At 38.4% G+C, this 72,089-nt stretch overlaps 1 pseudogene; it reads right to left on the reverse strand.

The window, feature by feature from the left end:
- Positions 1-22,536: 22,536 nt before the first annotated feature.
- LOC131218882 (serine carboxypeptidase-like 18) lies at positions 22,537-54,233 on the reverse strand (annotated as a pseudogene).
- Positions 54,234-72,089: the final 17,856 nt, after the last annotated feature.

Here is a 72,089-nt window from a genome sequence, read left to right on the forward strand (position 1 = left end):
ATGAAAATTTTCGTCGATAAAACTCTTACCACGAAAGTTTTCAAAATAGCACAAAAATTTTTTATCTTAAAAATATAACAGTTTTACCGACGAAAATTTTCATTGGTAAAAGTGGTTTTTTGCCAATGAAATTTTTTTTCGTTGGGAAAATTATTTTTACCAACGAAAATTTTCATCGGTAAAATCTTATCGCGAAAGTTTTCAAAATATCATGAAATTTTTCTATATTAAAAATATAACAGTTTTAGCGACGAAAATTTTCATCAGTAAAAGTTGTTTTTTGCTGACGAAATTTTTTTTTGTCAAGAAAAATGTTTTTACCGACGAAAATTTTCGTCGGTAAAACTCTTACCGCGAAAGTTTTCAAAATAGCGTGAAAATTGTCTATCGAAAAAATTATAATAGTTTTACCGACGAAAATTTTCGTCAGTAAAAACATTATTTCTGACGAAAAATATTTCGTCTATAAAAGTGTCATTTTACCAATGAAAAAAATTCATCGGTAAAACACTACTTTTACCAATCGGCAAAAATTCCATCGGTAAAAGCGCTATTTCTTGTAGTGTGTGTAGATGAATTTAATAGATTGAAATTAATAGAATGAAATTTCCAGTGGCTCATGCTCAACTCTAGAAATCAAAGCAGTGAAATGTGATTATGGGACCATAGCTTATTCACGATACTTCAAAGAATATGGAAGTTTAAATTGTTAGACTACCTCAACATGTGGACTGGGAAGAGTTTGTTTTGGGTATGTTGTAACTCTGGATGGAGTTCTTCTCATTTTATATTAGTTTTTTTTTCTTTATATATTTTTGGAATTGGAACATGAACGATAAAGCCCAAAAATAGTAGGCTACAATTAAAAAAACTACATTTTTTAAAATTTGAGATACAACTTGTTTTTGATGAGTATTTGAAGAACCTGCTTAAGGTGTTCTATATGGCTTGCTCTGTCCTAACTATATATCAAAATGTCATCGAAGTAAACCACAACGAACCACCCAATAAATGGCTTCTAAACTTGGTTCATCTCATGAATATACTAGGCGCATTCGAAAGACCAAAGGACATGACTAATCATTCATATAACCCGTTATTGGTCTTAAAAGTTGTCTTCCACTCATCACCCGGCTGTATTCGAATTTGATGGTAGCCACTCTTTAAATCCAATTTAGAAAATAACTTCGCACCCTCAAGCATATCCAACATATCATCTAGGAATGGTATAGAAATTTTGTATTTTATGATAATCTTGTTGATCACCCGACTATCGATACACATGTGCTAACTCCCATCTTTCTTAGGAATTAATATGGCTGGTACGATGCATGGGCTCATGCTTTCTTGGATTAGATCCTTACGGATCAATTCCTTTACTTGCCCTTGTAGAATATTGCACTCCTTCGGACTCATCTGATAATGAGGACGATTGAGTGAGTTGGACCCAGGGACAAGGTCAATATAGTGTTGAATAACTCGCATGGGAGGCAATCCATCAGGAATGTCATTAGGCCAAATTTCTTTAAATTCATACAGTAAGGATTTTTGTTTCTCAAGAATGATGGTGGGCTGAAGATCCTTCTCATTTACAATTAATGCATAGGCTTGCCCCGTCTCTTTAAATTCCTCTACAAAGTCCCACATGGTTAAGAGAAAAAGACCATCCACTTTATAAGTTTCGGGTGGCCCCTCTGATCCATAGGGGCTACTATGGTTTTTCGACCGTCTTTAATGAAAATGTACACATTATCTCGCCCTTTATGAGTGGCATCATGATCGGATTGTCATGGCCGACTGAGTAGAATGTGACAGGCCTCCATGTTAATAACATTACATACCACTTGGTCTTTATAATGTTTGACAATTGAAACATATATAGTGCATTGTTTAGTTACCTTCGTCTTGCTGAGTTTCTGAATCCAACTGATTGTATATGGGGAGGGGTGACGCTCCACTTTCAGTTGCAATTTCTCCACCATGACCTTAGAGACAATGTTCCCACTGTCGATGATAACATCATAAAATTTTTTATTCACTATACACCTAGTTCAGAAGATTTTATGTCATTGTGGGTATATCACTTTCCTTGGGGCATATAATAGTCATCTCACGATGAGCGACTCGTCATGATCCTGAGGAACCCAATGTGTCTCATCCGCTTCATCACCTATGGCTGCTCCAATCCATCAACATATGAGCTTTTATCAATGTTTTCAGCACTACCATCATTGATGGTGAGGTAGCCACTTGTTGCTGGAGGCAAGTGTTTGATAGGTGACCTGGTTGGCCATAAGGATAACAATGGTCAGGCTTTGGCCAATCATAGGGGTTCGGGATCCTGCTCGGATTAGTAGCAATTGTTATGCCCCTTTGGGACCTAACTTACCCACTTCCCTGATCTCAATTTGTGAGTGTAGGAGGTTAAGTGCGCTCTCTTATAGGTTCTTTCCCTTTATCCTATGAGGTTCTTTAGGATGGACCCGCTGCGGTGACCCTACTGATAGGATATGTTCATGTGTTGGGGCGCTCAAGTTGCACTTCTACTCGGCTAGCCAATTTGATTGCATTATTCATCGTCCATACGGGTTGCATCTAGACCCGATCTTGGATTGTCATATGCAATCCATGTTCACAACCCCAAGTGTAGGGTCGCGATGTAGTAATAATTAGGTAAGACTGAGGTCGAATCCATAGGGACTAAATTTGTACGTATTCTAAAAATAATTATAACTAGAACTATAAAAATATCTAAATTAAAGTATGAATAATTGAGAGTAATGGTGAATAATGTTGATTAAAACTTATGAATTTAAATATGGGAATTAGGGTGCCAACGATCTACTTGTAATTATCAAGATGCTACCTTGATTTAAGGAACACAATTGGAATTAGAGTCTTTTCCTATCCAATTGGAAGATAAAGCAATTTAAATCAAATCAGAACTTTTTATTGACCTAATTCTTAATGGAGGAGAATTGTGATGATTAGAAGGGATTCCATCACCCTACCATGCCCAGGAGATGACGGTGAACAACAGGATTTACCAATCTCACAATCTCAAAATAGGAAAAGAAGATATCTAAAGCTATCACAACATCTATTATAATTTGAGTCACAATAAATCATATAAAACTGAAAATATTCCTTAAACTAAAACTAGAAATCAATGAAGTTCAATAAAACAATAATCAAAGCAAGATAATCATCCAAACACGCTACAAGCTTCACCTCTTAGCCCTAGCTAAGAGGTTTAGCCAACCATAGACAAAATTGAAATCAAATCTCTTGAACAAAACATAAAAAATAAACTAGGGAAGAAGAAAAACTTTTAGCGGCTGCTCCACTCTTGTGCTATGCTCCTTGAAACCTTTCCAAACACTAGAAGATACTTTGGAGTATCATGGGGATTCCTATTTATAGTTGGGGAACTCCAACTTTCGCACCAAGTTAGAAAAATATGCAAACCTCCTCAAATTTATGCAGTCAGTAAAAAAATTGTGTAATGCTTCAATTCTATCGAAGGGTCTTCAATAGAATCGAAAAATCATCCAGAAATGTCCAGCAAGTTTGACATGAAAAATCCTAAAATTCTCGATTGAAACGAACTGGCTTCGATTGTACCTTCGATTCTATCTAAGTGTCTTCGATCGAATTGAAGTCCATTCTGGCACTTTTTCAGAATAATGTTTTTTTAGCCCCGGAATTTCAGAATATTTTTTTTAAGGACAATTTTCAGGATTCTTCTTCACTATAAATTTTTGATTCTCTTCATTTCTCATTTAGTTTCCTTTGATCTTTGCCATGTGAATTCTTCAATCTTGGTCTCCTAAGATCCATCCCTTGCCTTGGTGATTCTTGAGCATCAAATCCATTATTTTAACATTCTTTTCAATCTAAGCTCTCAGATTTACCTCACAATACAAACATATATAAAATATACCCATTAAGCATTATCATGTTCATAAAATCAAGATATAAATAGGGGAAAATATGCAATATTTGACACGCAACACACCCCCAACTAGCATTTTACTAGCCCGAGTAAAACCATGTATGACATAATCTTCAATTCTCAATGTTCAAACCTCTTCTGGAAAACAATCTTTTGTGTAAATAATATGAATGAGTATAATCCACATAGCAGGAGTGAAAATTTGATAACCTAGAGCTGAATTAAGCAAGCAATCAATCAAATAGGTTCCTCATTAATCACTTAAGAGAATAAATTCATATATCAAGTTTTTCCAACGTGCTTAGTGATTTTCAACTTACTTTCCATAAAAAATGCTATCATTTCATAATGTTAGCCATGCTCATCACCTCAAGACTAATTACATAATTAACTATTGATTCTGAACTTATCCCATTTTTCTTATTTTTCCAGTTTTTGATTTTATATCAACGGTCCTTTTTATTTAGTCAATCTTTTTGGAGTTTTCATTCTTTTCCAGTTTTTTCAGACTTTCTATTATTTTCATCATACATGACCTTTTTGCCGATCTCACTGTTTTTTAACTGGTTCTTTTCATCTTTTTTTTTTTCTAAAGGTAGATAAAATTCTCCAGACTCAATTCTCAACATCTATCAATGATACACATACCAACAATCAGAAATTCTAACATCATTCATAGAAAGCAAATCGAAAGTGTCTTGTGACTTAGATCAACATAATATTCAAACTTCCTCTTAGTCAATTAGATGAGAGAACTTAAGTGATATGTTACTCAATTGATTAAACTTTAACAATTTAAAGTTCAATCTCTATCTTATCATCATACTCAAAGTATTCTTAAATACACAAACTATCATTTTCCGAATAGATTTTTAATTTGAGAAATTGAATTTTTTTCAAAATTTTTGCTCAAATACTAAGAAAACACCGATTAGTTTACCTAATCCACTCCCCCCTTACCTAAAATCTACATTGTCCTCAATGTAAAAGATATAAGCATGCAATGCGCATGAAACAACGAAAAGAAAGGAGAAGTGATGGAAAGGGAATCCTTGAAGAAGGAGAATTGAAACTTTTATAAAGTTCTCAACATCAAATGGGTTAGCATGAAGACTAACAAACTGAAAGAAAACTATCCTAATCCTAAATCTTATAAAAGCAATAAACCTAACTATACTTCCATCAGACTAGGAGGTCAATCCTGGTACACAGGATCAATTAGAGGCATGGACATGTCCTCTAAATCAAACTTCTCAACAAATAGCTTTAGACGATATCCATTTAATTTGAAAATATTGTCATTTGTCAGATTCTTTATCTCAATGGCCCTATGAGGATAAACGTTCGTAACAGTGAAACGGTCGGTCCAACGAGATCAAAGTTTTTTCGAAAAAAAATGTAACCGAGAATTGTACAGAAGGACTTTTTGACAAGGTGTGAATGATTTTGGAAGGATGTTCCTGTCATGGAATGCCCTTTTCTCATCCTAGTAAATTCTTGAGTTCTCGTATACATTGTTCCAGATTTCCTTAAGTTTATTTAGTTGAAGCTTACGCAGCGAACCAACGTTGTCCAAGTTAAAGTTTAGATTTTTGATAGCATAATAGGCTTTATGTTCTAATTCCATAGGCAGGTGGCAAGCTTTCCCATAGACTAGCCTAAAGGGAAACATTCTAATGGGGGTCTTAAAAGCTATATGGTAAGCCCATAAAGCATCGGTCAAACGGATTGACCAATCCTTATGGTTTGGGGTAACCGTTTTTTCAGAATTTATTTAATTTTCCTGTTGAAAATCTCAGCTTGCCCGCTTGTCTGTGAATGGTATGGAGTGCTCACTTTATAAGAGATGTCATATTTCTTCATTAAGTTCGTAAATAGCCTATTACAAAAGTGTGAACCTCCATCACTAATGATGGCTCGAGGTGAACCGGGAAAGGATGTTTTCTTTTAAGAATCTAATGGTCATTTTATGATCATTGTTCCAGCACAGGATTGCTTCGACCCACTTAGTGATATAGTCTAATGCCCACAATATATAAATATTTCCAAAGGATTAAGGGAATGGCCCCATGAAATGAATGCTCCAGCAATCGAATGCTTCAATGATAAGAATTAGGTTTAGTGGCATCATATTTCAACAGGACAATCTTCCCAATTTCTGACAATGTTCACAAGCTTTGCAAAACTCATAAGTATCTCTGAACATAGTGGGCCAGTAAAAGCTGTACTGCAGAATTTTGGTCGTGGTCTTTTTAGCAGAAAAGTGACCACCACATGCCTGAGAGTGAGAAAAGGAGATGACACTTTGATGTTCATTATTTGGCACGCAACTCCTTAGAATTTGGTCTGGGCAATATTTAAACGAATAAGTGACGCAGGGATGAACGTGATGAGGATAACTACTCCGAATCCACAGACTTCTCTGGACTCCTCACAGAGACTTCTCGAATCCACGAGGAAAGAAAGCAGAAAATAGAAATAAATTCTAAGAAATTCGAAATTGATTAATTACTAAATAAAAACGAGTTCACAACCCTTTAAATAGGGGTACCAAGCAATGGGAAAGAAATCAGAATCAAACTACAACTCAAACTCCTAGAATCTGTGACTTACTATAAATAGTAAACTAACTATTTATAGACGGTTGTGATGTCTACTAGTGCGCAAGGTTTTCGGCCAAAAATAGTAAGTATCCTATTTGGCTTCACCAAACCGTTCTCCTAATTATTCTAAGCTCTTTTCACATTGGGCGCAACTCCTAAAGCCCGATGGATGAAGAGTTATAATCAAACTAAAACTTACTATTTATAGTAAAAACGAAATTAAAACAGGGAAACAACCGTCGATCCAGGGGTTTTTCGCAATTTCGGGCTGCACAACCCGGCGTCAGATAACTCATTCCAGATTGCAAGACACGCCCGATTTAAGGTTCGATGGTCTGGATCACTTCTATCGTTGACCGGGCCTTTTCTGATCCATCTTGGCCATGTAACTGTCTGCGACCTGCTCTACATCAATAAGGATCATCCTTAAAAAACTTATGTACATCGGAGAAGAATTTTTTCCTTATCTTACGTAGTCCAATGTGTCGGCATAAAACCTGTGGCAAGATAATTCACAATGTCAACAAACCAAGGTAATTGGAAGAGTATAAACAATTGTTCTTTAGGGAACATATCATTTATAGGTGTCGGGTTAAGGGAATTGGAAAGATCAAGTCTAAAGAAATGGTCTGCCACTACGTTTTCTACTCTATTTTTATCTCGTATTTCTATGTCGAACTCTTAGAATAGAATGATCCATTTTATCAAGTGAGGCTTAGCATCATTCTTGGAAAGAAGGTACTTCAACGCTGCATTATTAGTGTATATGATGATCTTGGATCCGATCAAGTAAGACCTAAATTTATCTAAAGCGAACACTACGACTAAGAGTTCCTTCTCTGTAGTATAGTGGTTCACTTGGGCAGAATTTAGAGTTCTACTCACATAGTGAATCATATAGGACTTCTTCTCTTTTCTGTAGCCTAATACCGCCCCAATAGCATAGTCAGATGCATCGTACATAATTTCAAAAGGGATGTTCCAATCTGGTGGTTGCATGATAAGAGCGGTTGTCAACATAACCTTGAGCTTAGTGAAAGCTTCTTGGCATTGCTCAGTCCACTCGTATAGTGCATCCTTTTGAAGTAGACTGTATAAAGGATGAGAGAGATGACTCAAGTCTTTTATGAATTATCTATAAAATCTAGTGTGTCCTAAGAAGGATTACATGTCACGTATGCTCTTAGGTGGAGGTAGGTTAGATATAAGGTCAATTTTAGCCTTGTATACCTCAATTCCCTTAGACGAAATTATGTGTCCAAGAACAATTCCCTTAGGAATCATGAAATGACACTTCTCCAAATTCAGAACCAAATTCTTTTCCTCGCATCACTTCAGCACATTTTAAAGATTTTTCAGACACTCGCTGAAGGATGGACCAAAGATGGAAAATTCATCCATGAAGACCTCCAAATATTGCCCCACCATATCAGAAAATATACTCAATATGCATCGCTGAAAAGCGGTAGGGGCATTACACAGTCCAAATGACATCCTTCGATAAAAAGAGGTGCCATAGAGACATGTGAATGTTGTCTTTTCTTTATCTTCAAAGGCTATCTCTATCTGATTGTAGCCCGAATATCTGTCAAGGAAGCAATAGTAAGAGTGACCAGCTAGCCTTTTCAAAATTTGAACAATGAAGGAAAAATGAAAGTGGTCCTTCATTGTGATGGTATTCAATTTTTTGTAATCAATGCATATTCTCCAACCAGTAGTAACTCTAGTTGGTACGAGTTCATTGTCGGCCTTGGCTAAGATGGTGATTCCAAACGTTTTAGGAGCCACCTGAGTTGGACTCACTTATTGACTATCAGATATAGGGTATATGATACTCACATCCAACAACTAAAAGATTTCTCCTTTAACCACTTTCTTCATGTTTGTATTTAATCGATGTTATGGTTATCAGGAGGTTCTCGCATTATCCTTAAGATGAATGCGGTGAGTACAAATCAAAGGATCAATTCCCTTGAGGTTCATAATTGACCATCTAAGGGCTCCTTTATGCTCAATAAGAGTAGAGATAAGCATACTTGCTTGTTCTTTTTTTTAGGTGGGAAGAAATTACCACCGAGTATGTTTCATCTTGACCTAAGTAGACATATTTAAGATCAGCGGACAAAGGTTTTAGGTCAAGCTTCGATGCTTTAAGGCTAGACGGTAGAGGCACTATATCGGTTTGTAGTAATTTCTCAAATTGTGGCTTCTACCGGTTAACTTCAAGTATCGATGTAGTATTAAGCAAGACATCTATCTCCCTAATCATGTCATCATCTAAATCAGGGGAGTTAGCCAAACATGTCTCTAGAGTGTCAGAATATAGAGTCAGGAATGCTCTATCTTTTATGAAAGAATCGATCAAATTAATGTTATGGGTATAATCATTATCCTCTGATTGTTTATTCATATTGAAAAATATGTTGAGCTCTAATGTCATATTTTTAAAAGATAAATTCATAATTTCATTCCTACAATTAATGATAGCATTTGATGTATCAAGGAAAGGACGACCAAGAATGACAGGAATTTAAGTGCTCATATCTACGATGAGTTAAGTATCCAAGATAATAAAATTTACTGGATAGTAGAATTTATCAACCTGGACTAACACATCCTCAATCATCCCTCTCAGTACATGAACTGAGCGATCGACAAGTTATAACGTGTCCTACGTGTGTTTTAATTCACCTAGATCCAGTTGTTCGTAGACTGAGAAAAGGATCAAGTTAACACTCGCCCCCCAAGTCAAGAAGTGCGTGCTCAATCTGGTGGTTCCCAATTACATAAGTGATGGGTGGGCTACCGGGATCCTTATATTTTTGTGGCACATCTTACTTGAGAATGGCACTCACTTTTCCTTTCAAAAAGATTTTCTTTTACATGTTTTGTCATCTTTTGGTAGTACATAGATCTTTTAGAAATTTAGCATATGAAGGTGTTTGTTTCACGGCATCTAGTAGAGAAATATTGACCTTCACTTGCTTAAGCACCTCTAGAATATCCTTAGAGTTAGAGAGAGGTTTTGGTGTAATCAACCGTTGAGGGAATGACGCAATCAGTTTGCTTTGAGGTTCCGGTTCTAACCCATGTGGAGCAATGCTAAGTCTATCATTCTCATCTATTTCCGGGTCCTTATGCCTTTCAGCCCTTACTGGAATAGATTTATCAATTATCTTCCCACTCCTAAGAGTGGTCATAGACTTAGGCTGCTCCATCTAATTTGAAAAGCTTGGATCACTTATTTCATATCATGATTTTGGATTGGGGAGGGGTTGGGCTGGAAGCATCCATTTCTCCCCATTCGCTAAGTGTGACTCAATATTTTGAATTAATGATGCAAACATTTCGATTATTGTTTTGAGATCCTGGAATGCTTGTACCGTATTTTAGTTGAATAACTCTTAGTTTTGCATGAACTTTTGAACTGTATCATCTTAAGGCTTCTTTTGATTTAAGAATTGTGTAAGGGCCTCTTATGGGTTAGCTGTTTATCCATTCCTCCAACTAAAATTTGGGTGGTTCCTCTAACTGGAGTTGCATGTATTTGAGGTGGGTCCATTGAAAGGTCTTGGGTATTTGTTTATGGCATTTGATTACTCATTCAAAATCTCTTGAAAAACAGGAATTGTTAGACAATTCTCAGTTGTATGTATATTATAAGAACAAATACCACAAACAACTTCCGTAGCTTTTCAGTTTTTACCTTCTTAAGTTTCATGGCCTCAACTTTTCTTGTGAGTTTGGCCATTCTTGCATTTATATCATCTTCTTTTTTAAAAACATAAATTCCTCCCATTTCTTTTGATTGAGTAGGCTTATAAGTGGTAGTTCTTGAGGAGGTATCCTATGATTGCATGTTTTCAACAAGTTTATCAAAATAATCTCATGCATCATCGGCTTCCTTGTTCATGAATTCCCCATTATACATCATCTTCACAAATTGGCGCATGGGTGAGGTTAATCCCTCATAGAAAAAGCTTTTTATACAATATGTTTCGTGGCCATGTTGTGAGCATGAATTATGAGATCCTTAAATCGCTCCCAACGTTGGAAGAAGGTCCCGTCCTCTTTTTACGCAAAATTCATGATTGCTTTCATTAAGGTATTTGTTTTATGATAGGGGAAGAACTTTTTAAGTAACTCCCTTAGCATCTCAACCCACGTGCTAATGGATCTTGGTCTTAAGGAATGTAACCACAACTTAGCCTTTTCTTTTAAAGAGAAAGGAAACAATTTCAATTTAACTGTGTCCTCAGATACGTTTGGGAAGTGCAATATAAATATTATCTCATCAAACTCTTTCATATACAAGTATGGACTTTCAGATTCTAGTCCATGAAACCTAGGGAGGAGTTGAATAACTCCTGATTTAATATCCACTGTTCTTACATTCAATGGAAATATCATGCAAGAAGGTATACTCACCCTCGCCGATTGTAAATAATCATGTCGATTACAAGGTGGGGGTGCATTATGCACCTGGTTTCCATCTTAAACTTCATCAACTGGAGGTTAAGGTTGAGGTTGATTTGCAGCCATTACTTCTATTGACTCGGAGGGTCTCAAGTGGTGTCTAATCCTATGATGGATAAGCAACCCTTCGACTAATCCTCTTTCACTCAAGAGACAGAAGGTGTTGTCACGAACCCACTTGGGCATGAAACACTGTCAGCCTTCAAGTAACTAAACAACTAAACCTAAAAAGAAAACTAGAAAAACTAAAACAAATAAAAGATCTAGTAAAGATAAGAGAAAGGGTTGGAACAAAATTACCGAATAAGAGTTGATATGTTAGGATTCTACAAAACAAAAAACAATGTTATTTTCTAAAAATAATTTCAGAAAAAATCATAACCTAAAAACATAACAAAAAAATAAATCATAATCTTAACTTAATTCTAAAACCAATTAATTTTAGAAAAATGTAGGCATAATCCCCGGCAACGGTGGCAAAAACTTGTTCATAACCTTAAGTGTAGGGTCGCGATGTAGTAATAACTCGGTAAGACCGAGGTTGAATCCACAGGGACTAAACTTGTACATATTCTAAAAATAACTAAGGACAAATATATATATATATATATATATATATATATATATATATATATATATATATATATATATATATATATATATATAAATTAAAATCTGAATAATTAAGAGTAATGGTGAATAATTTTGATTAAAAATTAAAAGTCTAAAGGTGGGAACTAGGGTGTCAAGGATTCACTTGTAACTATCAAGATGCTACCTTACTTGATTTAAGAAACACAATTGGAATTGGAGTCTTATCCTATCCAATTGGAAGATAAAGCAATTTAAATCAAATCTGAACTTTTCATTTACCTAATTCTCAATGGAGGAGAATTGTGATGATTGGAAGGGATTTCATCACCCTACCACGCCCAGGAGATGATGATGAACAACAGGATTTACCAATTTTACAATCTCAATACAGGAAAAGAAGATATTCAAAGCTATCACAACATCTATTGTAATTTAAGTCATAATAAATCATAGAAAACTGAAAATATTTCTTAAATTCAAACAAGAAATCAATGAAATTCAATAAGACAAGAATCAAAGCAAGATAATCATCCAAACACGCTATAAGCTTCACATCTTAGTCCTGGCTAAGAGGTTTAACCAACATTTGATATGATTGAAACCAAATCTCTTAAATAAAGTATGAAAAATAAACTAGTAAAGAAAAAAAACTCTTCGGCGACTGCTCCACCCTTGTGCTATACTCCTTAAAACCTTTCAAAATCCTATAAGATACTTTAGAGCATCCTAAGGACTCCTATTTATAGTTGGGGAAGTCCAACTTTCACACCGAGTTAGAAAAATACGCAAACCACCTCAAATTTACACAGTCAGTGTAAAATTTGCGTAACGCTTCGATTCTATTGAAGGGTCGTCAATAGCATTGAAAAATCATCCCGAACTGTTCAGTAAGTTTGGCTTGAAAAATCCTAAAATTCTCGATTGAATCAAACTGCCTTTGATTTCATCTTCAATTTTATCTAAGTTTCTTCGATAGAATCGAAGTCCATTCTCGCACTTTTTCAGAACAATATATTTCTGGCCCCAAAATTTTAGAATATCTTTTTTCAGAATAATTTCAGAATTCCTATTCTTTACTTCAAATCTTTGATTTTCTTCATTTCTCACTTGATTTCCTTGGATCTTTGGCATGTAAATTCTTCAATCTTAGTCTCCTAAGATCCATCCCTTGCCTTGGTGATTCTTGAGCATCAAATCCATTCTTTTAACATTTTTTTCAATCCAAGTTTTCAGATTTACCTCACAATATAAACATGTATAAAATATACCCATTAAGCATTATTATGTTCATAAAACCAAGATATAAATACGGAAAAATATGCAATATTTGACACTCAACAAGCCACCATTGAATCAATCTACTTGTTATGATTCAGTTTTGACCAAATCATTTTGTACCATTAAGCAGTAAAATTCTTCTGCATAATCTCTCACTAACCTATTATCATGTTAACAATTTTTGTATTGTTGGAACAATACTTGATCGTAGTCACTAGAGAAGAAGTGCGTAGCAGCTGCTTTATCTGCTACCATGTGCAGATTGGTGCTTTCATCTGTCTCGTCTGTGCGAGCTGAAGTTGCTCCCACCAAGTTGAAGTTTTGCCCTTTAACTTGTAGGCCACAAACTTAACCTTCTTCGCTTCAGGGATTTCCATCTAGTGAAAAAATCACTTAACTTAAGAAAGTCAATTGAGGAAATCCTCAATGCGAAGTTGGTCATTAAAGCTAGGAAGATCAACTCTCATCTTAAATTCTCGATCTGTCATATTTGCCCGATTGATCCATTGTCCGGGGTATTAGAGGATCATGTCATCAACCTCCTTGTAAGGGGATCCCACCTCGTCAGGAGTGATCTTGTGGTTTACTGTTGGCACCGTCTTGCGATCAGTGTGATTATGTTGAGGGTCAAATATTACATATCAGACCCATTTATTGCTTGGATTTATGAACATGGTACCATTGAATGACCCATTTAAATCATGTTTGTGTTGCAAGGTGGAATTACGAGCTGAGACTGGATCGGGATGCTAAAAGCACGGATTTAACGTTCAGAATGCACCAAGGTAAGGGACAGACTCCAGAGAACCAAGATCGACGGAACTACACGCCGGGGATCCGCGGAAATCAGGAAACTGAAGCTCAAGTGGCCCGAAAATTGGTCCAGAATGCAAGATCACAGGGTTCCCACCATCCGTTTAGCTCGAAACTTTATACATAGCTCGAGGACCAAAAACTAACCGTACACGTCAAATTTCACCCATTGGATCCTCGTGAAAGTGGCTGAACTAACAGATCAGTCCATAAAACCCTGATTTGGGGCCCACCTGTTGTCCAGATACTCTTGAACTTCGGCCCCCACGGCTCAAATGAAATGGACAACAAGATGGATGGTGTGGATTTCTCATAATCATCATACAGTGTACATAGTACACTTTTTGCACTAAGACTTGCATGGCAAACCGTCCTCTGGACGTCTCCTCTTCAAAAACAGAAGTTCTGTTTCTGTTATGAAACAGAGATTGCGGTCCGGTCTTGTGGGCCACCACGGTCGATGATCCAGATAATCGGGACCATCCATCAGGCCTAAAAGGGCCCCGTAAACATGGTCTAGGTGGCGAAATGGCGAGATACATCAGAGGTCAGTTTTTGATCGTCAAAACTGAAGGCAGACGGTGGAAAGAGTTGATTTGATGGACCGCACTGAACTCGAGTAAAAGCACCCCTTGCTGAAATTCCGAGAGGAATTCAATGGGCGGGTCGGATTTATCAAGCGACAAGGTAAGTGGGCCCCACCGAGAGTCCAGCGCCGACAAGATCGGGCGCTGTTTACGCAGCCCGCGCACATCCGGAAAAGACGGCACTTGTGGGACGTAACGTGATCAAGATCACATTCTGATGCATGATCCGGACCGTCCAAACTTTCGCAATGAAGGTCCTAACGCTGTCCAAGAAGGCGAATATGAAAATCTGGACGATCCTATGTCTCAGATTCAGAAAAATGCAATACGGTTATGCATTTTTGCTGCGCAGAACAGAGGTACGCAGTTGGATGTTTTCTTTGGAAAACTGTCCTACGTAAATAAGGTCGGTGAACGACCTAGCCACCGACGGCTGCTGCTGTTATAAAAGGGAAAGAGAGGTGAGCTCGGCCAGGGGGAACGGGAATACCAAGAGGAGACGGCTGGAGGCGAAAACGTGAAGGAAAGGGAAGAAGGAAGTTGGCTGCTGGACGGGGGCAGAGGCAGCCGTGGGAGTCTGTTAGGCTCGTCTTTGGAAAGGGAGAAGAAAAAGGAATGTTCTTTTTCTGATATTTTCTTGCTGGCTGTTGTTTTTTTTTCCTTCTCTTCTTTCTCTCACGATGCAGAAGTTCAGTCTAGTTTACATGATGATGGCATAAGATCTCCCTGATCTCTACAAGTGGATCCTCTGAATCCCTAGTTTCCTTCCTCTGAATTACTTAAGTTTTAGATAATTATTCCACAATTATTCCCTAAATTCTATTTGATTGAGATTACATCTTTTGCTAGTTCTAGATCTAGTTAGTTCCAGATCACGTACAAGTTTCAGTCCCTGTGGATTCGACCTCGGTCTTACCGAGTTTATTACTACATCACAACCCTATACTTGGGGAGTGAACAAGTTTTTGGCGCCGTTGCCGGGGATTGACATTTACATTTTTTTGAAATTAATTGGTTTTAGAATTAGGTTAGGATTAGGATTTTACTAACTTTAGGTTAAAGGTTTTTATTTTATTTTATTTTTAGAAATTATTATTTTATTTTTAGAAACTAACCTGTTGTCCTATTTTGTAGGATCCTGAAATAACTTCTAAACTGGTAATCCCTTTCTAACTCCTCTTCTTTTTCTATTTTTAGAATTAGGATTTGAGTTTTGAAAATTTTCTATTTTCTAGTATTTTTCTATTTTTAGGAACTAGTTTATTTTTAAACTTTCATCTTTTGTTTTTAGAAACTAGGTTAATTATTTCCCTTTTTAGAAATTCTTTCTAATTTTAGAAACTAACTCATCTTTCATTTATTTTATTTTTAGGTTTCGATTTTCTATTTTAGAAACTTTCTAATTCTAGGTCTTCTTTTTAGAAACTAACTTAGCTTCTAGGTTTAGGGAACTTTCCTTTTTAGAAACTAACTTTCTATTGTTTTCTTTTACAGGATCTTAACATAGGAGCTTCTCATTTGGTACCTTCTTTCTAACTTCTCCTCCTCTTACTTTCCATACTTCTGTAGGATCTTTTCTTCTATTTTTCTTAGAATTAGACTCAGAGTTAGGGTTCTACCATGGAAGCGTGGGTACGTGCATATGCCGAGATGGATAAGAGATATTGGGGAATGCCTGAGGGTTGTGGAATTCAACATATACCTCAAGATTTTTCTCCATCGAGAACTGACATTGAGAACCGACTAGAACGTTATGTTCCATCGGTTAATAGGTCTGTATACGATCACAATTATGGGAATGAGGATTATTATCAACCATCATGTTCTCCCATGTATGATCAGTATGACTATAACCAGTGGAACCATCAAAACTGGGAAGATGAACCAACAACATATTGTAATGATTATTCTCTTGGATACCCTACCTTTGAGAACCAACCAGAAACGATCCAAGAGGATTCATTTCAGTATAACATGGAGTGTCTTGCTGAAATTAGAAAAGCAATGGAAGCACTCAATTCGCGCCTCAATAGGATAGAGGAAGCTCGCTCATCCCAACTACAATCCAATCCAGAAATACAATGCGAGGAAAATGATCCTCACTTGCTTTTGAAGAAATCTAAAATTTGGAATGAGGAGTTGGATTCCATTAATGAGCATATGGTTCAATTCCCCAATGAGTCGATCTCAATGACTGTTCAAAAGAATGGTGGAGATACATGGGTGTCTTTTGAATATAATGATGATGATATACTTCACTCACAGGATACACTAGATTTCAATGATGAGAGAGATGTTGGTTTATGTGAACCTCAACCCAATCTGGGAATAGAATGCGAGGAAAGTGAACTCATCCCAAATGTGCACTGCACTGAACTAGAATATGATGAGTATTGGGATGACGATCATGAATGTGCAGCCCCAGTTCCCCTGGAATTAATCTCAAGTTTGGTCCAGGTCAATGATCAAGAAGTGCACAAAGTGGTCAGTCATAATGAGTCACTCCCCTCACCTAACATGTCTGATTTAAAGGTGGAGGATGAGCTCCTTATAACCGACCCTTTTAACTCTTATGAAACATGTTTGGACTACGCCTCTGAATCGAATGATGATGTGATTCAGGAGAAGGACGAGTTGCTTGCTATGACCCTGGAATTTGAAACCACTCAATTGAGGCCACCATCTGAGCTGTACATGTTTAACAATTCAACGCCTCGATTGAGTAGTCTCAATGAACAAAGTGATCACATCAATGCTTACCCTATTGATGTTCAATCTGTCTATGCAGGACTGGAGGAAGAAAGCGTACATCTGGCTACTTTCAAGGATGATGGTTTCCTTAGGCAGATCATCACGAGCTACAATGTAAAAAATAAGTCACGCTTAGCTGAACTTCCCAACTCTTTGGATGATTGCTTGGCATACTCTGCAGATTCAAGCGATCCCATGTCAAAAGATAAAGTGGATGCCTTGCAAGACGACATCTCGGTAGTCATCACTGACCAAGAGAACCCTTATTCTGAAGCCCCTTCTTCCCCTGATCCTAAACGTCTACCAGTAAAGGAAGAGGAGCTGAAAATTGAACCGAAGTTTGGAACTTCGGAATGTGTTGAGACTACATCACTTCTTAAGAAGTTTTCTAAACTTTATTTACTTGTAGTCTTTGATTCACCATGGGATACTAACGTTGAAACTTCTTCTGTCACAGGTGAATCGTATATACTCTGGATACCTCAAGCAATTCAATGGAAAATTTCTTATGAGGTACATAAGTTTCTCTGGAAAGTCATGCTCCAGAGCGTCCAAGCCTATTGCAAAAAGGGCTTTTGGATGATCCTGTTGAGGAACTTACTAAGAAACTTATCAAGATATTGGCCGGAAGAGGAACCTTGCGGTATGATCGAGTAATTTTTCCCTGCTTTCATAGGACTATGGTAGTTTGCTTTATACTGCTTTAGGATAGATGATAAACTTAGCGCTCCTGGGAGGCAACCCAGTTCTTCATTTCATGTCGTTTTTATCATTAGTTAGTTCAATGTTTGTGGGTAACATCACTGCAAACCCTCACGAGACTACAACTCGTCCATTAGGGGCAACCTAGGGGTTTAAAGGCTTGTTGCATACGCTAAATGCAATCGAGAGCACCTACGAAAGTGGTATAGGTAGGATTTTGTCTTTACTTTTGATGGTTTCTCTCTTATACTGACCCCCTTTTTCGTAAATATCTATGGAAAGCCTCTTGATTCTTTCAGGTATTATCTTCCCATCACTTCTCATTTACTTATTTTGTCCCATGTGCATTGCATGCTTATTCCTTTTACATTGAGGACAATGTAAATTTTAGGTTGGGGGTGGGAGATGAGGTCTCCTAATCAGCGTTTTCTTGGTCTTGAGCAAAAATTGTGAAAATTTTTAAAATTTTCTAGAATTTCGTATGAATTCGAAGCGATTTTGATGGCCATCTTGAATTTAGAATTACAAGATAAGTGAAGTTGGTAATTTATAACTCTTAGATTCAGTCATCTATTATATTAGATTTCACAGTTAAATTTGAAGTGTTAATCTATAATTAGAAGTTTTAAACATTGATTGAGTTATGATTTCACATGTCACATCTCGCTTTCACATTAAGATTTCAGTTTGATATTAAAGGGTTAACTTGGTAATCACTGAGCATGTAAGGAACCAGCTTGGAAAATTTGCCCGTCATTATCAATTGAAAAAAAAAAAAGAAAAAAAAAGAAGACACCTTTGGAAAAGGTTAGGCGAATAATCTTCACCATAGGTTTGCTCCCTATAGGTACGGATTCGATTCTCCTCTCCCTCGATGAAAAAAATCAAAAGTAGGAAGAATAAAAAAGAAGAATTGTAAGGCAAATTCTGGTTTAGGTTTTGAGTGTCCTAAATGTTGTTTTGACTATCAATGTTATCATAGAAATAAGCCGAGATTTCATTATACACTCATAATACTCATTGTTCAGAATTGTTCTAATTCCTAGAATAATACTTTGAACTTGATTATGAAGTTTACCGTGCGCCTGAGTCTAGGAGAAAGTAATACCCAACATTCATGAATCTGAGCATTCTCATATCTGGATTATTCTGTAAAAATCACTCGAATTCATTTTTTTATAGAAATTGTTCTATAATTCTTAACTTACTTTTCGCATATTTTGCTCGGGACTAGCAAAATGCTGGTTGGGGGTTGTGTTGAGGGTCAAATATTACATATCAGACCCAGTTATTGCCTGGATTTATGAACATGGTTCCATTGAATGACCCATTTTAATCATGTTTGTGTTGCAAGGTGGAATTGCGAGCTAAGACTGGATCGGGATGCTAAAGCACGGATTTAACGTTTAGAATGCACCAAGGCAAGGGACGGACTCCAAGGAACCAAGATCGACGGAACTACACGCCGGGGATCCGCGGAAATCGGGAAACTGAAGCTCAAGTGGCCCGAAAATTGGTCCAAAATGCAAGATCACAGGGTTCCCACCATCCGTTTAGCTCGAAACTTTATACATAGCTTGAGGACCAAAAACTAACCGTACACGTCAAATTTCACCCATTGGATCCTCGTGAAAGTGGCTGAACTAACAGATCAGTCCATAAAACCCTGATTTGGGGCCCACCTGCTGTCCAGATACTCTTGAACTTCGGCCCACACGGATCAAATGAAATGGACAACAAGATGGATGGTGTGGATTTCTCATAATCATCATACAGTGTACATAGTACACTTTTTGCACTAAGACTTGCATGGCAAACCGTCCTCTGGATGTCTCCTCTTCAAAAACAGAAGTTCCGTTTCTGTTATGAAACAGAGATTGCGGTCCGGTCTTGTGGGCCACCACGGTCGATGATCCAGATAATCGGGACCATCCATCAGGCCTAAAAGGGCCCCGTAAACATGGTCTAAGTGGCAAAATGGCGAGATACATCGGAGGTCAGTTTTTTATCGTCAAAACTGAAGGCAGACGGTGGAAAGAGTTGATTTGATGGACCGCACTGAACCCGAGTAAAAGCACCCCTTCCTTGCTGAAATTTCGAGAGGAATTCAATGGGCGGGTCGGATTTATCAAGCGACAAGGTAAGTGGGCCCCACCGAGAGTCCAGCGCCAACAAGATCGGGCGCTGTTTACGCAACCCGCGCACATCCGGAAAAGACGGCACTTGTGGGACGTAACGTGATCAAGATCACATTCTGATGCATGATCCGGACCATCCAAACTTTCACAATGAAGGTCCTAACGCTGTCCAAGAAGGCGAATATGAAAATCTGGACGATCCTTTGTCTCAGATTCAGAAAAATGCAATATGGTTATGCGTTTTTGCTGCGCAGAACAGAGATACGCAGTCGGATGTTTTCTTTGGCAAACTGTCCTACGTAAATAAGGTCGGTGAACGACCTAGCCACCGACGGCTGCTGCTGTTATAAAAGGGAAAGAGAGGTGAGCTCGGCCAAGGGGAACGGGAATACCAAGAGGAGACAGCTGGAGGCGGAAACGTGAAGGAAAGGGAAGAAGGAAGTTGGCTACTGGACGGGGGCAGAGGCAGCCGTGGGAGTCTATTAGGCTCGTCTTTGGAAAGGGAGAAGAAAAAGGAATGTTCTTTTTCTGATATTTTCTTGCTGGCTGTTGTTTTTTTTTTTTCCTTCTCTTCTTTCTCTCACGATGCCGAAGTTTATTAGCCTAATCATGTGGGGCTAAACCTCTTAGCTGGGGCTAAGAGGTGAAGCTTGTAGCTTGATGGGAGTTTTTTCGTATGCCCTTTTTTTTGTTTAAACTAAACTGATGTTGCTTTTAGTTTAATTAAAGGAATGTTTCTTGTCTTTAATGGTTTGTTGTGACTGAAATTACAATGGGTCTGCAATGGCCTTGAATATCTCTTTTTCCCTTTTGATGTATATGACGTCAGGAAGCCCTGTTGTTCACCATCGCCTCCTGGGTATGGTCCTAACTTTCATGCATTGTTGATTGGTTGGTAATTAGTTTAATTCTGTTGTTTGCTTTGCCTCCTGGGCATGGATTGATGATGGAATCCATTCTAATTCATATACCTTTCATCTCTTTAAAAACTATATTAACAGAAGTTCAGTCTAGTTTACATGATGATGGCATAAGATCTCCCTGATCTCTACAAGTGGATCCTCTGAATCCCTAGTTTCCTTCCTCTGAATTACTTAAGTTTTAGATAATTATTCCACAATTATTCCCTAAATTCTATTTGATTGAGATTACATCTTTTGCTAGTTCTAGATCTAGTTAGTTCCAGATCACGTACAAGTTTCAATCCCTGTGGATTCGACCTCGGTCTTGCCGAGTTTATTACTACATCACAACCCTATACTTGGGGAGTGAACAAATTACCAGTTCCAAAACCTACTGGGGGTGGATCACCACCATGTACACGAAACTGCCCTAAGACCTTCGTCATGCGATCAATGACAGCCTGCAGCCCTTGCAAGACTTGTTGATTCTTTTGTTGCGCCTCTTCGAAAGCTTCCATTGTTAATGGTAAATTCCTTAAAATACCGTTCATGGGAATGTTGCCCAACCCATCGTTAGAAGCCATAGATCTAAGGAGAAAGCCTCTCTCTAATACCAGCTGACACAGGGAAGGACGTGATGAGGTTGATCAACATCTTCCTCAAGGGGTAATTGCTCCGAATCCACAGAGCTTCTTTGGACTCCTCACAGAGATTCCTCGAATCCAAGAGGGAAAAGAAATAAATTTTAATAAAATCGAAAATAACTTTATTGATTATAAAAATGAATTTACAATCCTTTAAATAGTGATATCAAACCTAAGAAGATGTTTCAAAATCAAACTCCAACTCAAATCCTTAAAAACATGAGTTACTATAAATACTAAACTTACTATTTATAGACGGTCATGATTTCTACTAGACTTCATGGTTTTCGGTGTAAAATAGTAAGTGTCCAATTTGGCCTAATTAAATTATTCCCCTAATTTTTCTAAGCCCTTTTCATGTTGGGCACAACTCATAAAACTCAACGGATCAAAAGTTATGATCGAACTAAAACTTACTATAAATAGTAAAAATAGAAATAAAATGGAATTTCAACCATCGATCTGATAAAATCTCACAAATCCAACCTGGGCAACCCGACATACTGGGTTGGTTGGCTAAAGTAGCTTCTCCTACCCAAAATCATATATGGAACGTAGAATAGCTCATTCAATTTGCGAGATATGCTTGTTTTAGGGTTCCGACGGTCATGATCACTTTCGATTGGGCCTTCTATGTTCCATCTTCGCCATGAAAGTGTCCAAAACCCACTCTACATCAAATATTTACATCCCAACACGGCTTGAAGAATTATGAGCCTTCAATTGGTAATAATTAGGAAAGTAGCTACTGTATCGCTCTGAGCATTACATGGGTGATTAATACTAACTTATGCTGCACCAATATTGTATTTTAAATAGTATAAGATGCCACAGACGGGGCCACTCTCTTAACAAGTACAACGGAGCATTTGGCGAGCCATGCAGGGAAAGCATGTGGATTGAAGCTCCAAAATCGTAGGTGATCATAGAGGATTACGAGAAATCCACCTTTGGAACATTGCAAAGCCTTCCTTGGGTTTGTACTCTGGACCTGTGTGGCCCGCTCCCTGTATCCAGAACAAAAAAGGTGACATTGGATCAGATGTCTTTCTTATGTTCATGCAATTTCTTTTTATTTCACATGATAACAACATCAAGAATTAGAAAGAGGAATTTCATGCCTTCAGAGTAGCAAATGTCAACTTATTCGAATACGTCCTGGTGTACCTGTGATATCAAAATGCTGTGAGATTATCCTGTAATGGGTTAGGCTAGCTGATGATGGGGCGCCCCAGTCCAAGTGGCTTTTGGACTTGGACAACAATTGCTATAGGGCTTTGCATCAGACTTTTAGAACTATGCCGCATGCCCAAGTTAAAGAAAAAACTTTAATACTCTTGGCATTGTGCCATGGAGCAGGATCTTAGAAATTATTTTCAAATTGTATACATGGTATGTAACTAACACAAGTTAAACTATGAAACTTATGGTTCCCATCTTAGACCTCTAATGAAGAAAAATTACAATTAATTGATAATCTAATATCAACTTTGTGGATATTTATTGCACAGTTAAAAATGAAAAATATCCAATGATATTCCTATTTCAACAAACAAGTGTACAATAATCAGATGTTAATATTGTTTTGGAAATGTGACTTAGCAAGTGGGTTCCATAATTTTACCAGTTTGATTTGAGCGTATGAATGTCATATGTAGAATTTCTGAGTGTCTGCGTATTATCCTTTGTAGAATATCGAATAAACTCCCTTCCAGGGGTAGATTGGCACCAAAAAATAACAGTTCAAAAATTGAATAGGACCTGAGACCATTCTAGGTCCGAAAATTGCTACTCCCAAGGTGTGCCCAAATGCGGATGGTTTATGGCTATAATGGTCTGGTATTCGAATGGGATGATCCATGCTTTCTTTTGCACCCAAAAAATAGATGGCCCAGACTTGTGCTGACCTGACTCCTAACCATTGTAAACGAAAATTTCTTCCTACGTGAAATCATAATTCAAAGTTTGGGTTCATTTTACCGATGGGTATGTTATAGAAGAGGACCTCACACGGCAACTTGTCCATCAACGAACCATGGTCGCCACTCATCAACAATGGAGAAATTGAGAGATCTAATCCATGCTTGTGTGCCCAAAAATGGCACTAGTAGGTCATGATCACCGCTTTATCGAAAAAAAAAAAAGAAAAAAAAAAAGAGGAAGATGAAGAAGAAGAAAATCAGTATCACGTCACTGGGTCAATAGAAAGATCAGTAAGAGGAGATGGACCAAAGTTTCACCTGTATATCAGAGCTGGATAGCCTCGAGTGGTCAAATTAAGATGGTATTTTATGGTACTATTGACATTCTTCTCGTAAGGTATGTCAAAGTTGCATCTTTGCCATTCTCTGGTTGTTCCCTGTTCCTCATGGAAGTTTGATGGTGGTCATCATCCTCTAGGCTCACAAGCTGGTATGATTGGTATTGGGCCAACTAGCTCTGGCAAGTGTTGGATCCGAACTTTGGGCATGTGGGTGTAGGTCCAATCTTTAATTTCTGGACCATATATGATATATCGCCGGCCAAGCCCATGGTTTGACTACATTTCATACTAAGGCCTGGCCCGAGGCCGGGTTCAACATAAAATACATCCAGTTGGTTCCTGATCACAGTTGGGCCCCACTGTCACATGTCCGGGCTAAAAAAAATTCAGGCCACACATGCATTAGTGTAATGGACAGTTGAATAAATTTCTACCAGTCCCCATTCGATGTGGATGTGTACCCTGCCTGGTGAGCTGATCGAAATGAGTTTGCACATGGTTGCGGCCGGCCACCTTATGTTATGGCCCGGTTCCACACACGTTGACGGATGTGGCTGCACATGGTGTGCGTATGAGGAGTTCATGTATGCTAAGCAAGCCTTGTAACAAAATCTCTTGAGGGTTTAGGAGATTTTACCTGACGGATGCGGAGTGCCTTTCTAACGCTATCATCATTCGCCCAAAAATCGCATAGCAAATATGCATATTCCTGTGCAAAATAAAAGGTTTGTTGATGTAAGGGCCCAGTTAGATTAATGGAATGGAAAGGCAAGCAAATTTGTTTTTTTGTGAAGCTAACTTCCTTGTTTGTCAAGCATCTTTTGAAGTCTGTGGAAAGCATCATCAGTCACTTTCTTCTCCATTTCTAAGAAAAGTATTTTCCTACCATTAAAGGAAAATGAACTTTCTAATGGTCAAACCAAAATTTCCCATCATATATCTTCGTTAACTTCACATGCGCCACATGTGCCACAGTCTACGTTTTGTTATGCCCCACGGATGCCATTGTGCCACATGTACCATCATATATTTTCTCTTGCATTCTACACGTGCTAATGTGCAACCATCCTTCTTCTCTTACGCTTAACATGTGCTAATGTACAAGATGAATGTTCTTGCAACATGCATGTGCAAAGCACCCCAAATGCGCCAGTACGTGACGTGCTACATCTATCTTTAATCGCCTCATATATGCCATGTGTGCCACTGGTGCCAATGTGTATTAGGTTTGCCATCAAGCAACAAGTACCAACATGTGTTAAATATGCTAATGTATGTCTTGCCTGACATGTACCATTGTACAGCTTAAGCACCTCACATATGCCACAATTTAGGTTTAAGCAACCAGATATAAAGTTTATACATGGCATATGTGTACCATCCATCTTTAAGCATCCCACGTGAATCACATGTTCCAATAATTACTTAGAAATATTTTTTCCAAAATTTTTTATCCATCTATCAATCAATCAATCAATCAATATATATATATATATATATATATATATATATATATATATATATATATATATATATATATATATAAAATTGATTATAAAATTTTGAAAAGATTTTGTTGAAAGAAAAAATTATGTAAACAAGGAGAACAATATTTCCTTCCCATGAATTTAACGAGAAACATCACTTTTATCTATCCTTTCTACAAATCCAAGATCAAAAGATTTGTCCAATTTAAAAGAAACTGATATCGTGGTTAATGACTTGGTGACCTGATTGATTCCTTTGCTGTCAAGTGGAGACCCGACTCACCCGAGGCGGGTTGAGTGGGCCAAGTAGCATAAGTCCATCGATTGGACTTGGCCAACTGATGGTGTCACTATGATGTCATAATTAAAATAGAGTCAAACCACACATAAGAAGATGGAAGCAAAACAGAGAGAGAAGAAAGAAACCTTTAAAAAAACCCTGGGATGTCTGCACTTCACCTGCTAGAACCGGGTCTTTCATGAGAAGAGATAGGGCCCCTTCCCGGAGGGGTCAATCAAGGAACCAAGGTAGGAGGGGAAGAAGAGGTAGATCCCCATTCAGGTCTGGCATTGATCAAAGGAGGGACTGAGGTGGGTGTGGAGCGGGTTGGAGTTTATTCGTTGGTAACTTACCCTTCACCTACAATCAAGGCAACCTCCTCCTCATCTTCCAGAGGTATGGAAAGGTGCTGGACATCTACATACCCTTCTTCCCAGACTCCAACAATCCGAACGGATATGCTTTTGTCTTATTCCAGTTCGAGAGTGATGGGAGGGCAGCCATGGGGGTGCTTGATGGCCAGAGAATCGATGGTAGAATAGTTTAAGTCTCAGCAGCAAAACCTAGAGCCTTTCCTACCGATTCAAAAGTGAAAGAAAATGAGATCCCCAAAGCTAAAATCGTCCACCACTCGCCCCCAATATATGGCCCCCAAATGCCGCCAACATACACAGAGGCAGTCTGACATAGGGATTGGAGAATACTACTTACAATCAACATGTTTTCAGGAAGGGGTGGATAGTGGTTTTACCATGGTCGCAGATCCTGAGGCAGTCGCCTATAAGCTCAGCAACTTCATCTCGCTTTGGTAGCTAAAACACCTGATTCTTTAATCTCAATTTTGCGTCTAATCGACGCCATTAGGCAATCTGAATATGCAGCATCAACGATAGATGTAGTAAGATTCTTCCCAAATTAGTTCATATTAACTCTCAAGACAATGGAAGAATTAAGGAAATTCAGGGAGGATCTCAACCTGTACAAGATTATGGGCATCGAAGAAGTGCGTTGGACCCCCTTGGATACATTCAGTGCAGATTGAGTGTGGATTAGAGTATTCGGGATTCCGGCCCACGCCTGAATAGAAACGGTCATCCTTGACTTGGGGAGCTACATCGGGAGAGTGATAGCAATCGATACCAACAGCAGTTTTGACATTTTTCAAGCTTTCGCCCACGTTAAGGTTCATCTTTGTCCAGGTGCATATACGAGAAAAGTGCTAAAATTAAAGGTCAAAGATAGGGTATACCTTGTTTTCACGAAAATGGAATTTGTCAAGCAAGATAGCTCCAGCACAGCAGTTTAAAATCTCATATGAAGTTCTCAGGGAGCTAAGGAATCAACCAGACAATGGGTAGAATGCAGTTTCAGGGCAGGACAAAAGGACAGGTGTTTGACGAAATTCCCATGAGGAGTCCCAGGTTAACCTTCACACACCTGCTCGTAATAAGAACCCTGGAGGTGATTCTCTGAATGCTGGAGAGAGAAGAGCATCCAATCGACTGGTTGGGGAAGGCTCACTTCAGTCTCAGGGAAGGGACGAAGTCCAGGCATTCAGAATGTGTAATGGCCCAGTGAGCTCTCCAGCATTGCCTCCAAATATCAACAGAGGTAGATCTATTGAGGTTGGAGGACACAACCAATGCAGAGAGCCTCAATTGAGATATGTATGACCAGATGAGGAGCCAGGAGAAATGTCTTAGAAAATCAATACAGGAGACTCGTGCCATGACAAGCAGATTGAGCATACGAAATTAGGCTGGTAGGTTCAGACAGCCAAACTAAGCAGGCAGGATACAGATTGGACTATAGGTTTCCAGAGGCCATCTAGATTTGCAGGGAGCTCTCCATTCAGGTTTCCTAAGAGAAATGGAGACAAGGAAATCACACCATGCTTGAGTAGGCTTGAGCAATCCTGGGTTGTTGCCTTGGTGGAGATCAGGACCTCTTCAGATACAGCTCAGCGGAAGTCAGGGGAAGGATACGACAGGTTGGGATTCGAAATTGATCTATCTTCGTACTTCACCACTGAAACTGATAAGACGATTCAAAATTAGGAGTCAAACTCCTTCCATGATGATTCTTAGCTGGAGATGTCAGGCCTGCCAGCAAATTCAGATAATTGCGTTCAAGTGGAGGAGCATCTTGCTATCCAAGCATTCAAAATTGTCAACCATGATCCTAGCGAAAGGATTCTAAGAGCTTAGAAGGAGGTTGTTCCAACCAAGAACAAGAGAAGAAATCGAATTATCCTAAAGGCAGCAGGCAAGTTCAAGGAAGGGGATTAGTACGAAAGACTGAGAAAGCTTAAGAGGCAGGCTATGAATACAGGATGTATCACAGATGGATAACATTCTCCTGTGGAATGCCTGAGGAGTGGGTAATTGATGCAGGGATGAATGTAATGAGGTCGATCATCGTCTTCCTCAAGGATAACTATTCCGAATCCACAGAACTTCTCTGGACTCCTCACAGAGGCTTCTCGAATCCACAAGAAATAAAACAAGCAAAATAGAAAATAAATTCTATAAAATTTGAAATTGATTAATGAATGAAATAAATGAGTTCACGACCCTTTAAATAAGGATACCAAGCAATGGGAGAGAAATCAAAAGCAAACTACAACTAAAACTCCAAGAATTCGCAACTTACCATAAATAGTAAACTTACTATTTATAGGTGGTTGTGATGTCTACTAGTGTGCAAGGTTTTCGGCCAAAAATATTAAGTCCTATTTGGCTTCACCAACCGGCTCTCTTAATTATTCTAAGCTCTTTTCAAGTTAGGCGCAACTCCTAAAGCCTAGCGGATGAAGAGTTATAATCAAATTAAAGCTTACTATTTATAGTAAAAACAAAATTAAAATAGGGAAACGACCATCGATCCAGGGGTATTTTGCAAATTTGGCTTGCGCAACCTAACGTAGCTAGTTGGGTGGCTAAAGTATCTCATTCTACCCCAAAATCATATATTTTTCACCTGATAACTCATTCTGGATTGTGAGATATGTCCGATCTAAGGTCCGACGACTCGGATCACTTCTATCGTTAACTGTGCCTTTTCTTATCTTGGCCATGAAACTGTCCGCGACCCGCTCTACATCGGTAATGCCCCCACTCTAAGGACAGCCTCGAGGATCATTAAAAGGCATAATCCATGGATTATGGCCATCCTTGAGCCTATGCTCGGCGATGACTGGCGAGTGCAGATTGGTTTAAAGCTGGGTTTCCAGTCTTCTTTCTCCAATGCAGACTCTCGAGGAAAGATTTGGGTATTCTTTAAAAACACTCTTAACATTTCATTTTTTGGTGTTACTAATCAGATGTTATTTATAATGATTAGCCTGCAGAACTCTTAAACCTCCATCAGGGTTTACATAGTCTATGCTCGTTGCGATAGGTTCCAGAGGAGATCCTTATGGCAAGACAAGGCATCCATTTCCAACTCGTCGCAAGGGCTGTGGGCAGTTTGCAGTGACTTCAAGGTGGTCTCTGAGGGAGCTGAAAGAAGGGGGAACAGAAATCCAGACTATGCTAGCTTTAGGGAATTTATGGAAGCCATCCATTCAGTAGCCCTTCAGGATGCGGGTTTCTTAGGGAATAGGTTCACCTGGAGCAACAACATGCAGGGTAACGATAGGGTCTGGGCTAGGCTTGATAGAGCTCTAATCAACGTAGAGTGGGCTAGCTTCTTCCCTCGATTTAGGGTTGAGCATCTTCTGAGGTCTAGCTCTGATCACACTCCGCTTCTTCTATCGTTCCCCCTGTGGTTCTAGGTTCGGTCAAGCCTTTTAGATTCTAACAAATGTGGACTTTTAATGATTCCTTTCTCCAGGTGGTCTAGGGAGCATGGGAGGGTAAGGCAACTGCTCAGCCTATGATCAATGTCTAATTAAAGCTGAAAAGGTGAAGCAAGCTCTTAAAATTTGGAACAAGGAAATCTTTGGCAACATCCACCTTCAGGTCAAAGAGGCAGAAGAGGCCCTGGATCGCATTGAGCTGATGATGCAGAACTCTCCAGATGAGGATCTTTAGTGCCAATTTTTAGAAGCCAAGCAACACTTCCAAAGCATGGAGCTGAGGAAGGAAGTCTAGAAATTCTTGGTTGAAGGAAGGAGACAAGAACACAAAATTCTTCCATGCTTCAATTTTAGACAGGATAAGAAAAGCAGAAATCAAGTCAATTAAAATTTGAGGGGTGGGGGGGACAAATTCGTGATCCCATCTTGATCAAATTAGAACTAGTCAAATTCTTCAAATTCACGTTCAAGTCGGAAGGCTTGTCCCCTTCCCTAGCCCTCTTGTAATCCATCCTGAGAATTCTTTCGGAAGGCAACAATGACTTCCTACTGGCTAGTCCCTACCTCCAAGAGGTGCATCTCACTATTAGCGTCATTCCATCAGACGGGGCGCCAGGCTCGAACGATTTTTCTGGGGGTTTCTTCACTTCCTATTGACACATTGTGGGAGTCGACCTCTATAGAGCGGTGATTCACCTATTCCAGGGGGTAATATACCCAAGGCCTTTTCTTCCTCCCTCATCTATCTCATTCGAAAAGTGGCAACCCCCTCCACATTCTCAGAGTCCCCATCAGTTTATGCAATTTCGTTTATAAGATTTTTTCGATCATCGCCTCCAGGCTGAACGATCTGCTATCTTCCCTGATTTTCCCCGAGCAAGGTGCATTTGTGAAGGAGAAATCGATAGCAGAAAACATTGCCCTGGCACAGGAGATGTTCAGAGATATCAATAGGAAGGTTAGAGGTGGGAACATGGTGCTAAAATTAGATTTGGAAAAAGTGTATGATAGAGTGGAATGGTGCTTCCTCAAGTAGGTTCTCAGGAAGTTTGGCTTCAATAATATTTGGGTGGAGATGGTCGAGAAATGATGGGCGAACAGCTGGTTCTTTGTTCTAGTTAATGGAGAGGCAGTGGGTTTCTTCAAATCCTTAAAAGGGCTTCGTCAGGGTGACCCATTTGTGCCTAGTCTATTTATCCTGGCTGCTAAGGTTCTTAGTAGAGGCTCAAATCATTGATGGAACAAGGTGCATGCATCACTTTCAAGCTCAAGCAAGGCTACCCGGTCATATCCCACCTTCTATTCGCAGATGATACCCTCCTATTCATAAACGGAGGATTAGCGTCGCTGCAGACAGTGAAGACATTCCTGGAGGAGTTCCAATCTTCTTTGGGACAGCTTGTTAACTATGACAAGAGCTCATTTATGTGCTCCGACAAGCCGCCAAAAGTCAGGATTAGAGGGATTGAGCACTGCCTAGGGATCAAGAAGGCATCTTCTAGTTTCACCTATCTGGGTATTCTGATTGCTAGGGGTAGGGTGAAAAGTGCATATTTTCAGCCCCTGCTCAGCAAGATAGAGGATTGGATCACTGGCTGGAAGGCCAAATTTCTCTCTCAGGCTGGTAGGGCCACCCTCATTCGTCATGTGCCGGGTAGTATCCCGGTTCATACGATGGCACCCTCACGGGTTTCATTCCAGGTTATACCAGATATGGAGAAAAGCTTCACCAATTTCTTTTGGGGTTGGTCAGATGGCATCAAAAAGTTACATTGGATTAGCTGGAAGAGGATCTCCAAGCCCAAGAGTGAAGGTAGGTTGGGCTTTCATTCCCTCAAAGAAATCATGAAGGCTTTCAGGATCAAGATGGCTTGGGCGATTAAGTTCGAGCAGGGGAGTAGCCCATGGGTGGCTTTGATGAAATCCAAGTACCAACGTGATCTCAGGGTGATGGACGGAGGCCCTGAGGTCTCGTCTATGCCTTTGCCGATGTGGAAGAGCATCAGATCCTCCTTCCATTTCCTAGATATCTCGGTTTAGTGCCAGGCGGGTCAAGGGGAGTGTAGCTTGTGGAGGGAGATTGGTCTAGCCTGTGCCACATGGAGCAGCGAGCGACAAGGCCTATTCCAGAGGGGTTGCTGGACATGAAGGTTAGGGACTTCCTAGGCCCAAATGGACCTCTTCCCCCCTCAGCGTGGCAAGCTAGCCATTCTGGTGGGCAGAGGAGAAGTTGGGCGGAATGGGTCTGGCACTCCATGCTACCCCGTAAGATCTGCTACTTCGCTTGGAGGGTATTGCATGACGCCAACCTTACTGATAGCAGTGTTCAATCCAGGAGAATTTATATGGTTTTAAAGTGCATTTGCTGCAGGGCGAGTGGGAGTCGGTCTCCAGCTAATGAGTCGCTACTGCACCTTTTCATTGTGGGCTCCCTAGCAAAGGCAATGTGGCACCACTTCGGATCCATTTTTTGGATCACAATCTTGGGCAATCAGTCAATTGAAGACAAATTAAGGGCCTGGTGGATAGCCTCATCTTCATTGGGTAACTCAGCTCTTCTGCATGGCCTGACTCCTATCATCATCCTATGGGATATTTGGATTACCAGAAATGAAAGTATATTTGATGGTTCAAAGGCCCTCCCCTCCAAAACGATATACAGGTTCACCGGGTGGTTTCAAACGCTTAGTTTGTGGTTATCTAAATCCACCAACAGATCCTTGGTCAGTGAGATCACGTTCACGACCCTTGGGATTGATGCTCCTCTTCCTCAGAAGATGGTAACTTCGATTGTGAAGTGGTTCCCTCTGGAAGTGGGTTGGAGTAAGTTGAATGTAGACGGGTCGTCCAGGGACATTCAGTGGTTGGCGGGAGGTGGAGGGATCTATAGAGGGGAAAAAGGCAAGCTTATATTCGCTTTCGCAATTGGCTATGAGTTGGGATCCAACAACATTGCGGAGCTTAGAGCAAACTGGGACAGTTTGGTCATGTGCTTGAAGAGGGGGCTGAGCAAGGTTCAGGTGTAATCGGATTCCAAAATGGTTGTGGACTTGTTGAAGGGTAAGATTCAGGTGGCCGTACGCTGGCGCTATTGGTTGTCCCAGATTCAGAGAATTAAGGGCAGAGGTCAGTTTTCCTTCTGCCATATTTTGAGGGAAGGGAATGCCGCAGCGGATGGTCTGGCCAAGTTGGGGAGTATTTAGTAGTCTCTTTCCATATTCACACAGGCCTCTGAGCTTCCTCATCGTATTCGGGGCCTAGCCATGCTTGATAGTGTATGGTTGGGTTCCATTAGGCAGTGCCCAAGAGGGCAGTAAGGGCTGTCAGTGGCCGTTCGATGGAGGTTGCGGGTCGGGCTATTTGTTCAGTTTAGTTTTAGTTTGTTTTTTCTTTTCCCCATGATAGGCTCATCTTGGTCGTTTTTTTTTCTGAGAGGGTGCCCGAAGTGCTCTCTATTGTGATTTCTTTTTGAAAAAAATAAATAAATTAATAATTTAAATAGTTGAGATGCTTAAAGAGATGACGAAATAAAGGTAATGGATATCAATTGGATCATAAATTGTTTAGATGGGTTCTTCTACAAGTTATTGCAGAATAATCTTATTCTGTAAGTGTTTTGCATGATAGGTGGTTTCCACCCTAGAGCAAGATTTCACATATTGCAACTGATGTGTCTACTTGATATGTATATCATTGGTCCATATGGGCCTGAGTCCGCAATGTGGCATGTGAAAATACTTCCAGTATTGGTAGTGACCTTGCCTCTGAGCGCATTTCAAACGATGATGTAAAGCTTTCATTATCTGGATTAATGCTACTGCTACCGAGGCTCATAGGAAGAAACATTTATTGAACGGGTATCTATGAAGATGATTATTTAATGGCCCATATTGAAATACTGAAGTCAAAGGTCAGAATCATCAATGAAGCATTATAATACCATAGCTTATATGTGGCAGCTAATGATGAGAGAGAGAGAGAGAGAGAGAGAGAGAGAGAGAGAGAGAGAGAGAGTATACCCTACACTACACCCAAATTGGGGTTGAGGATCTGGGAGAACCAGCTCTTCTGATTTCTCCCTTAGAGATCTTCTGTGGCTCACCATATCGTTTGGCCTTGGGGATGCAAAGGGGCAGTTGGGCTCTAAAAAGTACCCTTTATGGAGTCTTGAAGTGCACTGCATGTACCAAAGATCAACACCATTATCCTTTGCCCATACAAAGAGCAGAATTAAAAATAGGAGGCTGAAACAGCCCTATTACCTCATCCACTGCCTCAAGATCCTGTGCACATTTAGGATTTCTTGGATTTATGTAATCTCCTTCACAACTTTTCTTAACTGACTGCAATAATAATTAGAAAAACTTCTAGTTCAGAAATCTTTAAAATGGAGGCAAGATGCAAGGCAATGCATATGGCCTTCCTACAACACCTGTTACAGGGAGCCTGTGCACAAAAACTCTATAGGGCTTACGGCAACGTCCATGTGACATTTACTCTCTCCATCATAGGATTACATACGGGGCCCAGGATGGTGTGTATACTCAATCCAACCCGTTCATCAGGTGTACAGGACAAACAAACACTCCGAAATGTACTGACTTTCAGGCAACAATGTGAAAATGAGATGGATTGCTTGGACCCGACAGTGGACCCGACAAAGCTCTATTGCTTTACTCGCTGTCTAAAACGGGTGCTGTAGAGGATTCCCGCTGAGTCGACCGAGTCATAAAGGAGTTGACCAGGTTGTTACCAAACCGAGTTTTATACGCCCCCGAGTGGGGTATAACATAATCCCCTATGGACACGTAGATTAGTGAGTAATCAACAATTTTCACACGTGAGGACATTTTGACATGCTTCGATCTGTACTTCAGATATGCACCCATGGTACAAGAGTCACCCTAACTTAATCCTATCCGTTGGATTAATAGATGATTTCTCGTTGGATGATAAGCAGCTAACCAGTGACACCGGCTTTAACATTCTTTAGGTGGTGAACGTGAGATTTGTACCATGGGTGTTCATGGTCAGGCCCAGAAGATTGACGGTTCAGATCATCGGACCATGCAGACATTTGGCCCACATCATGGATGGCCCTACAATGCACAAGAAGGGGTTCACATGCTATCTATTACCTCATGGAGTTCGTCCGATATGAGACCCATCCCATGGGCGTATGGTACCACTGAGTTAGTATCATATCTTGGATCCGTCCCCGGGTTTCCAAGGAAATAACCCTGCAATTAATTATAAATAAATAAATAACGCATGAGGAAGGGTGACCCGTGCACCAACCCAACCCAGAAACCGAGTCGTGAAACCATGATTAGCATAGATTCGCAGTCGCATGAGCCACTTAGCATATCGTGCGAGGAACATGTCGCTCATCAGGGGGGCACATAGGCCACAGCTTTTTTAAGAAAGTCATGCTTGTCCGCGCATTGGACCATATGATGTATGTGGATTAGGGACTGTCGAGTCAATCTTTCTTAACCGTCCATTCTATCATGGATTGAACGCATGTGTGGCGATTGGTGACAAAAGTGCCAAGATGGACACGTGTATATATCTCGTCCACTCATCAGGTGTGGCCAATTTCCTACACGTATAAGCTAAATATCAATGCAATCTACTTACCAAGTGGCCAACACACCATCGAAATATAGAGAGCGCAATTCAATCATTTATTTTTTTATTTTTTTAATAGCAAATGTGGCTAAAGACTCACCAGGTTTTTGTCACTCATGTACAGCAATCTAGACCAACCAGTTTATGGGACACATTACGGATTGATCGCATTTCTGAAATCACATTGATACATCCTAACAATCCAATTGATTGCTATCAAAATATCCGTTTAAATTTTTTTTACAAGTAATTACTTAATTAATATGAAACGTTATATCCCGATTCCTTTCTCAATAAGATTTTCAAATAGCTACTTCATTAATTGATGTAATTATCATTCCACTACCTTCCATCACGGTATTAGGAATGGGTCGGTAGCTTGGTAAGCCCCACCATGATTTATGTAAAATCCACCTCAACCATCGGGTGGGTGACCACATATTAGGCTTAGGGCACAAAAATTAACTCCATATGTGATTCAAGTGGGCCATGTGATTGGAAATAGCATATAGGACAATGCTCACTCCCCTAAGATGTTTCCATTATTATGGCCCATGTGAATCATGGATGTGTATGATTTTTGGGCTGCTAGCCTAATTTTTATGTGGAATTTAATGGTTGGAGTGGATTTTATATAATTATCATGGTGGGCCCTGTAAAAATTAAGTGTGGATGTCTTTCTCAACTGTTTCTTTTGGTTTGACCCCCCAAGCTTCCACTAGATTTTTATTTTTATTTTATTTTCTTTGTCTACTAGCCTAATACGAGATTAAATCTCTAATGAGTTGAGTGGAACCTACATAAACATCACAGTGGGCCTTTCAAAATCAAGATCAACCTGCCCAAAAATTCCATTTTTTTTCTCTAAATAATCTCTGTAGCCAGATGGAGAGAACGCTCATACTTGACTTTTAGTGAGGCCCACCATAATGTGCATACCAAATTCAGTCCCACCATTATATGCCTAATCCTAGTTTAGCCTAGAGCTAAAATTTAAAATTTAAAAAAAAAAAAGAAGAAAGAAAAAGGTTGACTTGTGATTTATGTGGGCCACACCAAACAAAACAGCCAGCAAGGAGAGATATGTCCACCCTCGATTTTTATGGAGCCCATCATGATGATTTAAGGTGAGCCATGCAAGAAGAAACAATTTGAAGGGTGATCATTTCCTTATACGCTGTTTTCGATTATGTGGTCCACTTGAATCATGGATGGGTGTACTTTTGGACCCTTTTCCTAACATAAAGGGATGCAACCGGTGGTCAAGATGGATTTTATATGAACATCATGGTGGGACCAACCAAGCAGCCAAGCTACTTGCTTGCACGCCCAAGACTCGTAAATAAATTTAATGGAAAGCAGTGAAACCGGATATATATATATATATATATATATATATATATATATATATATATATATATATATATATATATATATATATATATATATATCCGGGAGATGGTACTGTGGAACTTCCCATGAGGTCGAGCGGTGTAGGCCTCACCATGATGCCTATCGAACATCAATACCGTGAATTTGATGGGTCCCCTTTCAGTTATGAGGTCGAGCGGTGTAGGCCCCACCGTGATGTGTGTTGAACATCAATAACGTGAATTTGATGGGTCCATTTTCGGTTATTGGGTATACCTAAAATCAGCCATATACGGAACTCAAGTGGGCCATATCATGTGAAGACAAGCCTAAAACATATAAAAGCACTTGGTGGGGCCCACTGAGTTTTAGATGCAGCTGATACTTGGTCTGACCCCTTAGCCACCTGGGACACACACAATGGATGGGCTGGATTTGTGAACCACATCTCGATGGACCCAATAAATGATTATTAAAGTTTTAATGGGAGGGTAACCCCTTTGAACTGTTATATGCAGTGTGGCCAACCCTAGTCATGGATTGACTTAAATTTTAAGCCAGTGGCCCACCATGCAACGTTGCATCTGAATGATGGGGTAGATGTTTGACTCACATCACAGTGGGGCCCATACAGCTCGACCTCATGGAAGTTCCCATGAGGTCGACCTCATAGTAACATTTCCCGTATAACTTATTGAAAAGGGTACAAAACGATTAATTTTATATTAATTAGGTAGTTTTTTTGTAAATTAAAAATAAATAAATAAATAAATAAAAATAAATCATAGTACAAATTCTGAGCAAAAAAATCAGTTTTGGGCACATTGCAGATGCATCACATTTCTAAAACCACACTGATCAAGACATCTAAAACATCTAATTGATCCCTATCAAATGGACGGTTTAAACTAAATTGGTGAGCAGTACAAATTCGAAGGGCAAAATAATATATATATATATATATATATATATATATATATATATGTGTGTGTGTGTGTGTGTGTGTGTGTGTGTGTGTGTGTGTGTGTCCGGTTGATAATTGGATCCGCTGGTCAGGTCTGATTGCTGTACAACAATCCCATGCCCTTCGTTGAAGAGTCGCCACCATTTCAAAATAGTCATATGAACTCTAGATGGTAACCTAACTGTTGAAATTTTCATTTTCTTAAATCAGATACCTTGAGATTGAGGGTTGGTTCCTGGCCAGCTTGAATACCTGCAATCACATACGAAGTTGAAAATGTGTCGTACGGAAAGTGTAACAAATCAAAATTACCAGAAATATAAACCCCGAATTGTTAGGACTTCTGTGTGGTGATCGATACCGTTGATTTGGTGGGCCCCATGTAGACGGGAGTATCCACTAATCAATTGTATTGGACTGGGCAACCGGCCAACTAGTGCCCAGATGAAGGGATTGTCAATTCTATAATATTGTACGGGCATGCAGAACTCACAAGATTGAGGAGAGAATCGACGCGGGTCCTTTTTCTTTTTGTGTTGGGTGGTGGGAAATCAGCAGGGCCCACGTCCGATTTTCCGGATGAGATTCACCAAAAGCAAACCATTTCCAGTGGTTGAGCTGAGGTTTTGGAGAACCCTTCTCGTCTGTCAAGATATTTCGCACCCGTCTACATGCTTCTCTACACTAGCATACAAGTGCCAGCCATCTCGGCACATGTGTATGATATACGAGCTGTATCAGCTGAGACCCATGATGTACATCGTCTGTAATGTAGAGCGGGTCATGGACAGTTTCATGGCCAAGATGGATCAAAAAAGGCTGGGTCAACAACAGAAGTGATCCGGACCATCAAACCTTAAATCGGGCGTATATCAGAATCCGGAACGAGTTATCGAACGTAAAATATATGATTTTGGGGTAGAACATGCTACTTTAGCCAGCTCGATGGTCGTTTCCCTATTTTAATTCCATTTTTACTATAAATAGTAAGTTTTATTTTGATTATAACTCTTTATCCATTAAGCTTTAGGAGTTGTGTCCAATGTGAAATTAAAGAGCTTAGAATAATTAGGAGAATAACTTAGTGAAGTCAAATAGGACACTTACTATTTTTGGCCAAAAACCTTGCGGACTAGAAGACATCACAACCGTCTATAAATAATAAGTTAAATATTTATAGTAAGTTGCCAATTTTAGGAGTTTTAGTTATAGCATGATTCTGAAATTTCTCTCATTACTTGGTTATCTCTATTTAAAGATTTGTGAACTCGTTTAGTTTATTCATCAATCAAATTACAAATTTATTGGAATTTATTTATATTTTTCTTGTTTTCTTTCCTCGTGGATTTGAGAAGTCTATGTGAGGAGTCCTGAAAAACTCCATAGATTCAGAGTAGTTATCCTTGAAGAAGACAGTGATCCACCTCATCACATTCATCCTTGCATCAGTCTGGATGAAAATCTAAGGCCAGTTAAACTCTCAGGTGGACGGTGATATGGAAATTATTGAGAAGAACTTGTGACTTTTATTATACTTCTCGTTGTTTTCATTCATGTGTAGCTCTTTAACAGTTGGTTGGCCTGATTTACTTTCGCCCAATCATCCATGCGCTCACACAACGTTTCTTACCTGTGGCTCCAATGACTCCAATATCACGTGGACAAGATTGGTTGACACGTTTAACAAGGAGCCCCTTCTGATAAGGGATCGCTGGTATGCACAACATCAAAACTCTCTCTCATCCCTGTCTTACTTTTTCTCTCTCATCTTTCTCTTACTTTTTAACGGAGTTTCTTTTTTAAGAAAATCTTTTTAGCCTTTTTCTCTTTTTATCTTCTCTTTTCTCTTCTTTCTCTTCACACTTTCTCCTTGCACTATTGATGTTGGATATGGCATTGCTACATTCCTAGCATGGCTGAACTGAAAGAAGGTATGTATCCGGTTTGAAGAAATTCAACTCGAATAGGTATAAATTGTCATTAATTTAAAGTGTGAACCATAAATCTGTCATAACTTTTGATCTGGGTATCCTTACGAGACACGTAACTTATCAATCTTCACCGTAACAGACCATCCGGTCAACTAATCACCCTAGATCCAATGAATATGATCGTGGGAAACTACTTGATTAAAATATAATTCATACTAAGTATGCATAAAGTAGAGAGAGATTACCATTTGCTATTTCTTGGGCAAAAATTGGAACAATTATGCCAGAATATGAGTCACCTCCAATATATAGAGGATTTGAAAGGAATTGTGGGTGACCAATTAACCACTGCACCATAAGTTAAACAAATGAAGAAGGTTAGCATCCATCCATCTCAATGGGCAATAGGGTTGCCGTCAATTGAGTGCATGCAACATGTTACATGTGTTCCTGATGCAAGCTGCTAAAAAGGAAGCACTTTGAAGAAGATGAATTCGAATTAGGTATCCATTGATTCCAAACTCACAACCAATGACAAAGTACCAGCAAAAAGAAACCATACAGAAAGAAATTACCAAAGTATCTTTGGGATGCAAGCTATTGAATTATAGACCAATCCCATTTTTGGGCCCAGTGCCTAAGTGGTCATTTGACAGCTTCAAGTCAATGGTAATTGGTGATAATTGGTGTGGTTAGCAAATTATTATTATTATTATTATTATTATTATTATTATTATTATTATTATTTTGCATTTAGCAGTGTGTACAATAATGTAAATTCAGTCATTTTGAAATCACTAGGCAGAGGTGTGATTCATGTGGTAACATTACCAATGAATCACCCCAAATCCACTTCAACAATTAGTAGGCCCACCATGATGTTTAAGGAAAATCTACCTTGATCACTAGGTGCGTCACCCCATTTTAACTGTAGGACCCAAAAATCAAACTACTTCATGATTCATGTGGGTCATTCAAAGGGAAACAATTTGGAGGGGGACACCCACCCTTGATTTTTTCACGGACTACAACGATTATTATATCAAATCCACTCCAACTATTAGATGACAATCTAAAGTTTAAGCATAGGGACAAAAACGAGGCCCACCCGTTATTCAGGTGGGGCATACAAAGGAAAATAGTTTAGAGGGTGAGCTTTGTCCCGTATGTTATTTCTAATCATGTGATCCATCTGAATCATGGATTGGGCTAATGTACCTAGTGATCGGAAAGAATTTTACATAAACATCACATGTTTACATTAATCAGCATGAAAATCATCAGAAATCAACTTCGAGGTGGGCCCTACCTTGATGTTTAAGTGAAATACACCCCCATCACTAGGTGTGTCACCCCATTTTAGCTACAAGGCTCAAAAATTAGCCTGGTATGTGGTTTAAGTGGGCCATACAAATGGAAACATCAGGGAGAGGGATGCCAGCCCTTGATCTTGCCAAGGCCCATCGTGATAATTATATCAAATTCACTCTAACCATTGGATGACAAGCATAAACTATGAAAAGCCACATGAAGGGAACCAATTTAGAGGGGGAACGTTGCCCCGTATACTGTTCCAATCCTATGGTCTGCATGAATCACAGAACGGGCTGATTTTTGGGCCCTAACGCTAAAATGGGGAGATGCTGGTGATCGGCATGAATTTCATATGAAAATCAAGGAATGCCATGTGTGAGATTTATTTATTTATTTATTTATTTTTTTGCTATGTACTTTTTTTATATATAATTATTTTTAGCACTCAACAAAATAGTAGCATTGTTTGTCTCAAACTGTCAATTGGAATGGAGTATGCACTTGTTTGAGATCAATCAACTTTTGCATATGAAAATCACCCCAAATCCTTTTTAAGAATTAGTAGGCCCCACCATGATGTTTAAGCCCCATCGTAATGTTTAGTGAAATCCGTAATCACTAGGTTAATCACCCTCATTTTAGCCATAGAGCCTAGAAATCAACCCAGTCCATCATTTACATGGGGCCTAAAAATCATGTCGGTTGGATCCAGCTTATTCTTGAAATACATAACTCCAACACACTCCCTTTCCAAAAATGATCAATATACCAAGCACTACATTGATTTATTACATTGGTTACGAAAATATAAGTATTCAACCCAAAACTCCATATGGTTAGTAACCCATGGAAATCAAAGAATCAGTCACACTTTCATATGCTCTCCTTTTATAGATAGGACTAACAAAATGGAATAGAGTTCGTTTTTTACCACTTGATTCCTTTATTATTATTTATTTATTTATTATTAATTGACTTATTTTAAATAAGAATATATTAATTTCATTTGAAATCATTTTTATTCCTCATTTTTGCTCATATATTAATTTCATTTGAAATCATTTTTAATCCTCATTTTTGCTCGTAAGTTCTGTTGAATACATTGGTTTCTAATTTTGTTATTCCTCATTTTTCTACTCATCTATTGTAACACCCCCATTTAATAAAAAATCATCTTGTGAACATATTATTCTTTAATTGCCCAATATTTTATCACATAAAGCATTGCTGGTCTTATACCTACCCTATAAAAATTTTCTTTCAATTTGAATGATACATAATGATCATATGAATCTCCATAGGCATATTTTCATTTATTCAACCCAGCTTGAGTTCTATGACCAACATCCTTTTCAATCTCCCCACTCTCATAAATTATTGACCTAGTGAATCAAAAGCCATCATTTTAAGTTACTTTTTACTCAACAATCTTATTTAATAACTCATCTTCGCTCATATTATAATTAAATTTTTTTCTTCATGTATTTTTTTTTTTAGTTAGAATAATTTTAAATTATTTAGATTCTAAAGCTATCCTCCGTAGTCTTCTCAATAAAAATATTTCATTTACAAACAACATGTACCGTGGGATCTCTTCTACAAATATTTAATACTTTCTATGCCCTACCTTGCAAATAATATTATCTATTCTTGGCGAATCTAATCAAATCTTTGTCGAGTTTCATTAAGATGTTCTTTGCTTTGTTGAGTTGGCTTATGCTTTCTTCAGTGTGATCCAATGGAGGATTGTTTATTTATTTATTTATTTTAAATCTTGATGTAATTTTTTCGAGTCCAGCTCACTCGTTAGAGTCTTGTCCAGTTTTTTCATGCCTTTAAACTATGGCATGCATTAGACCCTAACATGTGTGGTGCCACTCACCTTCCTTAGAAATTGGTAGAGTTCCTTGGATGCTTTTACATCTCCAATTATATTATCTTTTGAGCCACTCGAATATGAAAATCCAGTCCAAACAGGTGAATCCACGAAGATGATGCTGGAAACCTGAAAATCCAACCCCACGCTTCTTAACAAAATGGGTGGGCCATGAAGGGTGAGGACACAAAAGTTCGTACCTTTGTCCATGAGTGTTGTCTTAGCTTCAAAGTTGGAAGAGACCCATTATATTTGACTCCTGGAAAATACAGAGGACCTGCAAAGGCATTATAGAGACAATGATATCCTTTTTTAGAAGGTAAGCAGGAGAGTTTATCAACGATCCAAGTGGGTCAAAGCCCCTTAAGAAGCAATTTAAAAACAGTGACTCTTCTTTTTTTCGTTTTTCACAACGTGGTTGGTTTTGATAGAATGAAGGGCCCACATCATAATTGCAACCCAACATCTTTCCACGTCATACGTTTCAAATCCAATCCAAGCCATTCATCAGGTACTGTGTACTATGAAAAAGCCCTGATTCAAAAAGTATTTTTGGTCATTGAACATAGACCGCTGGTGATTTTCCCTCTGATCGTCCATCTAATGAGTGGTAATTCGAGACCATTCAATTCGCAGGCTTTCTTGATTGGTGTGATGCACAATGGAGATGGTAAAACCAGGATGTGATAGAACCACCTCTTCAAAATAAACATAGATTGGAAGATCCTAGCCATCTGATCAGCTGGGTCCCACTTCATGGATGGCCTTGATTGACACATGCTAGGTTTGTCGCTATGTAGAGATGGCTCTACCATATTATGTTTCCATCCTCCCCACGGCACCAACTTCAATCCCTAAGCTGGAAGGGTAATTGGTCAATCCTATCCATCCATAAATTGAGGTTATGATGGGTGGATTATGTTTCAAAATCACACTTATTAGATAATTCTATCCACACCGTTTCAACAGCTTCCCCACTGAATTCTTGACCATTAGACCATTTTCACTTCCCACCGTTGATTTGATAGCCTACCAAACGGATAGGATCATCTAATCAGTGTTTATTTTCAGCCATTCGTTATCATCGGCCATGGCTAGGGTATCCAGATGAACAGATACAAGTCCCTACATTTGTGCTCCAAATAGATGGTTATTCCACTGCCCTAGAGCTGATCTTTTCGTAAGCTACTTTGGTAGAGTGATGTAACAATCCGTGGGACCATACTTAATAAAACTCAATTGATATATCATCTTCAGAGCGGAAGGATGGCTGACTCAATATTCTGATGCAGGGATGGAAGTGATGAGGTCGAGCATGTTGATGTAAAGCGGGTCACGGACACCTTCATGTCCAACATGGACCAGAGAAGGCCCGATAAAAGGTAAAAGTCATCAAGACTGTTAGAACCTTAAAGTAGGCATATCTTGCAAACCGGAATGAGTTACTCGACACACTATATATGATTTTGGGGCATGACAAGCCAAATTTAAAAGATTCCATCATATCGACAGTCGAATTCCATATTTATTTCCGTTTTTACTATTTTTAGTAAGTTTTGATTTGATTATAACTATTTATAGTAAGTTATGAATTTTAGGGAGTTCGAGTTGGAGTCTAATGCTAAAATATTTCTAAGGTTTAGTATCACTATTTAAAGGGTTGTAAATTCGTTTTTATTATCAATCAATCAAATTATGAATTTTATAGAATTTATTTTTTATTTTCTTTGTTTTTTCTCGAGAAGTCTCTGTGAGGAGTCTAGAGAAGCTCCGTGGATTCGAAATAGTTATCATTGAGGAAAACGGTGATCGACCTCATCATGTTCATCCCTGCATAAATTGGTATCAGAACGAGAACTCCCCTTGGGCCGATGGCAAATAATGAAGGTATGGACCAAAATTCTGTGGATGGTGATACAGGGATTCATTATCTTTCGGAAAGAATGGAAACTTTCCACTGGGAGAGTCAGTTGAGCATGCAATGGCTGCAAATAACCCTTGACTGTATTGCGGACGCGCTAATTTCACACTGAACCCAAGGTGATAGTTAACCACCTATAGTCATTGTACGACACAAGTCCAATTTTCGCAGAGCATTAACCAATGATGGTGAATCACATGCCACTACTTTGACCATGAAGAAGTTGTTGTGTGTGTCAAAGGTAGAGATAAATTTACAGCAACACAACATCTTTCGAATGAGGTGTAGTACATACCAAAAAGTCTGTAATGTGATCATCGATGTCATGAGCGATGAACATTTCGTGTCTAAAATAATGGTCGAAAAGCTACAAATGAAAACAGAAAGACACCCATCTCCATACATGATTGGATAGATCAAGGAGGTCAACAAAATGGAGGTAACTGAACAATTTCGTATATCCTTTTCCATTGATAAATATTATAAGGACGAAGCAATGTGTGACGTAGTCGACATGAAAGCTTGTCACATGTTACTTGGTCAACCATAGCAATATAATATTCATGCTAAGCATTGAGGCCGGGATAACATATTTATATTTTATTAAAGACGGTAAAAAAATTATCCTTGCCCACATGGGAACGGAGAACCAATTTAAGACTTCTAACGTTGAGGAACAATCTCTCATACCTAAGCATGATTTCGTTAAACAATATGAGGAAACAGGATATGTAGATGCATTACGTGAAAAGAAAAAAATTATGGATCCTATGAACACTCAAAGGATTTGAAACCAGTGTTACATGAGTTCAAGGTGATTGTGCTCAATGAACTTCCTAATAAATTACCTCCCATACGAGATATACAAAATCGCAATTATCCCGTCTCATGGGCAAGTCTGCCTAATTACCCACATTATCATAAAGAATGTGAGATCTTGAAGGGAGAAATGAAGGAACTGATCGATATTAGTCAAGTCAAGAAAAGTATGAATACATGTATTGTGTCAATTCAAGAGCCTAATGCGAAGTACAAAAAAAAAAAAAAGAAGGAGGGGGGGCTAATAAACATCGGCATCAGAAATTATCTCAGAATGATGAACCAAGTCCATTGAGAAACTCGAGGATGAGTTTTTTTTTTCTAAGTGGAGGGGTCTGATGTAGGACGTGGCACTGATGCATTCCTATCATGGTGGACCAAAAGAAGGTGAACCATAAATTGGCCTTCCCTTTTGTAAAGTTGTTTTGAGCTAGCAGTCAGTAGGGTGGATTGCCAGGTATTTTGTTTAGCAAGGCGGATGGCCCTCTGTAAAGTTGTTTTGGGCCCTCCTCCTTGTTCAGCATGGTAGTTAGCCTTCCCTTTTATTAGCTTTTCCATATGATAGGTGAGGCCTAAATTCTTTTATGGTGCCCACCCGAAATACTAGGTTGTAAGTCTCTTTTGTCAATATATTCTAGGTGGGGATCTTCACCTATTTTTTGAAAAAAAAAAAAAAAAAAGTGAACAGTAAATTGACCATAACTTTTGATCCGTATATCGTTACGACGCACCAAACCGAATATCAAGAACCAAATTAGCACAAGAACTCAAGGATAAGTTCTTTTCAAATGGAAGGGATTGATGTAAATCAGGTCGTGGACACCTTCATGTCCAAGATGGGTCAGAGAAGGCCTGATAGAAGGCATGAGTCATCAAGACTGTTAGAACCTTAAAACGGGCATATCTCACAAATTGGAATGAGTTACTAGACGTACCATATATGATTTTTGGGTGGGAAAAGCTACTTTAGCCAACCAACCTAGCTTTTTCTGGGTTTCCTACTCCAAATTTGCGAGATTCCATCAGATCGACGATCGATTTCTATGTTTATTTCTATTTTTACTATTTTTAGTATGATTTGGTTTGATTATAACTCTTCATCCATTGGGCTTTAGGAATTGTGTCCAACATAAAAAGTTCTTAAAAAAAAATTAGGAGAATAACGTGGTTAAGCCACATAGGACCCTTACCATAAATAGTAAATTTACTATTTATAGTAAGTTATGAATTTTAGGGAGTTTGAGTTGGAGTCTGATGCTTGAACTTCCTCCAAGGTTTAATATCACTATTTAAAGGGTTGTAAATTTGTTTTTATTATCAATCAATCAAATTACGAATTTTATAGAATTTATTTTCTATTTTCTTTGCTTTTTCCTCGTGGATTCGAGAAATCTTTGTGAGGAGTCCAGAGAAGCTCCGTGGATTCAAAGTAGTTATCCTCGAGGAGATGGTGATCGTCCTCATCACGTTCAACCCTGCATCAACCATCTTCCTTGGAGGATAACTATTCCAAATCCACGAAATTACTCTGAACTCCTCACTGGAATACCTCGAATCCATGAGGAAAATAAGAAAATAGAAATAATTCTTGAAATTCATAATAAATTGATTGATCATGAAAAATAAGCTTACAATCTCTTAAATAATAAGTAAACCCTAGGAACAAGTTTTGGAAGCATACTATAGCTAAAACTACTAGAAATTGTGACTTACTATAAATAGTAAACTTACTATTTATAGACGGTCTTGATTCCTACTAGACTTCATGGTTTTTGCCAAAAATAGTAAGTATTCTATTTGGCTTAACCATGCTACTCTAATAAGTTTTATAAGCATTTCTCCTATTGGTCGCAACTTTTAAAGTCCAACGGATGAAGAGTTATAATCAAACTAAAACTTAAAATAAATAGTAAAAGAGAAATTAAAATGAAAAATCGACAGTCAATCTGATGGAATCTCGTAAATTCAACGTGCGCAACATCGCAAAGCTGGATTAGATGACTAAAGTAGCTTTTATAATCAAACTAAAACTTAAAATAAATAGTAAAAGAGAAATTAAAATGGAAAATCGACAGTCGATCTGATGGAATCTCGTAAATTCAACGTGCGCAACATCGCAAAGCTGGATTAGATGACTAAAGTAGCTTTTCATACCCTAAAATCATATATGTTACATCGGATAACTCTTTCCAGTTTGCAATATATGTCATTTTTCCTACCCTAAAATCATATATGGCACGTACAATAACTCATTCCAACTTACAAGATACACATGTTTTAAGCTTCTATGGTCTAGATTCCACCTTCGATCGGGCCATTTCTGGTCCATCTTGGCTATGAAATTGTACACTACCCACTCTGCATCATATTCCCAAGTATCAATTTTTATGTCTTTGCTTGCAAAAAAAGAAAGGATTATAATTACCATCCGTTGGAACGCATGTGATCATGGCCCATGGACAACAATCTTATGCAAAAACCGTCTAATCCCTCCGAGAGCCTTTCGATAGAAAAAGTACAACTCCATCCAAAACTCACGTGGGCCACACCACACGGGGGAATGGGGAGGAGAAGACAACTGTACATGAGAGATATGCTGCACACTAACTAAGGTGTACTGTTTTATACGGACAAATGTCAATCAGGCATGCCAATCTAGACCATACAGATCATGGATACTAATGTAAATGGAAGATGGTCGAGAGGAGGCAGTGATTGGGTTGAGCATAACACCACATTTGGTAGCCACATAATGGACGGGTATAAAGGAAAGTGTATATGTGTAATTTTATCCGGCAGAATTGGAAGGAATCGATGTCTGTCAGATTTCTTTTTATGCTTCGTCCCATGAACGGTCCAAACATGCACAACACGTGGACAGTGGATGAGGGAAGCGGATTACACCAGCCACTAGCTATATAGCTGATGTAGGTACGTGTCGTGCGAAGACGAGCGCTAACGCTCCAGGAGCTCGGTGTTGTACAAACGGTTGAAAGGAGATTAAAGCTGCATGGACCCAAAATGATGTATTTATTATATCTACACCGTTCATCCATTTTTAGAGATCAATGTAGACTACCATCCAAAAAATTAATCATATCCAACGATCAACTATTTTTAGAGATCAATGTAGACTACCATCCAAAAAATTAATCATATCCAACGATCAACTGGACCACACCACAAATAGAAGCCGAGATAATGATTTTCACCAATAAAATTTCGTAGGGCCCACCATAACGTTTATTTTCTATCCAATATGTTCATAACGTCCAAAAGACCTGGAGGAGAGGAAAAACAAAATTCATATTGATCCAAAACTTCTGTGAACCCCAAAAGGGTTTCAATGGCATATGTTCAATCCCCCACTACCTTTTTCAATGTGGTCCACTTGACCGTTAGAACTGTTTTATTTTTCGTTTCAAGCCTTACGGCGAGCTCACAAAATGGATAGACGGTTTGAATATAACACATACCTCATGATGGGACCCACAGAACTTACTGACGCCAGCTATATAGCCGGTGTATAGCTGGTGTGTGGTACATAGATCTGGGGAGAATCCAACTTGATCTGACCGATCCGAACTGAAGGCTAGGATCAGGTCGGATCGAGTTGGCCCACTCAGATCCGACCGTACATCTAATTGAGTTTACATTAGTGGTCAATTCGAACCGATCCGATCCAATCTGATCCGCATAATGTTTATTCAACACTGTTTCCTATAATGTCCACTTGAAATTGGGATATACCTCATTTTTGGTTTAATACGGTAAAATGATCTAGAAAAATAAACGGACGCCATGAATGAAATAAATACATCATGGTGGGGTCCACAGAGCACCGACACCCGCCATTGGCTGGTAGCAGTGGGAGTAACCAATCCATCCTCTCAGCTCATGGTTCAAGGTGCATCGAGCACCAAGCTCTGACATAGACGCAAATTTCCTACGAAAAGCCTTTCGCGGGAAGTTCTTGCGCAAGGAACTTAGGTGGGGCCGACCGTGATGTTCGTGATCAATCCACTCCATCCATCCATCCATTTTTCGAGCTCATTTTAGGACATTAGGCTAAAAATAAGCCGAATCCAAGACTCAAGTGGGCCAAAAACATGAGAATTTAACGTCCACAATTGAAATATTCATGGGGCCACAGAAGTTTTGAATCAGGCTAATATCTGTGTTTTCAGTTCATCCCAGTAGGAATGACGTTATGAATAGTATAGATGGCATGTAAACATCACTTTAGACCCCAGATAAGTTTCAACGGTAGGAATTTCCTTACCTACCTTTTCCCTTACTGCGGCCCGCTTGAGTGTTTGATCCCTCTCACTTTTGGTCTCATGTCCTAAAATGAGCTTTTTTTAAATTTTAAAAAAATGGATGTATGGATGGATTTATTACGAAAATCACGGTGGGCCCCACCTATGTTCTCAGTGCAGGAACTTCATGTGAAAGGCTTTTGCAGGAAATCCAGGTCCCTCTGACACAAGAAAAGAAAGATATAAATGAAGCGATTTGACAGGTGTACCATGCATCAGGCTAATTGTATTGACGTCAGCAAGTTCTGTGGGTCTCATCATGAGGTATGTGTTATATCCAAACCATCCATCCATTTGGCAGGCTCGTCTTAAGGCTTGAGCCGAAAAATATGACAGATATAAACATCAAGTGGACCACACTGCAAAAGGCAGTGGGGGGTTGAATGTCCACCCTTTTAGGGGTCACAGAAGTTTCGGATCAATATGAAATTTGTTTTTCCTCTTCATCCATGTAATTGTGACCTTATTAACAGATTGGATGGAAAATAAACGTTATGGTGGGCCTTATGAATCTTTTAACGGTGAAAATCATTTTTTTTTAATTTTCAAAAAAAAAAAAAAACAAAACAGAAGATTCGATCTGAACCTTATCCAATCCAATCCGAATCGGTTTCCTTGACCGAGTCGGACTCGGTTAAGGTCAGGCCAGCAGTGCAGCAGATTGGATCGAGTCAGAGGACCCGGACTCGGTCCCGGATCAGATCGAGTTTGGGTCAGTGCGTTGAAAATTTTGGAACGAGTCGAGTTGGACCCAATCCGGTCCGATTTGACTCGATGCCCACCTCCAGTGGTACACCAGCCAATCCGCTTTCATAGATGAAGGAAGCTGATTGGCTGGTGTACTACGCACCACTGATCTTACCGGTGTGTTGATGTCACCAACTTCTGTGGGTCCCATCATGAAGTATGTGTTATATCCAAATCATCTATTCATCTGGTGAGCTCGCCACGAGGCTTAATCCAAAAATAAGACAAATCCAAAAATTAAGTGAACCACACTGCAAAAAGCAGCGAGGGAGTGAGAGATCGAACGTATACCATTGAAACCTGTTTGGGGATTACAAAATTTTTGGATCAATATAATATTTATTTTTCCTCATCATCTAAGTTTGTGTGACCTTATGAACAGATTGGAGGATAAGAAACGTTGTTGTGAGCTTTAACTGTGAGAATCATTGTCTATTTGTACTGTGGTCCACTTGAGCTTTGTATAGGACTCATTTTTCATCTCATTCTCTGAAATGATCTCTCGAAATGCATGGACGGTGTTAGGTACACTTCCTTCATTCATGCGTTTTATCCACTCCGTCCATACATTTTATCAGCCAATTTTAGGGCTTTATGCCAAAAATGAAGCATATAGAAATCTAAAGTTAACCACACCAACCGAAGCAGTATGAATTGAACGTCTACCGTTGGAGAGTTTTTGAGGGCCACAGAAGTTTTAGATCAAGCTGATATTTGTGTTTTCCCTTAATACTTGTTTTCATGATCTTATGAAAAGGTTGGATAACAAATAAACATGGGCCTTAGAATGGTTTCAACGGTGGATATCAATACTTCCACCGTTTCTTCTACCGTAGCTCCAATTAGGCTTTGGATATGCTTTAATTTTTAGATCAAGCCGTATAAGCATATGGAAAAACAGATGAACGGCATGGATAAACCACACGCATTCACAGTGGCCCAAACAGAGTTTAGTCAGTACGACCGCGTCCGCTGGTGTGGTTGGACCCATTATAAAATATATGTATTTTTAGGTTTTTGGATACAAGCCTTGCCTTTTTTTCGTATACTGAAAACAGCCCCTCATTTAAGTGTATTCGCAAAATACACTCTCTCTTTCCTATTTGATTCCTCAGCAAAGAGGAGGGCAAAAGACATCGAACTTTTCACATCCACGGCTGTCTGAAAGGAGAACGGATTTGGTGAGACCCGGGCCTCACTCAACACAGTGTGGACCTTACCGTGGGCCCACCTTGATGTATGTATTATGTATCCATGCCGTCCATTCGTTTTTCTAAATTATTTTAGGATATTATCCCAAAAATGAAGAAGATCCAATTAACAGGTGGACCATACCATAAGAAACAGTGATCATTGACCATCGTACTGTTAAAAACTTCATGGTGCGTAACTTAACATCTCTACAGTGTTTATTTACCATCCAAACTGTTGTTAAGGTCACATAAGCCTGGATGAAGGGAATAAACAAATATCAACTTGATCCAAAAACTTTTGTGGCCCATTAATGGTAAATCACTACTGTTTCTTATGATATGGTCTGACTGATAATCTGATCTGCTTCATTTTTAGAGTAATTCTATAAAATGATTTGGAAAAAAAGATGGACGGTGTGGATACATAATACATACATCAGGGTTGGCCCCAAAGTAGCCCCATGGTAAGGACGGCAGTCTTTGGTGAAACTGGGGTCTCATCTAATCCGCTCTCGTCCAAGGAAGCGGGTTCGTGGTGCGCCGCACACCACTGACCTAGATGATGTGCTGAGGTCACCAAGTTTTGTAGCCCCATAATGTATTTGGTATATCCACACCACCAATCCATTTGGCTGTATTATTTTAAGGCATGCACGTAAAAATATAGTCATATCCAAAGTTCAAGTTGGCCGCACTACAAAATGCTGTGGGCCAATGATTCCAACCGTTGAAACATACAGAGGGCCCATCATGACTTTTATTTTTCATCCAAACTGTTCATAAGGTCACACAAAACCATGATAAAGGGGAAAAACAAGCATTATATTTATCCAAAACTTTTGTAATCATAAGAAGGTTTCAATGGTAAACGTCCAATCCCTACTGCTTTCTGTAGTGTGGTCCACTCGCGCTTTTCATTTGTTTCTTTTTTCGACTCAAGCCTTAAAATGGTCTCGAAAAATGGGCGGACGGTTTAGATATAACACATATATCATGATGGGCTCACAGAACTTGGTGACATCAACACACCTCCGAGGTCAGTGGTGTGTGTCACACCACGCAGTTGGTTTACCTAATCTACTACTGGGTTTTCTTCTCTGCAATTCCAATCTCTGAAATATTTTTTTAATAGTAATTTATTTTATTTTATTGTTTTAAAGGCAACGGTAAATTAACCGGGGGATCACTCGCACATACTACGCTCTCTCTACCATCTCATCCAACGAAGGAGACTTTCCAACAGTAGTTTTTTCGCCAGCGTCTAAAATAATCAAGTGATACTCAATAAAGGATATTTCCAAGCTTTCTAAGCCCAAAAGATCTGGTATCTTTCCATCCCTTGTTATTACATTGGAACCAAACATTTTAAGACCAGGTTTCTATTTTGTCACCTCTTTCGTTTACTCTAGTTCCATTTTAATTCTGCTTAAATTTAAAGTATTAAAAATACAATTTTATGAATTTTTTTTCTAGTTTTTTCATGTATCAACTTTAAAGATGAAAAAATAAATAAAAAAAAATCAAGTCAAAACTCTCAACATCAGATTTTTTATGGGATTCTTAGGTATCTCCATAAATTTGTAAATTCTATTATTATTATTTATTTGGTCGAGTTCTTTCCTCATTAATCCACCTAACCATGAATTTATCTATATCATCATTTTCATCAATATATGAATCAACCAAAGTTCAAGCTTCCAATATGAGATTTTAAAAAGGGTTTTTCCTTTTTCAGCTAATGAATTAATTTATGATTCTTCCAAAGTCAGATCGTGTAATAGATAAACCACCACCATTTCAGAAATGGCTTTTAACTGTTAGATGTTCTTGTCAAATCTTCTGGTATTTGCATACACCATGAATGTTCCCTTACGAGATCTTGTATAAAAAATATGGAAACAGTGCAAACAGCAGGATGTATGACAAAGGTGATCACCAGCAACCATGACAGGGATGGTCTTTTCATAAGGCTGGCTAGACCATCCAAATCAATGGAAAGCTGATGTCTGACTCAATATATTGTGGCCCACATCATGAGTAGGTTTATTCAATGTTTGCTCCAGGTGATCTTCATGATATGGGCACCATTTCATGGATCATAGCATAAAATGAAAATAAATTAAGTAATTAATTAATTAAAAGAAAAGAAGCATTGTATGTTAAATTTCCCATACAATGAATCTATGTGAACACGTACCTATTTCAAAGACAAGGCCGCTCTATGCAGAGCAACCAGGACCGCCTGTGAGCCACACAACAAGAGGGTCTTCTTCTGGGTTCTTCTCAGACTCCACAAAGTAGTAAAACAGCTGGTTTTCATCCAACTCTCCCACACCGATGTACCTACAATAGATCAGGACCATAGAATTAGTAGACCATGAGCTGGATTATTGCGTACCCAAAAATTACACCGAGTGGAAGTTTACAAGAATCTGGTCCAGTTCACATAATGGACAAGAAAAGCTTAGATCAACAGTCCAGAAAGAAATTTATTGATCGAACGGTTGGAAACAGGTAAAGGGTGCAATTTTCATACTTTTGTCCATTTAATTATAATGTGGCCCATATCTGGGTCTTGAATGGAAATAACCGATGCCAGTGTAAGAGATCAGATTTACAGCTTACCCGGTTTCTAGATGGAAGGGGAGAGGGCCAGGAAAACCAGGTAGAGATCTAACTGTTGATTGAGAGGCCACGAGCCATGAATAAGGGAATGAAAGCACTATGATCAGACAAGCGAAGATTGCATGCAACCTTACTCTGGTCATTTTGCACCTACGATGTGCAACTGGACTTAAGGTGGGAAGAACTTATATGATTATCAACGCAAGGACATGAATAGTATTTTATACAAGTGGGGCCATGGTCCAATGATATTAACAGCTGATCTGAAGTAACCTAGGGTGAGTGAAAGATACCTCGTTTCAACACCTGAGGTCTTGGTATCAATTCCGTAGTGGGGTGGCTAACAGTGAAGTGTGAACTGACAGTGGGTGTACTAACAAGCTAAAAAAATAAAAAATAAAAATAAAAAAATAACCTACGGTGGACCCTGGCCACAAATCTTGCGCCTTTCATGTGCAGTTGATTTATTATCTTCTTAACCATCTATTCAACGTCCACAGTTTGAAAGGTGAAGATTAAACTATCGAACTGACTTTCAGGGGCATGATAAATCAGTAGGAAGATCCCGTCTGAACAATTTGCACATATCACATGGTCAATATTGCTGATGAATGTTGGAAACGTGAATGGGAAAAATAAAAAAAATAATAAAAATTAGAAAGACACATTGTATTGATTCTTTGTGGAACAGGGCCATGATTGTGCCTTCACATAGACACCATAAACGTTGCATATATATACTTCAATCCAATACCTCCAAATCATTTTCATAATGTTAGATGGACCACCATTAATTCGATAAATAATTCTATATTTGTACGGGTAGAAATTCATTACTTGAAATTGGACTGTTCGTTAATTTTATTTAAGCATTCTTGGACACGGCCAGACAAATAGAATCTTTCAATTAATTTATTTCTGTATGATGATCCATCGATCATTGGTAGCACTGTTTCAACAGTTTGGATCAAGGTATTGAGTACCACCTGTACAGTTAGCTGTGTCTATGTGTACAGAAAATCATACATGCTCATTCTCAGGAAGTCGCAGCTATTATCCGCGTAGGACCGTGACGGGGCCATTAAAGAAATGAGTTGATTGTGGTGCTTATCATTGGTCCACGTCATCGCTGTTGATAACTCTAGCTAAGTGACGCACGGGAGGACGTGAGGTCGAGCACCGTCTTCCTCAAGAGGATAACTATTCCGAATCCACGGAACTTTTCTGGACTCCTCACAGAGACTTCTCAAATCCACAAGGAAAGAAAGCAGAAAATAGGAATAAATTCTAAAAAATTTGAAATTGATTAATAACGAGTTCACAACCCTTTAAATAGAGGTACCAAGCATGAGGAAAGAAATTAGAATCAAACTACAACTAAAATTCCTACAATTCGCTACTTACTATAAATAGTAATAGTAAACTTATTATTTATAGACAATCGTGGTGCCTACTAGCGCGAAAGGTTATCGGCCAAAAATAATAAGTGTCCTATTTGGCTTCACCAAACCGTTCTCTTAATTATTCTAAGGTCTTTTCACGTTGGGCGCAACTCCTAAAGCCCGATGGATGAAGAGTTATAATCAAACTAAAACTTACTATTTATAGTAAAAACGAAATTAAAACAGGGAAACAACTGTTGATCACCGGGTTGCACAACCTGGCGTAGCGGGGTTGGTTGGGTAAAGTAGCTCGTTCTACCATAAAATCATATATTTTACCTCAGATAACTCATTCCAGATTGCGAGATACGCTCGATCTAAAGTCCGACGGTCTGGATCACTTCTGTCGTTGACCGGGCCTTTTCTGATCCATCTTGGCCATGAAACTGTCCGCGACCCGCTCTACATCACTGACCTATACCCTAGATTTCTCTTTCTCAAATAGATTGCATGGTGCACAACACAACGAGACTTTTAGATGGCCTGTTTGGCCCTCCGGATTGAACGGATTAGGATGGATAGGATCAATTTTAAGGTAATGATGGTCATGATGTCAGTGTATTGGTTTAAAATCCATGGGTTTGCTGTATCCCGAGACAAGTTCATCGGGACTGTTTGGCACATTTGACATATCTTGGGATTTTACCTTCCAATTCATTTGTCCAAACACACCCCAAGCCCAATTGAATGGGATTAGGAGGGATGGGATCAATTTTAAGGTAATGATGGTGATGTCAGTGGATTAGTTTAAGATCCATAGGTTTGCTATATCCCGGGACAAGTTCACCGGGTCTGTTTGGCACGTTTGGCATATCTCGGAATTTTACCATCCAATCCTTTCCAATCCCTTCTAATGCAAGTGGCCAAACAGGCCTTTAATGCGTGGAGCAAGAAGTCGTGTGGACCTTCACAATGAGATTTATCTTTTGGATGCGTACTGACCATCAATTTTCATTGAGCATAATTCAAGAAAGGAGACACATCCAAAACTCAAGGGGACCACACCAGATAAAGTAACGTAGAATACCGATGAAAGCTTCCTAGGGTCCACTGATAAGTTTATTTGCCATCGGAGGTCATTGTAAGGTCACACGGAACTAGATGAAGGGAAAACACATATATTAGCTTCATCAGAGCATTCCATGGCTCTAAGAAATTTTCAACAGTAGGCGTCAAAACCGATGAAAGCTTCCTAGGGTCCACTGATAAGTTTATTTGCCATCTAAGGTCATTGTAAGGTCACACGGAACTAGATGAAGGGAAAACATATATATTAGCTTCATCAGAGCATTCCATGGCTCTAAGAAATTTCCAACGGTAGGCGTCAAATTCCCACTGTTTCTGTAATATGGCCCACTTCAGCCTTGGATCTTTCTCTTTTTCTGCTTCTTTTTTTTTTTTTTTTTTTTTTTTCAATTCGGTTAGCTTGTTAGTACACACCCATGTCAGTACACACTCAAATTCTCTTTTTCTGCTTCATTCCATAAAATGTTATGAAAACATGGACGGACAGTGTGGATTATATATACACACACATAATGAGCCCAAGGAAGTTCCTCCTGTCAAGACTAGCGTTTTCTACATGGAATGTGCTGCACCTACAGTGGATTAGGTGAGACCCGGGCCTCATCCAAGACAGTGCGGCAATTATCATAGAGTAGATCTTAATGTGTATATTCTGTATCGACCCCGTCCATCCATTTTTCTAAATATTTTTAAGGCATTTTCAAATGAATGAAGTAGATTCCGTTATGAGGTGGCCCATACTATGGGAAACAGATGTGATTGACCGTTAATGGACCACAAAAGGTTTATATCAAGCTTATATTAGTTTTTCCTTTTCACCCCGGCTTATCTTAACTCATCAACAGATTGGATGGAAAATAAAACCTACAGAAACATTATTGACCATTAAAAAATTTTAACGTTAGGATGTTCAATTACCACTGTTTCTTAGAATATGGTCCAGCTGATATTTTGATCTTCTTAAATTTTTGTATCATGCTCTAAAATGAATGGAGTTGATACAGAGTACACAAATCAAGATAGACCCGAGGTAAACCTAATCATCTCACCTACACCACACAGCAAGCAACTGAATTTCTTGTAGTGTAAAATTTATAAGGGCCCCATTGATGTATTCCTTAAATCCATGTGGTCCATCTATATTTTCAGCTCACATTAGGATAAGAATCCAAAAACAATTACCACGCCACTAAAGACATTAGGAATTGATGCTACCATTTAAAAATTCTCGAGGCCATGGAAGGCATTGATCAAGCTGATATTTGTATTTTAACTTCATCCATGTACGTGTGATCCTAAGAAAGTTTTAACCGTAATTTCTTCAATCCCCACTGCTTTATATGCCGTGATCCACTTGATCTCTGGAAATTTTAAAGATATTTTTCTAGATTTATCTGGAAAACTTGATGGACGGTATAGATCTAACACAAAAATTACGGTGGGACCTGAAAAAGTTATACACCTTAAAATTGTGCCCTACATTTAGTAATTTAATTGGGATTTGGGAAAGAGAAATCCAGCGTACCTTGTTAGCCGCGTCATCGAAAATGACGTGGTCGAACGAGAAGCGACCGTCATTGGAATTTCACATGCCACTAAAAAAATAAAATATGGGGATAAGCACCCCAGCACATACGTAATTTCTATATTGTTTCGTTGACCCGTCAGTTATAGATCCTATTTTCATTTATTCTTCAGGCGCACTTTTCTACGTCGTAGATAAATTTTATCGTCCTAAGTACTGTAGGTGGGGCCCACCAAGCGTATATATACATCCAACCTGCGCGCCGATTAGGTACTGCCGTCACCTGTTTGGAGCTCCGTACAGGCAGATTCTCCGGGGCCACTGAGGGGGTCACTGTGATGTATGAATTTTATCCACACCGTCCATCTATTTTTTCGTATCATTTTAGAACTTTATTCTAAAAATAGAGAAAATCCAAAGCTCAAATAAACCATATGGTGGGGATTAAATTCCTGCCGTTGAAAATTTCTTAGGGGCCACAAGTCCTGGATCAAGAGGATATTTTATTTTTCACTTCATCCCGCTGTATATGATCGTATCAACAGGTTGGATGGAAAATAAACAACACGGTGGATCTTAAGAAGGTTTCAATGGTGAGCATCCTAGGCACCACTGCTTCCTGTGGTGTGGTCCACTTGAGGATTGGATCTTCCTGATTTACAATTCAGTACTCTAAAATAATATTAAAAAATGAATGGACGGTGTGGATAAAAGTCATACATCACAGTGGTCCGCTGGTGGCCCTCCCAGCATCAGCCAATCCCGGGCTCCAAACAGGCGGGGTAGTACCTAATCCGCGCCCATCTAACCTAAGCGGATTGGCTGGTGTACCTCACACGAGCTATATAGCTGGTGTAGATACGTATCGTGTGAAGACGAGTTCTGAGGCTCCTCCATCTCCGAGTTGTATGAACGGTTCAAAGGAGATCAAAGTTACATGGCCCCACAGTGATGTATTTATTATATCTACACCGTTCATCTATTTTTAGATTTCATTTTAGAGCATTATCCAAAAAATGAATCATATCCAAAGATCATCTCGACCACACCATAAATAACAGTGGAGAATATGATTTTCACCGTTAAACAATTTATAGGGCCCACCATAGGGTTTATTTTACATTCAATCTATTCATAAGGTCACAAATACCTGAATGAAGAGGAAAAACAAATTTCATATTGATCCAAAACTTCTGTGACCCAAAAAGAGTTTCAATGGTAGACGTTCAATCCCCCACTGGTTTTTGCAGTGTGGTCTACTTGATAGTTAGATCTGTCTTATTTTTTGTCTCAAGCCTTAAGACGAGTTCGTCAAATAGATGAACGGTTTGGATATAACACATACCTCATGATCAGACTCCCACGAAACTTACTGACGTCAATACAACACCTATATATTTGATATGAGGTACACCAGCCAATCTGCTTCCCACCTAACCTTTCCATCAACGGAAGTGGATTGGCTGGTGTCACACTCCAAACCCAGAAATCGGATTCACAGGAATCCCGATCACCGAATCCGGTGCCGATAGCCTCCGTAGTACCCCATTCTCGGCTCCTAGCGTCCATACGCCAGATTCCGATCCTAGGATTTTACAAGGAGAATTTATACACACACACACACACACACATTTAACTTGCAATAAGCATTACCACAAGATTACCTAATTCATAAAGGCAACATCATCATCACATATCCACTAATATAATCATTTGAGTACAATGCTGAAAGAAAAATACATAAATCGAAAATCAAGCTCCAAAAGATCGCTGCATGCTCCAAGCTCAACACTGCTGCACCCTAACATCACCTGTATGCATCTATCGTGCATAAGCTTATAGAAAGCTTAGAGGGTGGTGTAAGTGTGTACACAAGGCAAGTGCCAAGTATTCAATGCAATGCCATCATCATACAAACCGAAAATACTGGTAATCCGTAAATCGTACAATATCGGAATAAGTAGAAATACTGACAAGATCATGAATTATCTGAGTAAGCAGAAATGCTGACAAGAGTGGGAATTATCAGAGTAAACAGAAATACTAACAAGATCATAAATCATACACTACCAAAAAAATGGGCAAAGGCTACGGATAAAATCCGTAGCCATAGACCTATGGCTACGGACTAAAACCGTAGCTAGTCCGTAACACGACCGTCGTCATAGGTGTCATAACAATAGGTCTGGAACCTATGGCTACGGATTTAATCCGTAGCTATAGGTTAAATAACTACAGATATAATCTGTAGCAATTATATCTGTAGCAAAAACTTCAAACAGCTACGGATATTATTTGTAGCTGAAAGTCCGTAGCAATAGGCCAAAATTGAAAAGGCTACACCCGTCTGATTAGTGGCTACGGATTTAATTCGTAGCTATAGGTTAAATAGCTACAGATATAATCTGTAGCAATTATATATATAGTAAAAACTTCAAACAGCTACGGATATTATTTGTAGCTGAAAGTTCGTAGCAATATGCCAAAATTAAAAGGGCTACACCTGTCTGATTAGTGGCTACGGTCAATATCCGTAGCTATTTTGTACATTGAAAAATTAAATCATTTGTTCATTCAATTACCATATGTACAATCATTTATTCATTCAATTACAATCATTCATTCAATCAATTACATCATTCATTCATTCAATTACAATCCTTCATTCAATCAATTACAATTACAATTACAATCAATTACAGTTACAATTACAATAATGCTGAAAATACAAATCTTTGGCTTCATTAGAGAAACGTGTTCGACTTCACCCTGAAATTTCAACAGCTTCGTATATTTCATCATCCTACAAACAGTCATGTCATTCATAAATTAGAATGCCCATTGGGGAAAAGAAAGACAGTGAAAGAAGTGCATCACGTATAACCACTTTTTTTCTTAATGAATTAAAAAAAAAAAACTCAAAGAGGAATGAAATTGACACAAAAGAAATGGTCTCACCATATGATTATAGGTTTTGGTTTAGGTTTAGGTTATAGGTTTAGGTTAATGTTAGGCTATAGGTTATAATTAAGTTTAGGTTATAGGTTAAGGTTTAGGTTATAGGTTTTGGTTTAGGTTTAGGTTAAGGTTTAAGTTTAGGTTATAGGTTTAGGTTTAGGTTTAGGTTTAGGTTATATGTTATAGCTTTTGGAAACTTGATTATAGGTTAAGGTTTCGGGTTTAGGAAATCGGGTTCGAGTTCAGGATCGGGTTTAGGTTTGGGTTTTCAAGTTTAGGTTTAGGTTAAGGAGTTGAGATTAGGATTAGGTGTAGGTTTGGGTTTAAGGATTTGAGAATACATTTAGGTTTTAAGTTTAGGTTTAAGTTAAAGGTTTAGGGAAATGTTATAAGTTTAGGTTAGGTTTAGGTTTAGGTTTAGGTTATAGGTTATAGCTTTAGGGATTTGAGAATGGGTTATGGTTTAGGTTTCGGAAATCGGGTTTAGGTTCGGGATTGGGTTTAAGTTTGGGTTTTCAAGCTTAGGTTTAGGTTTAGGTTAGGGAGTTAAGATTAGGATTAAGTGTAGGTTTAGGTTTAGGGAATTGAGTTTAGGTTATAGGTTTAGGGAGAGGTTAGGTTTAGGTTATAGGTTTTGGGATTTGGGAATAGTTTTAGGTTATAAGTATAGGTTTAGGTTAGGTTATAGGTTAAAGTTTAGGGATTTGAGTTTAGGTTATAGGATTAGGTTACGATTTAGGTTATAGGTTTTGGGATTTGAGAATGGGCTCGGGTTTAGGTTATAGGTTTTTGGATTTGAGAATGGGTTCGGGTTTACGTTATAGGTTTTGATTTTGGTTTAGGTTATAGGTTTTGATTTAGGTTATAGGTTATAGGTTTATGATAAGGTTTAGGTTTAGGTTAAAGGTTTTGGGATTTGAGAATGAGTTCAAGTTTAGGTTATAGGTTTTGATTTTGGTTTAGGTTATAGGTTTTGGTTTAGGTTATAAGTTTTGGGATTTGAGAATGGGTTCGGGCTTAGGTTATAGGTTTTGGTTTTGGTTTAGGTTATAGGTTTTGGTTTAGGTTATAGGTCATAGGTTTAGGTTAAGGTTTAGGTTTAGGTTATAGGTTTTGGGATTTGAGAATGGGTTCGGGTTTAGGTTATAGATTTTGGTTTTGGTTTAAGTTATAGGTTTTGGGATTTGAGAATGGGTTCGGGTTTAAGTTATAAGTTTTGGTTTTGGTTTAGGTTTAGGTTATAGGTTTTTTGATTTAAGAATGGGTTATGGTTTAGGTTTAGGAAATCGGTTCAGGTTCGAGATTGGGTTTAAGTTTGGGTTTTCAAGTTTAGGTTTAGGTTTAAGTTAGGGAATTAAGATTAGGATTAGGTGAAGGTTTAGCTTTAAGGAATTGAGTTTAGGTTATAGGTTTGGAGAAATGTTAGGTTTAGGTAATAGGTTTTGGGATTTGGGAATAGTTTTGGGTTATAAGTATAGGTTTAGGTTAGGTTATAGGTTAAGGTTTGGGGATTTGAGTTTAGGCTATAGGTTTAGGTTTAGGTTTAGGGAATTGAGTTTAGGTTATAGGTTTAGGGAAAGGTTAGGTTTAGGTTATAGGTTTTGGGATTTGAGAATAGTTTTAGGTTATAAGTATAGGTTTAGGTTAGGTTATAAGTTAAGGTTTAGGGATTTGAGTTTAGGTTATAGGATTAGGTTTAGGTTTAGGTTTAGGTTTAGGGATTTGAGTTTAGGTTATAGGTTTAGGTTTAGGTTTAGGTTTAGGTTTGGGTTTTGGTATTTGAGAATGGGTTCGGGTTTAGGTTATAGGTTTTGGTTTCGGTTTAGGTTATAGGTTTTGGGTTTTGATAATGGGTTCGGGTTTAGGTTATAGGTTATAGGTTTTAGTTTTGGTTTAGGTTATACGTTTTGATTTAAGTTATAGGTTAACGGTTTAGGTTAAGGTTTAGGTTTAGGTTATAGGTTTTTTGGATTTGAGAATGGGTTCGGGTTTAGGCTATAGGTTTTGGTTTTGGTTTTGGTTATAGGTTTTGGTTTTAGTTATAGGTTATAGGTTTAGGTTATAGGTCATAGGATTTGAGAATGTGTTCGGGTTTAGGATATAGGTTTTGGTTTTGGTTTTGATTATATGTTTTGATTTAGGTTATTGGTTATAGGTTTTGGTTTTAGGTTTTAGGTTTTGGTTTTGCTTTTGATTTAGGTTATAGGTTATAGGTTTAGGTTAAGGTTTAGGGAAAGGTAATAGGTTTTAATTTAGGTTATTGGTTATTGGTTTAGGTTTTAGGTTTAGGTTTAGGTTTTGATTTATGTTATAGGTTATAGGTTTAGGTTAAGGTTTAGGTTTAGGTTTAGGTTATAGGTTTTGGAATTTGAGAATGGGTTCGGGTTTAGGTTATAGGTTTTGGTTATAGGTTATAGGTTTAGGTCAAGGTTTAGGTTTAGGTTATAGGTTTTGGAATTTGAGAATGGGTTCGGGTTTAGATTATAGGTTTTGGTTTTGGTTTAGGTTATAGGTTTTGGGATTTGAAAATGGGTCCGGGTTTAGGTTTTAAGTTTTGGTTTTAGTTTAGGTTTAGGTTATAGGTTTTTGGATTTGAGAATGGGTTATGGTTTAGGTCTAGGAAATTGAGTTCAGGTTCGGGATTGGGTTTAAGTTTTAGTTTTCAAGTTTATGTTTAGGTTTAAGTTAGGGAGTTGAGATTAGGATTAGGTGTAGGTTTAGCTTTAGGGAATTGAGTTTAGGTTATAGGTTTAGGGAAAGCTTAGGTTTAGGTTATAGATTTTGAGATTTGGGAATAGTTTTAGGTTATAAGTATAGGTTTAGTTTAGATTATAGGTTAAGGCTTAGGGATTTCATTTTAGGCTATAGGTTTAAGTTTAGGTCTAGGCTTAGGTTTAGGGAATTGAGTTTAGGTTATAGGTTTAGGGAAAAGTTAGGTTTAGGTTATAGGTTTTGGGATTTGAGAAGAGTTTTAGTTTATAAGTATAGGTTTAGGTTAGGTTATAAGTTAATGTTTAGGGATTTGAGTTTAGGTTATAGGATTAGGTTTAGGTTTAGGTTTAGGGATTTGAGTTTAGGTTATAGGTTTAGGTTTAGGTTTTAGGTTTAGGTTTAGGTTTGGGTTTTGGGATTTGAGAATGGATTCAGGTTTAGGTTATAGGTTTTGGTTTAGGTTTAGGTTATAGGTTTTGGTTTAGGTTTAGGTTATAGGTTTTGAAATTTGATAATGGGTTCAGGTTTAGGTTATAGGTTTTGGTTTTGGTTTAGGTTATAGGTTTTGATTTAGGTTATAGGTTAACAGTTTAGGTTAAGGTTTAGGTTTAGGTTATAGGTTTTTGGATTTGAGAATGGATTCAGGTTTAGGTTATAAGTTTTGGTTTTAGTTTAGGTTTAGGTTTAGGTTATAGGTTTTTGGATTTGAGAATGGGTTATGTTTTAGGTTTAGGAAATTGGATTCAGGTTTGGGATTGTTTTTAAGTTTGGGTTTTCAAGTTTAGGTTTAGGTTTAGGTTAAGGAGTTAAGATTAGGATTAGGTGTAGGTTTAGCTTTAGGGAATTGAGTTTAGGTTATAGGTTTAGGGAAAGGTTACGTTTAGGTTATAGGTTTTGGGATTTGGAAATAGTTTTAGGTTATAAGTATAGGTTTAGGTTAGGTTATAGGTTAAGGTTTAGGGATTTGAGTTTAGGCTATAGGTTTAGGTTTAGGTTTAGGGAATTGAGTTTAGGTTATAAGTCTAGGGAAAGGTTAGGTTTAGGTTATAGGTTTTGGGATTTGGGAATAGTTTTAGGTTATAAGTATAGGTTTAGGTTAGGTTATATGTTAAGGTTTAGGGATTTGAGTTTAGGCTATAGATTTAGGTCTAGGTCTAGGTTTAGGTTTAGGGAAATGAGTTTAGGTTATAGGTTTAGGGAAAGGTTAGGTTTAGGTTATAGGTTTTGGGATTTGAGAATAGTTTTAGGTTATAAGTATAGGTTTAGGTTAGGTTATAAGTTAAGGTTCAGGGATTTGAGTTTAGGTTATAGGATTAGGTTTAGGTTTAGGTTTAGAGATTTGAGTTTAGGTTATAGGTTTAGGTTTAGGTTTAGGTTTGGATTTTGGGATTTGAGAATGAGTTCGGGTTTAGGTTATAGGTTTTGGTTTTGGTTTAAGTTATAGGTTTTGGGATTTGATAATGAGTTCGGGTTTAGGTTATAGGTTTTGGTTTTGGTTTAGGTTATAGGTTTTGATTTCGGTTATAGGTTAACGGTTTAGGTTAAGGTTTAGGTTTAGGTTATAAGTGTTTGGATTTGAGAATGGGTTCGGGTTTAAGATATAGGTTTTGGCTTTGGTTTAGGTTATAGGTTTTAGGTTTAGGTTTGGGTTTAGGTTATAGGATTTGAGAATGGGTTCAGGTTTAGGATATAGGTTTTAGTTTTGGTTTAGGTTATATGTTTTGATTTAGGTTATAGGTTATATGTTTAGGTTATAGGTTTTGGTTTTGGTTTTGATTTAGGTTATAGGTTATAGGTTTAGGTTAAGGTTTAGGTTTAGGTTATAGGTTTTGGGATTTGAGAATGGGTTCGGGTTTATGTTATAGGTTTTGGTTATAGATTATAAGTTTTGGTTAAGGTTCAGGTTTAGGTTATAGGTTGTGGGATTTGAGAAGGGGTTCGGGTTTAGGTTATAAGTTATAGGTTTAGGTTAAGGTTAAGGTTATAGGTTTTGGGATTTGAGAATGGGTTCAGGTTTCGGTTATAAGTTTTGGTTATAAGTTATAGGTTTAGGTTAAGGTTTAGGTTTAGGTTATAGTTTTTGGGATTTGAGAATGGGTTCGAGTTTATGTTATAAGTTTTGGTTTTGGTTTAGGTTATATGTTTTGATTTAGGTTATAGGTTATTGGTTTAGGTCTTAGGTTTTGGTTTTGGTTTTGATTTAGGTTATAGGTTATAGGTTTATGTTAAGGTTTAGGGAAAAGTAATAGGTTTTGATTTAGGTTATAGGTTATAGGTTTAGGTTTTAGGTTTAGGTTTGGGTTTTGATTTAGGTTATAGGTTATAGGTTTAGGTTAAGGTTTAGGTTTAGGTTTAGGTTATAGGTTTTGGGATTTGAGAATGGGTTCGGGTTTAGGTTATAGGTTTTGGTTATAGGTTATAGGTTTAGGTTAAGGTTTAGGTTTAGGTTATAGGTTTTGGGATTTGAGAATGGGTTCGGGTTTAGGTTATATGCTATAGGTTTATGTTAAGGTTTAGGTTTTGGGATTTGAATATGGGTTCGGGTTTAGGTTATAAGTTTTGGTTATAGGTTATAGGTTTAGGTTAAGGTTTAAGTTTATGTTATAGGTTTTGGGATTTGAGAATGGGTTCAAGTTTAGGTTTAGGTTATAGGTTTTGGGATTTGAGAATGGGTTCGGGTTTAGGTTATAAGTTTTGGTTATAGATTATAGGTTTAGGTTAAGGTTTAGGTTAAGGTTTAGGTTTAGGTTATAGGTTTTGGGATTTGAGAATGGGTTCGGGTTTAGGTTATAGGTTATAGGTTTAGTTTAAGGTTTAGGTTTAGGTTATAGGTTTTGGGATTTGAGTATGGGTTCGGGTTTAGGTTATAAGTTTTGGTTATAGGTTATCGGTTTAGGTTAAGGTTTAGGTTTAGGTTATAGGTTTTGGTATTTGAGAATGGGTTCGGGTTTAGGTTATAAGTTTTGGTTATAGGTTATAGGTTTAGGTTAAGGTTTAGGTTTAGGTTATAGGTTTTGGGATTTGAGAATGGGTTTAGGTTTAGGTTATAAGTTTTGGTTTTGGTTTTGCTTATAGGTTTTGATTTAGGTTATAGGTTAATGGTTTAGGTTAAGGTTTATGTAACGCCCTGAAATTCAGGGGTCGAGCATAACTCAGCTCTCGAGTTTCAAAACATCACTTATGCAACATATTGAATAATGGATGTATGTTGTCTGTATGAGTGCATAAAACATGGAATAGATTAAGCCAAATTGCAAATATAATTTAGGGATAAGTGAAGAACGCAAGCGGAAGACTTAAAGAAATATACGTGTACATGTGCAAATCCCTTAAATACATATACATACCAGGTTGTATTACAAGTGTTGCTATCAAAATTACAAGTATCAAATTACATCATTTAATCCCAAAAGTAATCCCAGAATCCCGCGCATCAGAACAAGGCTCACTAGAACCCGCTTGAAAACTGCATGAAAGAAAATGTAGCCTCAACATCCTCGATCTCCTGCTCTGCCTCAGAGGTCTCATCAACATCTGCCCCAGAACATGGGAGTGAGTGATCAACTCAGTGGAACAATAAAGCAAAGGTTAACATGTTATCAATTCAATCAAGTAGTAATGATAAAGTAGAACAATCAAACATGTCCTAAGTACTCTTGTTAATGCAAGGATGTATGTAGAATGATGCATGCCCTCGCGCGTACACCCTCAGCGTCTTCATCTTACGTTACACATGACATCGCCTCAAAGTGCGCCACCTCTTCCAGGCACATGCAAATGCGGTGCATGAACATGATTATCAAGTTGTTATTAGTCATTTTCATTGAGCAGGATTGGGAAGCTAAGGTACCTTCCTCATATCACCATCCAAACAGTGATCCATTCTAGGGTCGTCAGTCCTAGACATCTCATACGATCATATGGTTTTAGGTCGTTACAAAGGGCTCGTCACCAATCAATATACGTCTATCATACATTCGTTACTACAATAAGGCTCGTCACCTCAATGCGGTATCCAAGCATGCTCCAGGTCACTACAAAGGGCTCGTCACCAATCAATATAGGCCGACAGCACGAATATAGTGTCCCATACTACCATAATCGGCTCACGAGTTTGGTTGCTCATTGGTCACTACGGGGAGGCTCGTCACTCCAGCGTAGGCCGACAGCTCGACCACGGTGTCCCATACCACCATGTCCGGCTCATGAGTCTTAGCGGATCAAGGTACCATGGTTAACAAAATTTCATTGGTAAGTTTGGTACCCTAGATTCATACAATAGCGTCCATATATGGTGAACATACATCGGACAATCGGGTTACTTGACGAACTCGACTAACACGAGCGCACGTTGAGTTGAACGACATAGAGTGCGCAAACACTCCGCGTGGCCAAACCACTGCCGACAACTCTAATACGACTCGGGTTCATCTAATCACGTCCTACGTGGCGAAAGAAACCTCAGCCACGATCTCAAGGCCGATTACCGATTTCCTGGACAATTCATAGTCTCAAACACATTCTACTACAACAGGTATGCATATATAATTTAGAACAGTAACGGAACAACAACTCAATTCATGTAGTATGTAAGCATTTGAATAATATCAACTTAACATGGATTTTCACATAAGTAATACTTGAACTTAAACAATAAGGAATATGACTAGCATGTGGTAAAACATACACATTAATTAGGAGTGTTGAGAATTGCTTCTCAACACCCGCAATTAGGTTAATATGTTGCACTTTAAACCATTCAGACATTTCTACAAACACTTAAAATACATAGCGCAACATACGTGACGTATGTTGAAATATATGCATTTGGACAATTCCTTTTACCAAGGAGTTGTCGCACATACAATTAGCACAAGTACACAATAGATAATCATGGCAAACATAGGTTCATATTTTATACGTATACGGTACTTTCTACATATACATAGAATACACAAATTTCAATATAACACATGCATATCAGGAATGCAAAATAAACATAACATTTGGCATGTGAAATCTCATCCATAGCAAGAATAAACCATTCACTGGCATTGAAAGCCTTGAAAACCATAACGGATACAATTAAAGTCCGTACCTTAAACCAGAAATAGAACACCGAACTGATTCAGACGATATGTCCTCGTCAACGGCGACAGGATAACCTAAGGCAAGAATAGAAATGAGCTACAACAACACATAAACTATTCTAAGCTCTAAAACAGATTAGGGTTAGGTTAACTTACCCAAGGAAGGAACTTAGAATTGCCGGAATAACGATTCAAAAGTGAAGGTTTAAGGATGAAGAAGAACATGAAAGAATCTAAGATGATTCACCAACTTCTCTCTCACTTTCTCTCTCTTTTCCTCTCTCTTTCTTAGCTAGGGTTAGGAAATTAGCATGGAAAAGAGAGTTAGGGTTTTAAGGTCTATATATAGGCCTAACATTGATGAAAATAACCCCAGGGCCAAGGTATACTTAGGTTATAACCAAAACAGGCCTATCTTGATCTAACGGAGCACTTCCGGTGGGCCTTTTTTCACGAGAGGTCGGACTTATGCTCACTGACCATGGATCTAGGTCAAGCTGAGTTTTCGTACCGATCAGATCTTCAGATCAGCCGTGGCGGACCACACTCAATTCAACGGTCACTGAAACTCGATCAGGTCCACAAGCATAAGGACATGCCTGGGCCATCTTTCCTGATCAGAGGGTGAAATTGAGTCAGATTCCAACGGTCAGATTGCTTAAAATCGTCGTGCAAGCGACACGACTCAGATTTCATAAAATCTTATTTAATTTCTCACCATTCTCACACTTTTTACTCCGGACTCAATCAAATCGACCCAGAACATCATCTGGACTTAATTTTTGAGGTGATGGCCAAGTCCAACATGGTGACCAAAACAGCCTAAGATCATTGCTATCGGACTTACGACGCGCGGTCTAGGTCCGATCCAAAGTTTCTAAAAATTTCCAAAAGCAACTGGATTTGGCGATGAATCCCAGATTTCAGAGTAACCTAGCACTAACTATTCTACAGATTTTGAGTCATGCAAATCCAATTTAAAGTGATTGATGCAAATTTCACAAGCAATAGAGTTAAGCGCTAATTACCCCAATAAACTTCTAAGGAAAATAGAGGTAGTACCCGGGTCTTGGCACAAAATTTTTCGGGTCATTACAGTTTAGGTTTAGGTTATAGGTTTTTAGATTTGAGAATGGGTTCGGGTTTAGGCTATAGGTTTTGGTTTTGGTTTGGGTTATAGGTTTTGGTTTAGGTTATTGGTTTCAGGTTTAGGTTTAGGTTATAGGATTTGAGAATGGGTTCGGGTTTAGGATATAGGTTTTGGTTTAGGTTTAGGTTGTATGTTTTGATTTAGGTTATAGGTTATAGGTTTAGGTTTGGGTTTTGATTTAAGTTATAGGTTATAGGTTTAGGTTTAGGTTTAGGTTTAGGTTATAGGTTTTGGGATTTGAGAATGGGTTTGGGTTTAGGTTATAAGTTTTGGTTATAGGTTATAGGTTTAGGTTAAGGTTTAGGTTTAGGTTATAGGTTTTGGGATTTGAGAATGGGTTTGGGTTTAGGTTAAATATTTTGGTTTTGGTTTTGGTTATATGTTTTGATTTAGGTTATAGGTTACGGTTTAGGTTTTAGGTTTAAGTTAAGGTTAAGTTATAGGTTATAAGTTCGGGTTGTAGGTTATTGGTTAAGGTTTTAGGTCATAGGTTTTGGTTTAGGTTAAGGTTATAGGTTTAGGTTTAGGTTATAAGCTATAGGTTTAGGGAATTGAGAATAGGTTAAGGTTTAGGTTTAAGAAATCGGATTCGGGTTCGGGATCAGGTTTATGTTTGGGTTTTCAAGTTTAAGTATAGGTTTAGGTTAGAGAGTTAATATTAGGATTAGGTGTAGGTTTAGGTTTAGGGATTTGAGAATACACTTAGGTTTTAATTTTAAGTTAAGGTTTTAGGTTTTAGGTTAAGGTTATAGGTTTAGGTTAAGGTTTAGGTTTAGGTTAAGGTTGAGATTTAGGTTATAGGTTAAGGTTTTAGGTCATCGGTTTTAGTTTAGGTTAACGTTAGAGGTATAGGTTTAGGTTATAAGATATAGGTTTAGGCAATTGAGAATAGGTTAAGGTTTAGGTTTAGGAAATCGGGTTCGGGTTCGAGATCGGGTTTATGTTTGGGTTTTCAAGTTTAAGTATAGGTTTAGGTTAGAGAGTTAAGATTAGGATTAGGTGTAGGTTTAAGTTTAGTGATTTGAGAATACATTTAGGTTTTAGGTTTAGGTTTAGGTTTAGGTTTTAGGTTAAGGTTTTAGGTTATAGGTTAAGGTTTAGGTTTATGTTAAGGTTGAGGTTTAGGTTATAGGTTAAGGTTTTAGGTCATAGGTTTTGGTTTAGGTTAAGGGTATGGTCACTGCAAATACAGATATAAACAGATATAAATACGGCCATCCGGCGTAAATGGTTAGGCCCTTCCAATGCTATCCATAAAAAATGGACAGCTTCATCATGGTCATAACAGTTGTTCCCTCTTTCCAGGGAGCCCCGCTCTTCCGAATAGCTCCGACAAACATCCGGGTCTGCTCCATTAATTTTGATCAAATACATAAACACGGCCTATCCAAAGGGCCAGGCCCCTCCAATGTTGTCCATAGGAAATGGACAGCTTCATCATGGTCATAATAGCGATTCCCACCTTCCAGGGACCCCCGCTCATCGGATAACTCCGACGCACATCTGGGTCTGCTCCATTAATTTTGAGCAAATTTAATGGAGCAAATACATAACCACTTCGCCCCATATACTTACTTTATAAAAGAAAATTTTCCCTGTTTTCTCAAATTTTCCATTTCGATCTTTTTTGGCCCAAACTTCAATGGATGGCCAATTTGATTAAGGACCTGATTTTAGAAAAATGCCTTAGAATGGCCAAATCTTCTTTTGGGGTCATGAGCCCCATACTCCTTTAAAATCTTGTATAAGACAAAGAAGACAGCCAATGCACATCAAAACCAAATGACACTTACATAGATTTCTTTGGCATTAGACTTCACTGGCTGAAGAGTCACTTGGGTGTAAATCTCATCAGCATCTCTCTCTGCCTGTAGTTCCAAGCAATATATGCAACCAGACAGGTATTAAAGAGCATCTACTAAGGGAAACATAAAGACTAAAGGAAGATTGAGTATGAGTTAAAACATGCATGTAGTGTAACATTGTGAACCTGGCACATCAACTGAGATGGGAGACTTGGGTAGCTAGGAATATGTAAGTTTGCGGCTCTGTTAGTTAAAACTGCCACCTGTCACACAACAACTCATCCTGAAACATATATATTTTAAAGGGACCTATCAATTTGTTCCTTAGCGAAACCAAGTGCGCTTGGTTTTGGCAAGTTCTAAAGCCTTGGTTGGTGTAGCACATATATAATTTTCAC

The sequence above is a fragment of the Magnolia sinica genome, chromosome 11 (genome assembly GCF_029962835.1).
Source record: "Magnolia sinica isolate HGM2019 chromosome 11, MsV1, whole genome shotgun sequence".
In the NCBI taxonomy this organism is placed as follows: Eukaryota; Viridiplantae; Streptophyta; class Magnoliopsida; order Magnoliales; family Magnoliaceae; genus Magnolia; species Magnolia sinica.